General features: G+C 44.3%; 3 protein-coding genes and 2 long non-coding RNA genes across 8 annotated transcripts in view; 3 read left to right on the top strand and 2 right to left on the bottom strand.

The window, feature by feature from the left end:
* Positions 1-2758, top strand: part of LOC307017893 (uncharacterized protein) — a 17755-nt gene extending 14997 nt beyond the window's left edge. Inside the window, exons 2-4 of the mRNA XM_079647800.1 lie at positions 640-845; positions 927-1047; positions 2293-2758. Of these exons, the coding sequence (XP_079503926.1) occupies positions 640-845; positions 927-1047; positions 2293-2532 (567 nt within the window). The 3' untranslated portion in view covers positions 2533-2758. The remainder of the gene's footprint in view (positions 1-639; positions 846-926; positions 1048-2292) is intronic.
* An 8029-nt stretch (positions 2759-10787) lies between these two features.
* On the top strand, positions 10788-54230 carry LOC307020267 (uncharacterized protein). Of its 2 annotated transcripts, none has more exons than XM_079651507.1 (4): positions 10788-11495; positions 51941-52146; positions 52228-52354; positions 53717-54230. In XM_079651507.1, the coding sequence occupies exons 1-4, from the start codon at positions 11031-11033 to the stop codon at positions 53870-53872; spliced, it is 954 nt and encodes a 317-aa protein (XP_079507633.1). In that variant the 5' UTR covers positions 10788-11030; the 3' UTR covers positions 53873-54230. The 2 variants fall into 2 exon arrangements, with proteins under 2 accessions (XP_079507633.1, XP_079507632.1); XM_079651506.1 differs by lacking the exons at positions 51941-52146; positions 52228-52354; positions 53717-54230 and adding exons at positions 12104-12309; positions 12472-12583; positions 12805-13164.
* Positions 13924-25809, top strand: pgap2 (post-GPI attachment to proteins 2). The gene is made up of 6 exons (XM_079648373.1): positions 13924-14056; positions 15154-15322; positions 17153-17402; positions 19236-19342; positions 23690-23798; positions 24488-25809. Exons 2-6 carry the CDS (start codon positions 15155-15157, stop codon positions 24616-24618), a joined length of 765 nt encoding a protein of 254 aa, XP_079504499.1. The 5' UTR covers positions 13924-14056; position 15154; the 3' UTR covers positions 24619-25809.
* On the bottom strand, positions 44333-47503 carry LOC307019788. Of its 3 annotated transcripts, XR_013802739.1 has the most exons (7): positions 47490-47503; positions 47110-47268; positions 45431-45515; positions 45134-45265; positions 44932-45047; positions 44725-44846; positions 44333-44579 (listed from the first exon to the last, which is right to left on the bottom strand). It is a non-coding gene; the product is annotated as an uncharacterized lncRNA (long non-coding RNA). The 3 variants fall into 3 exon arrangements; XR_013802740.1 differs by lacking the exon at positions 47490-47503 and having other exon boundaries at positions 47110-47479; XR_013802741.1 differs by lacking the exons at positions 47110-47268; positions 47490-47503 and adding an exon at positions 45677-46194.
* Positions 54231-55438: 1208 nt separating the features above from the next.
* LOC307020713 lies at positions 55439-58517 on the bottom strand. Its single transcript, XR_013802963.1, has 3 exons — positions 58143-58517; positions 57659-57962; positions 55439-55570 (listed from the first exon to the last, which is right to left on the bottom strand). It is a non-coding gene; the product is annotated as an uncharacterized lncRNA (long non-coding RNA).
* Positions 58518-70503: the final 11986 nt, after the last annotated feature.

Genomic DNA, 70503 nt, shown 5'->3' on the forward strand with positions numbered 1-70503 from the left:
AAATGTTGTATCGTGACAACACTAATTGTCATACTGATATTCTGTACAAACTGAAGTCCACTGAGACAAATGTAACATTTGTGATATTGGGCTGTCTAAATAAACATTGATTGATTGAATGATAATCTCCACAGTGTTGGGGGATAGGTATCTAATCTCCAGAGAGTGTTGGGGGATAGGTATCTATTCTCCATAGAGTGTTGGAGGATAGGTATCTAATCTCCAGAGTGTTGGGGGATAGGTATCTAATCTCCATAGAGTGTTGGGGGATAGGTATCTAATCTCCATAGAGTGTTGGAGGATAGGTATCTAATCTCCAGAGTGTTGGGGGATAGGTATCTAATCTCCAGAGTGTTGGGGGATAGGTATCTAATCTCCAGAGTGTTGGGGGATAGGTATCTAATCTCCATAGAGTGTTGGAGGATAGGTATCTAATCTCCAGAGTGTTGGGGGATAGGTATCTAATCTCCAGAGTGTTGGGGGATAGGTATCTAATCTTCAGTCAATGTTCTGTGTAAGTCTGTGGAGTGATGAGGCCCCAGCCAGACGCCTAATTCAAACTATATGCTGCTTCTAATAAACATATCAAGATCCACGTGATTCTGTGATTCTGTGTAAAAGCTCTTCTTCTCTCTCCAGTGTTGCGGCGGTGAGCAGCCCGTCATGAGGGTGTATCAGACCCACCTGTACAGACAGGAAGTGATGTACGCGGTGCTGGTCCACAGTCCGGCCAATCAGGAGCAGTTCTCTGAATATCCTCTTCTGACCGACGACCCAAACGCTGTCTGCTGCTACAGAGATGGCCGCTTCATCTGGAGGCCTGAAGCCATGTGTGCAACTCACAGGTGAGAAAACATCAATGACAGGTAACCTGGGAGGTTCAGACAGGAAATGAGTTATGCATTGACTTCCTGTCTCTCTGTCAGCTACGTGTTGGTCCGGAACGATGAGACTCGGAAGATGGAGGCTCGGCCCTACACGCCCTGCTGGAAGGCCATGTTCTATGTCTGGGATAATGTGGGCGTCGCCCTGCATGTGGAGAACAAGGTGATCACTTCCTCTTTGTCTTCTTGTCCACAGCTCAGCGTCAGACCTTTCTCTACATTTCATATCATTATATATTTCCAGGATAACTTTGTAGGACTGATCAGAGTGGATCTGGTTAGTCTGCTTCAAGGACTCGTTTCAGAGTTTGATATCAGCTCCTTTTCTCAGAAGCACCACGGCCCTTGTTATTCAGGAAATAAACAAATATATTTTATATATTATTCTTATTCTTATCATTCTTTATGAGCGCAGAAATAGTCTTAAAATCGGATCTGTTTTTTAAATGAAATCTGACGGCAGACAGTTAGCTCTGATCACCTATGACAAATGCGCCACAACTAATCGCTGGCCATTCAGCCACAGAGCTCCCTCTATACAAATCAAACTGTAGACGGTGTGAAAGCACCTATTGTTTTAAATAATGGTCTGAATGTGACCTGTGAGCCTTCTGAATTACCGTGGGACAGCACATTCTAAACTAAAATGTTCAATCAATAAAGACATCTCATCTTATCTTAATAATATCTTCATATTAATAATAATAATAATACATCATACAGTATGTGTCCGAAAGGGAGCAGGAGGAAGCAAACTCAAAAATATACTGCATATTAAAGCAAACGATTGTAAAGGTAAAAGTATGAGCATAACAAATAAAGAAATGTAATGTAAACATTTACATTATTATTATGATTATTTAATATATAAAGACTTTATATTATTGAATTACAAGATTAGATATACTTTATTTGATCTAAAATATTGATGTGTTCAAATGCTCTTCAAAACACAACTGAAAGTCCATGAAGCTTGTCTTTCTGTATTTGTGAATGAAGCGCCATCTCCTGGTTAAAACCTGAAATTGAAAATCTGGCAACGCCCTCTTGAAAATAGTGGGAGGGCTTAACATTCCTCTATACTGGTCTTTGGCAGGTCGTAGGCAGGAAGCTGTAAGCTGGAGTCAGAAATGAGGTGCTACATCTGTAGGAATGTGAAAAAACTATATATATATATATAGATCTATATATATATCAATGTTTTTAATGCTTTAAAGGGTTATCTTTCAGGGTCAGAAAACGTGCACCTGTTCAAAAAGTGAAAGTTGCGTTATTAACAAATTGACTTTGACCGTCCTAATAATTATTTATAAATAATATGAATTATAAAATGATTTTGAACGTGTTCCCAGAGGCTCATGGGAGTTGTAGTTCATGATGGGCTGAATCTGAGCTCTTCCTGTTTCAGCTGCTGGAGTTCGGTCCGGACCGACTGAGAGAGAAACTGAAGTTCTGCGAAGGAGAAAGACTTCCCCACGCTCAGGTCCAGTTTGATGACTTCCAGGAAGCCAAGGAGACTGTGCAGCAATACTGGCCTGAAGACCCCTCCCCCCTGGACAGAGATGAAGACCCCTCCCCCCTGGACAGAGAAGAAGACCCCTCCCCCCTGGACAGAGATGAAGAGCAGGACATTAATGAAGCAGAATAGACCAATCAGAGTTTAGATGAGCACATCCTGCCTTCACTGAACAAACACTACTTTCAGAGTTGGAGCTAAATATTGGTTTATGTGATTTTAAAAGTAAACATTTATTTTCTGTCAGTTGTAGTTTTAGTGAATGAATCATTAATGATGGTAATAATTGTAGTTACAGTAGTTCTCTGTATTTGATTGGAATACTACAATAAAGGGATGAAAGGATCTCCTGCCTGGACATTATGCGTAACGTTTGCTTTCTGGGCCCAGCGTGAAATGTCTGCTCTCAGATTTCTTCTGTGCGCGCTCAGACTCAGGAGGAGAGAGGAGGAGAGACTCAGGTGGAGAGACTCAGGTGGAGAGAGGAGGAGAGACTCAGGAGGAGAGACTCAGGTGGAGAGAGGAGGAGAGACTCAGGTGGAGAGAGGAGGAGAGACTCAGCTGGAGAGAGGAGGAGAGACTCAGTTGGAGAGAGGAGGAGAGACTCAGGTGGAGAGAGGAGGTGAGACTTAGGTGGAGAGAGGAGGAGAGAGGAGGAGAGACTCAGGAGGAGAGAGGAGGAGAGACTCAGGTGGAGAGAGGAGGAGAGACTCAGCTGGAGAGAGGAGGAGAGACTCAGTTGGAGAGAGGAGGAGAGACTCAGGTGGAGAGAGGAGGAGAGACTCAGGTGGAGAGAGGAGGAGAGACTCAGGTGGAGAGAGGAGGTGAGACTCAGGAGGAGAGAGGAGGAGAGACTCAGGAGGAGAGAGGAGGAGAGACTCAGGTGGAGAGAGGAGGAGAGACTCAGGTGGAGAGAGGAGGAGAGAGGAGGAGAGACTCAGGAGGAGAGAGGAGGAGAGACTCAGGAGGAGAGAGGAGGAGAGACTCAGGAGGAGAGAGGAGGAGAGACTCAGGTGGAGAGAGGAGGAGAGACTCAGGAGGAGAGAGGAGGAGAGACTCAGGTGGAGAGAGGAGGAGAGACTCAGGAGGAGAGAGGAGAGACTCAGGAGGAGAGAGGAGGAGAGACTCAGGTGGAGAGAGGAGGAGAGAGGAGGAGAGACTCAGGTGGAGAGAGGAGAGACTCAGGTGGAGAGAGGAGGAGAGAGGAGGAGAGAGGAGGAGAGACTCAGGAGGAGAGAGGAGGAGAGACTCAGGAGGTGAGAGGAGAAACTCAGGAGGAGAGAGGAGAAACTCAGGAGGAGAGACTCAGGTGGAGAGAGGAGGAGAGACTCAGGTGGAGAGAGGAGAGACTCAGGTGGAGAGAGGAGGAGAGAGGAGGAGAGACTCAGGAGGAGAGACTCAGGTGGAGAGAGGAGGAGAGACTCAGGTGGAGAGAGGAGAGACTCAGGTGGAGAGAGGAGGAGAGAGGAGGAGAGACTCAGGAGGAGAGACTCAGGAGGAGAGAGGAGGAGAGACTCAGGTGGAGAGAGGAGGAGAGACTCAGGAGGTGAGAGGAGGAGAGACTCAGGAGGAGAGAGGAGGAGAGACTCAGGTGGAGAGAGGAGGAGAGACTCAGGTGGAGAGACTAAGGTGGAGAGAGGAGGAGAGACTCAGGAGGAGAGAGGAGGAGAGACTCAGGTGGAGAGAGGAGGAGAGACTCAGGAGGTGAGAGGAGGAGAGACTCAGGAGGAGAGAGGAGGAGAGACTCAGGTGGAGAGAGGAGGAGAGACTCAGGTGGAGAGAGGAGGAGAGACTCAGGAGGAGAGAGGAAGAGAGACTCAGGTGGAGAGAGGAGGAGAAACTCAGGAGGAGAGACTCAGGTGGAGAGAGGAGGAGAGAGGAGGAGAGACTCAGGAGGAGAGAGGAGGAGAGACTCAGGAGGAGAGAGGAGGAGAGACTCAGGTGGAGAGAGGAGGAGAGACTCAGGAGGAGAGAGGAGAGACTCAGGAGGAGAGAGGAGGAGAGACTCAGGTGGAGAGAGGAGGAGAGACTCAGGTGGAGAGAGGAGGAGAGAGGAGGAGAGACTCAGGAGGAGAGAGGAGGAGAGACTCAGGTGGAGAGAGGAGGAGAGACTCAGGTGGAGAGAGGAGGAGAGACTCAGGAGGAGAGAGGAGAGACTCAGGAGGAGAGAGGAGAGACTCAGGTGGAGAGAGGAGGAGAGACTCAGGAGGAGAGAGGAGGAGAGACTCAGGAGGAGAGAGGAGGAGAGAGGAGGAGAGACTCAGGTGGAGAGAGGAGGAGAGACTCAGGTGGAGAGAGGAGGAGAGACTCAGGAGGAGAGAGGAGGAGAGACTCAGCTGGAGAGAGGAGAAGAGACTCAGCTGGAGAGAGGAGGAGAGACTCAGGTGGAGAGAGGAGGTGAGACTCAGGAGGAGAGAGGAGGAGAGACTCAGTTGGAGAGAGGAGGAGAGACTCAGGTGGAGAGAGGAGGAGAGACTCAGGTGGAGAGAGGAGGAGAGAGGAGGAGAGACTCAGGTGGAGAGAGGAGGAGAGACTCAGGTGGAGAGAGGAGGAGAGACTCAGGTGGAGAGAGGAGGTGAGACTCAGGAGGAGAGAGGAGGAGAGACTCAGTTGGAGAGAGGAGGAGAGACTCAGGTGGAGAGAGGAGGAGAGACTCAGTTGGAGAGAGGAGGAGTGACTCAGGTGGAGAGAGGAGGAGAGACTCAGGTGGAGAGAGGAGGAGAGACTCAGGAGGAGAGAGGAGGAGAGACTCAGGTGGAGAGAGGAGGAGAGAGGAGGAGAGACTCAGGTGGAGAGAGGAGGAGAGACTCAGGTGGAGAGAGGAGGAGAGACTCAGGTGGAGAGAGGAGGTGAGACTCAGGTGGAGAGAGGAGGAGAGACTCAGTTGGAGAGAGGAGGAGAGACTCAGGTGGAGAGAGGAGGAGAGACTCAGGAGGAGAGAGGAGGAGAGACTCAGGTGGAGAGAGGAGGAGAGAGGAGGAGAGACTCAGGTGGAGAGAGGAGGAGAGACTCAGGTGGAGAGAGGAGGAGAGACTCAGGTGGAGAGAGGAGGAGAGAGGAAGAGAGACTCAGGTGGAGAGAGGAGGTGAGACTCAGGAGGAGAGAGGAGGAGAGACTCAGTTGGAGAGAGGAGGAGAGACTCAGGTGGAGAGAGGAGGAGAGACTCAGGTGGAGAGAGGAGGAGAGACTCAGGTGGAGAGAGGAGGAGAGACTCAGGTGGAGAGAGGAGGAGAGAGGAGGAGAGACTCAGGTGGAGAGAGGAGGAGAGACTCAGGTGGAGAGAGGAGGAGAGACTCAGGAGGAGAGAGGAGGAGAGACTCAGCTGGAGAGAGGAGGAGAGACTCAGGAGGAGAGAGGAGGTGAGACTCAGCTGGAGAGAGGAGGAGAGAGGAGGAGAGACTCAGGTGGAGAGAGGAGGAGAGACTCAGCTGGAGAGAGGAGGAGAGAGGAGGAGAGACTCAGGAGGAGAGAGGAGGAGAGACTCAGGAGGAGAGAGGAGGAGAGACTCAGGAGGAGAGAGGAGGAGAGACTCAGGTGGAGAGAGGAGGAGAGAGGAGGAGAGACTCAGGTGGAGAGAGGTCTGGTAGTTCCTCGATTATCGCTCCTCGGTCCTCCGGCACACATAACATAAGGCCACTGGGACGGTACTCAAATCAACTTCCGGTGATACCGAGAACCGAGGAGCGAGGAAATGAAAAATAAGAGAAGTGAAACGCGCCCTCAGTGTTAGTGAGGACTCGAGCAGCAGCGTTCCTAACACTGGATCAATACGATGTGTTCATCATTCATGGAGCACTGTGAGGCGTGTGTTGTGTAGTGTGTAGTGTGTAGTGTGTTGTGTGTTGTGTAGTGTGTCTTGTGTTGTGTAGTGTGTCGTGTGTTGTGTAGTGTGTCTTGTGTTGTGTAGTGTGTCGTGTGTTGTGTAGTGTGTGTTGTGTTGTGTAGTGTGTCGTGTGTTGTGTAGTGTGTCTTGTGTTGTGTAGTGTGTAGTGTGTAGTGTGTCGTGTGTTGTGTAGTGTGTCTTGTGTTGTGTAGTGTGTAGTGTGTAGTGTGTCGTGTGTTGTGTAGTGTGTCTTGTGTTGTGTAGTGTGTAGTGTGTAGTGTGTCGTGTGTTGTGTAGTGTGTCGTGTGTTGTGTAGTGTGTAGTGTGTAGTGTGTCGTGTGTTGTGTAGTGTGTCTTGTGTTGTGTAGTGTGTCGTGTGTTGTGTAGTGTGTCTTGTGTTGTGTAGTGTGTCGTGTGTTGTGTAGTGTGTGTTGTGTTGTGTAGTGTGTCGTGTGTTGTGTAGTGTGTCTTGTGTTGTGTAGTGTGTCGTGTGTTGTGTAGTGTGTCTTGTGTTGTGTAGTGTGTCGTGTGTTGTGTAGTGTGTGTTGTGTAGTGTGTCGTGTGTTGTGTAGTGTGTCGTGTGTTGTGTAGTGTGTCGTGTGTTGTGTAGTGTGGCGTGTGTTGTGTAGTGTGTCGTGTGTTGTGTAGTGTGTCGTGTGTTGTGTAGTGTGTCGTGTGTTGTGTAGTGTGTCGTGTGTTGTGTAGTGTGTGTTGTGTTGTGTAGTGTGTCGTGTGTTGTGTAGTGTGTCGTGTGTTGTGTAGTGTGTCGTGTGTTGTGTAGTGTGTGTTGTGTTGTGTAGTGTGTCGTGTGTTGTGTAGTGTGTCTTGTGTTGTGTAGTGTGTCGTGTGTTGTGTAGTGTGTCGTGTGTTGTGTAGTGTGTCGTGTGTTGTGTAGTGTGTGTTGTGTTGTGTAGTGTGTCGTGTGTTGTGTAGTGTGTCGTGTGTTGTGTAGTGTGGCGTGTGTTGTGTAGTGTGTCGTGTGTTGTGTAGTGTGTCGTGTGTTGTGTAGTGTGTCGTGTGTTGTGTAGTGTGTCGTGTGTTGTGTAGTGTGTGTTGTGTTGTGTAGTGTGTCGTGTGTTGTGTAGTGTGTCGTGTGTTGTGTAGTGTGTCGTGTGTTGTGTAGTGTGTGTTGTGTTGTGTAGTGTGTCGTGTGTTGTGTAGTGTGTCTTGTGTTGTGTAGTGTGTCGTGTGTTGTGTAGTGTGTCGTGTGTTGTGTAGTGTGTCGTGTGTTGTGTAGTGTGTGTTGTGTTGTGTAGTGTGTCGTGTGTTGTGTAGTGTGTGTTGTGTTGTGTAGTGTGTCGTGTGTTGTGTAGTGTGTGTTGTGTTGTGTAGTGTGTCGTGTGTTGTGTAGTGTGTGTTGTGTTGTGTAGTGTGTCGTGTGTTGTGTAGTGTGTCTTGTGTTGTGTAGTGTGTCGTGTGTTGTGTAGTGTGTCGTGTGTTGTGTAGTTTGTCGTGTGTTGTGTAGTGTGTCTTGTGTTGTGTAGTGTGTCTTGTGTTGTGTAGTGTGTTGTGTGTTGTGTGTTGTGTAGTGTGTCGTGTGTTGTGTAGTGTGTCGTGTGTTGTGTAGTGTGTTGTGTGTTGTGTAGTGTGTCGTGTGTTGTGTAGTGTGTCGTGTGTTGTGTAGTGTGGCGTGTGTTGTGTAGTGTGTCGTGTGTTGTGTAGTGTGTGGTGTGTTGTGTAGTGTGTCGTGTGTTGTGTAGTGTGTAGTGTGTAGTGTGTCGTGTGTTGTGTAGTGTATCGTGTGTTGTGTAGTGTGTCGTGTGTTGTGTAGTGTGTCGTGTGTTGTGTAGTGTGTCGTGTGTTGTGTAGTGTGTCGTGTGTTGTGTAGTGTGTGTTGTGTTGTGTAGTGTGTGTTGTGTAGTGTGTCGTGTGTTGTGTAGTGTGTCGTGTGTTGTGTAGTGTGTCGTGTGTTGTGTAGTGTGGCGTGTGTTGTGTAGTGTGTCGTGTGTTGTGTAGTGTGTCGTGTGTTGTGTAGTGTGTCGTGTGTTGTGTAGTGTGTCGTGTGTTGTGTAGTGTGTGTTGTGTTGTGTAGTGTGTCGTGTGTTGTGTAGTGTGTCGTGTGTTGTGTAGTGTGTGTTGTGTTGTGTAGTGTGTCGTGTGTTGTGTAGTGTGTCTTGTGTTGTGTTGTGTGTTGTGTGTTGTGTAGTGTGTCTTGTGTTGTGTAGTGTGTGTTGTGTTGTGTAGTGTGTCTTGTGTTGTGTAGTGTGTCGTGTGTTGTGTAGTGTGTCGTGTGTTGTGTAGTGTGTCTTGTGTTGTGTAGTGTGTCGTGTGTTGTGTAGTGTGTCTTGTGTTGTGTAGTGTGTGTTGTGTTGTGTTGTGTAGTGTGTCGTGTGTTGTGTAGTGTGTCGTGTGTTGTGTAGTGTGTCTTGTGTTGTGTAGTGTGTCTTGTGTTGTGTAGTGTGTGTTGTGTTGTGTAGTGTGTCGTGTGTTGTGTAGTGTGTCTTGTGTTGTGTAGTGTGTCTTGTGTTGTGTAGTGTGTCGTGTGTTGTGTGTTGTGTAGTGTGTGTTGTGTTGTGTAGTGTGTCGTGTGTTGTGTAGTGTGTCGTGTGTTGTGTAGTGTGTCGTGTGTTGTGTAGTGTGTTGTGTAGTGTGTCGTGTGTCGTGTGTTGTGTAGTGTGTCGTGTGTTGTGTAGTGTGTGTTGTGTTGTGTAGTGTGTGTTGTGTTGTGTAGTGTGTTGTGTTGTGTAGTGTGTCGTGTGTTGTGTAGTGTGGCGTGTGTTGTGTAGTGTGTTGTGTGTTGTGTAGTGTGGCGTGTGTTGTGTTGTGTAGTGTGTGTTGTGTTGTGTAGTGTGTCGTGTGTTGTGTAGTGTGTGTTGTGTTGTGTAGTGTGTCTTGTGTTGTGTAGTGTGTCGTGTGTTGTGTAGTGTGTCGTGTGTTGTGTAGTGTGTGTTGTGTTGTGTAGTGTGTCTTGTGTTGTGTAGTGTGTCGTGTGTTGTGTAGTGTGTCGTGTGTTGTGTAGTGTGTGTTGTGTTGTGTAGTGTGTTGTGTTGTGTAGTGTGTCGTGTGTTGTGTAGTGTGTCTTGTGTTGTGTAGTGTGTGTTGTGTTGTGTAGTGTGTTGTGTTGTGTAGTGTGTCGTGTGTTGTGTAGTGTGTCGTGTGTTGTGTAGTGTGTCTTGTGTTGTGTAGTGTGTGTTGTGTTGTGTAGTGTGTCGTGTGTTGTGTAGTGTGTCGTGTGTTGTGTAGTGTGTCGTGTGTTGTGTAGTGTGTGTTGTGTAGTGTGTGTTGTGTTGTGTAGTGTGTCGTGTGTTGTGTAGTGTGTGTTGTGTTGTGTGTCGTGTGTTGTGTAGTGTGTGTTGTGTTGTGTAGTGTGTCGTGTGTTGTGTAGTGTGTAGTGTGTTGTGTAGTGTGTCGTGTGTTGTGTAGTGTGTCGTGTGTTGTGTAGTGTGTCTTGAGTTGTGTAGTGTGTCGTGTGTTGTGTAGTGTGTCGTGTGTTGTGTTGTGTAGTGTGTCGTGTGTTGTGTAGTGTGTGTTGTGTTGTGTAGTGTGTCGTGTGTTGTGTAGTGTGTCGTGTGTTGTGTAGTGTGTCTTGAGTTGTGTAGTGTGTCGTGTGTTGTGTAGTGTGTCGTGTGTTGTGTTGTGTAGTGTGTCGTGTGTTGTGTAGTGTGTGTTGTGTTGTGTAGTGTGTCGTGTGTTGTGTAGTGTGTCGTGTGTTGTGTAGTGTGTCGTGTGTTGTGTAGTGTGTCGTGTGTTGTGTAGTGTGTGTTGTGTTGTGTAGTGTGTCTTGTGTTGTGTAGTGTGTCTTGTGTTGTGTAGTGAGGCGTGTGTTGTGTAGTGTGTTGTGTTGTGTAGTGTGTGTTGTGTTGTGTAGTGTGTGTTGTGTTGTGTAGTGTGTCGTGTGTTGTGTAGTGTGTCGTGTGTTGTGTAGTGTGTGTTGTGTTGTGTAGTGTGTCGTGTGTTGTGTAGTGTGTCGTGTGTTGTGTAGTGTGTCGTGTGTTGTGTAGTGTGTCTTGTGTTGTGTAGTGTGTCGTGTGTTGTGTAGTGTGTCTTGTGTTGTGTAGTGTGTCGTGTGTTGTGTAGTGTGGCGTGTGTTGTGTAGTGTGTCGTGTGTTGTGTAGTGTGTAGTGTGTTGTGTAGTGTGTCTTGTGTTGTGTAGTGTGTCTTGTGTTGTGTAGTGTGTCGTGTGTTGTGTAGTGTGTCGTGTGTTGTGTAGTGTGTCGTGTGTTGTGTGTTGTGTAGTGTGTAGTGTGTCATGTGTAGTGTGTAGTGTGTTGTGTAGTGTGTCTTGTGTTGTGTAGTGTGTCTTGTGTTGTGTAGTGTGTCGTGTGTTGTGTAGTGTGTCGTGTGTTGTGTAGTGTGTCGTGTGTTGTGTGTTGTGTAGTGTGTAGTGTGTCATGTGTTGTGTAGTGTGTGTTGTGTAGTGTGTTGTGTAGTGTGTGTTGTGTCGTGTGTTGTGTAGTGTGTCGTGTGTTGTGTAGTGTGTCGTGTGTTGTGTAGTGTGTGTTGTGTTGTGTAGTGTGTCGTGTGTTGTGTAGTGTGTCGTGTGTTGTGTAGTGTGTCGTGTGTTGTGTAGTGTGTGTTTGATGTATTTTCTTCCAAAGCTTTGGATTAATTTATGTAGGATTTGATTCAGAGAGTGTGTTTGACTTTCTCTGGGTTGTAAAATATAAAAACTGCACGGAGGATTTCCTGAAAGCACTGAAACAGGAATTGAAGAGTCTGTGTAAACCTGTTAGACCGCTCCGTGCATCTCATCATGACGCACATTATTTATATTTCCCTACAGGGCGTGGTGGCAGGTGGTATCTTCAGTCTCTAGCTGTACTCTGTCTGCTGTAATAGATCCTCAGAGGAGGAGAGCCAGCTGACCATGGAGTCTGAATGGAACAGGAGAGGATATTTGTTAAGCTTTGTTCAGAAGGAGCATCTGAAGCTGAACGACCTGAGAGACAGAGCTCGGGGTTTAGCAAACAATTACCTCTTTAAAAATGACAGAATCCCAGAATACCCACGACCAGAGATCCATGTGAGCCACCTGAAGCACGACACCAACAGACAGGGTTTGATCGGCATCAAGCTGTTCAGAGGCTTCAAGGGCCCGTTTGGGAAAGACCTGGTGTGGTGGGGTCTGTCGGTGGGGGGGGAGGAACTCAGATCAGCTGAGCAGCTCCTCCTCCAGGAAAAATACCCGGACCGAACAGAGCAGCAGGTCCAGGATCAGCAGAGCTTCCTGGGGGAGTTTGCCTCCTCGCCGGCCTTCAAGAAGAGCTCCAGGCTGGGATCGTACCGCTTCACCTTCCCCCTCCAGGAGCTGCTGGAGGCCTACAGTCTGCAGGTACTGAGGTCAGGGTTCAGGACTCATAATGCTGACTCAGGTCAGGGTTCAGGACTCATAATGCTGACTCAGGTCAGGGTTCAGGACTCATAATGCTGACTCAGGGTTCAGGACTCATAATGCTGACTGAGGTCAGGGTTCAGGACTCATAATGCTGACTCAGGGTTCAGGACTCATAATGCTGACTCAGGGTTCAGGACTCATAATGCTGACTCAGGGTTCAGGACTCATAATGCTGACTCAGGTCAGGGTTCAGGACTCATACTGCTGACTCAGGTCAGGGTTCAGGACTCATACTGCTGACTCAGGTCAGGGTTCAGGACTCATAATGCTGACTCAGGTCCGGGTTCAGGACTCATAATGCTGACTCAGGGTTCAGGACTCATAATGCTGACTCAGGTCAGGGTTCAGGACTCATAATGCTGACTCAGGTCAGGGTTCAGGACTAATAATGCTGACTCAGGTCAGGGTTCAGGACTCATAATGCTGACTCAGGTCAGGGTTCAGGACTCATAATGCTATTCCACAAATTTAAGTTCATCATTTTGTTGAGCGACTTTTCCACGTGATTCTGTGATTCTGTGTAAAAGCTCTTCTTCTCTCTCCAGTTTTGCGGCGGTCAGCAGCCCGTCATGCGGGTGTATCAGACCCACCTGTACAAACAGGAAGTGATGTACGCGGTGCTGGTCCACAGTCCGGCCAATCAGGAGCAGTTCTCTGAATATCCTCTTCTGACAGACGACCCAAAAGCTGTCTGCTGCTACAGAGATGGCGTCTTCATCTGGAGGCCTGAGGCCATGTGTGCAACTCACAGGTGAGAAGACAACAATGACAGGTAACCTGGGAGGGACAACAAGGAAAAGACAGGAAAGAAAGGGACAAGTAAACATGGGAAAAGACAGGTCAATAAAGGGACAGGAAATGAACAGGAAAGACATGAAATGCATTATGGATTGACTTCCTGTCTCTCTGTCAGATTTGAGTTGGTCCAGAACGATGAGACTCAGCAGATGGAGTCTCGGCCCTGCAGCCCTCATGAGTTCTATGTCTGGGATAATGTGGGCATCGCCCTGCATGTGGAGGACAAGGTGATTTATGAAATGTTATTTATTTCTGAATGATAAATGTTGAATCATTTTTGAAAAGAAATTGAAAAATTGTCCCATACATTTTGAAATAGAAATGTGTGAAAATGTTGTGGAAATGTTGTATATCTATATATATATATATATATATACGCGCTCCCAGAGGCTCATGGGAGTTGTAGTTTATGATGGGGTCCATCTGAACTGAGCTCTTCCTGTTTCAGCTGCTGGAGTTCGATCCGCTCCGACTGAGAGAGAAACTGAAGTTCTGCAAAGGAGAAAAACTTCTCCACGTTCCGGTCCAGTTTGATGACTTCCCGTTAGCCGAGGCGGCTGTTCGGAGATTTTGGCCTGAAGACCCCTCCCCACTGGAGAGAGATGAAGAGCCGGACATTAATAAAGCAGAATAGATGAATGAGAGTTTGGATAAGCCCATCCTGTAAACTGTAAAGCACAATTATTGTATTTATGTAAAAAGCCCTGTTGTACTTTACTTTATTACTTGTTCTGCTAATTATTGTCTTCTGTTTGCACTTGTCCGCATTCTGAGGAAAAAGTCACAGAAAATAAAGACAATATAAAAACGGACAACATTCGAGATCAGATTTCTGAGGAGAATTCAATTTGAAAACAAAGTCAACATTCAGGGGAAAAAGTAATAATTCTGAGAAATAAACTCCAAATTTGTAGAAGTCCAAAAAGTCCAAAAACGTTATTAAACCACTGTTTCAATAACACCATCCTAAACATAATGTAATATCGAACTGAGGACATTCTAGACCAGGGGTGTCAAACTCAATTTAAACGCGGGCCGCATTCGCATAAAGGTTGCACTCAAAGGGCCGGTTGTAACTATATATATATATATATATATAAAAGAATGTATTATATAACATTATTGCCTCTGAATTTGATTATTATCGGATAGGGTAATAACTAACGTCTGGAAGCAGAAGTCCATGTAGTTTATGGGCAACCTGCTTCTGTAAAGTGGCATGTAACCGTATAATAAACGTATTATATTCTTTGCAAGCTCTTGCGGAGCCACATAAAATGAAATCGCGGGCCGGATTTGGCCCCCGGGCCTTGAATTTGAGACCCCTGGTCTAGACGAAGACAAACTAAGAAACAAAGAAAAGGAATCATTTAAAAATATTATATATAATCAATTTGATTAGGAAGCTTATTGAGATCACTAGAAAGATAACACACCTTTAGAAATACATGGTTCGTGTGAGCGACACCGACACAATCCAGTGGAAATATCTTAGTTTAAAATAACATGTGAAAGAATGAGAAGCAACGTTTACCATAATGACGCAATCACGCAGAGTTACGCTAATGCGGAAGTGGGCGTGGCTAAATATCATCAGGAAAAAACGAGCTAAACGGATTAGCTCTTTTGAACCCGAGCTAAAGCGGGCTAAATAGGGCTAAAGAGGGCTAGATGACCGAGAAGCCTCGGGAGCTGTAAAGGTGAGTGTTTCTACGCGTGTTTCTCAAAGAACCGCTTCTGTTTTAAAGCCAGAAACTCAGCGAGCAGAGTCTCAGGTCCAGGAGATACAGCTAGCTTTAGCTTTAGCTTCTGATTCACCTCCATTCACTGTTGATGTTTTCTTTGTTTACTCGCTGTTTATCAGACGATAGAGCCGGCTCTCAGGGCTCCTGGAGGCTTCTGAGCTGGTCTGTGCTCACACGGGGATATCAGTTATGTAGGACTAGTGGAAGAACTACCAGAGGTGTACAGTAAATAAGTACAAAGTTGAGGTACTTCAACTTTCCATGTTCTGCTACTGTGTACTTCTACTCCACTACAGTTCAGAGGTACACGGTGTACTTTTCCTCCACTACATGTATTTAATACCTTTAGTTACTTTACAGATGTGGATGAATGATGTGAAATCTAATCAAGTGTTAAATCAGACTTTAGTTCCACCTGGAGTAAATCCACCAGCTACCCTGCAGTATACAAAGTCATTCAAACTAGCTGCACCTTTACCAGCTTTGAGAACACTTTCATGATCAATCATTATAAAACATATCATATCTATTATTCTGAAATGGACCAATCTGCACAACGACTACTTTTACTGTCTTTCACTATATTTAGATGAGAATACTTTTCTACTTTCACTTGAGGAACATTTTGAATGCAGGACTTTTACTGTAACAGAGTATTCCTACACTCTGGGACTTCTACTTTTACTCAAGTACAAGATCTGAGTACTTCTACTTTTACTCAAGAACAAGATCTGAGTACTTCTACTTTTACTCAAGTACAAGATCTGAGTACTTCTACTTTTACTCAAGTACAAGATCTGAGTACTTCTACTTTTACTCAAGTACAAGATCTGAGTACTTCTACTTTTACTCAAGTACAAGATCTGAGTACTTCTACTTTTACTATTTGTTGATGATAATACTTGAATGCAATCATTATCATCAAAGTGACTTTTTATACTGCATTTAAAAATTAAAAATACACCTACTAACTACTACCGAGCTCAGAATGTTACTGTGTGTGTGTGTGTGTGTGTGTGTGTGTGTGTGCGTGTGCGTGTGTGTGTGCGCAGGATGCTGCAGGGCCCGTACAGCAGTCTGGATCGGGACCGCCCTCTGATCCGGGTCCCCTTCACCAGCTTCGCCGTGGCGACGGTTCTGCTGCCGCTCACCGGACTCATCGCCTGCCTCTTCACCTCCATCCTCTACCACTACGAGGACGCCACCTACACACACTGCAAGGTCACACACACACACACACACACACACACACACACACACACACACACACACACACACACACACACACACACACACACACATCCTCTACCACTACGAGGCAGTGGCATAGCCCAGGCCCACCCAGTTTACTCATTGGCCTGAGAATGCTTCGGTCTCATTGGAAAAAAATCATTTTTTTTATTTTTTATTATTTTTATAAAAAAATGTATTCACCCATTGGGAATATCCAAAAATTCAAGTGAACAAATATCGAGTTGAATTCATGTTGTATGTGTTTTATCCTCTGAACCGAACTCATTTACGGTAAAATCTGATTGTTGGTTCCAGCGCGCGCCAGAATAACGTGAGAGAGTCCGGAGAGATATAGGTTATGTCCGGGTGATGTTTTTTATGTGGGGTGCAGATGAGAGGGAGCTGTCCAGAATGACACCAAGATGTTGTGTTTGAGTTCTTGATGAGCCATTAAAACAGTAAAACAAGTGTCTCCTGTTCACCAACACATACCCATCTGTTATGGAAAAAGAAAGTATTCCAAAAGTATTCTAAAAGTAATCTGCCACCGGTACCGGCGGGGATTGTTGTTAGCTTCTGATGCGCAGAAGAAAAATCTGGCCCACCCGAAAGTACATTTCTACCTACGCTACTGCTACGAGGACGCCACCTACACACACTGCAAGGTGACACACACACACACACACACACACACACACACACACACACACATACATACATACATACATACATACATACATACATACATACATACATACATACATACACACACATCCTCTACCACTACTTCTCTCATTTTCCAAACAGGCTGGTTCCTTTAGTCTGAATGTGTGTTTGGTGGCGTGATCATTATTATTTAGAGTCATTGCGTGCCTATTGATTTGAACACGATCCGTGTATCCATCATTTCCTGGTCTTCTCTAAAGAAGAGGGACCAATGGAAACGTTGTCATGTTGCCGTTGGTCACCATGGAAACATTCATTAGCTAACAATGACATTATTGTTCTATTAATATAAAGGGAGGTCAGGTACTCTTTAAAACAGCTGCTAGTTATGGGTACTTTTTACTGAAGTACATTTCAAAGCCTCTTTACTTTGACTTGAGTAAAGAAGTTTAGTCAGTACTTCTACTTTCACCAGAGTATTTTAAAACACGAGTATCTGTACTTCTACTTGAGTAAAGGATGTGTGTACTTCTACTTGAGTAAAGGATGTGTGTACTTCTACTTGAGTAAAGGACGTGTGTACTTCTACTTGAGTAAAGGATGTGTGTACTTCTACTTGAGTAAAGGATGTGTGTACTTCTACTTGAGTAAAGGATGTGTGTACTTCTACTTGAGTAAAGGACGTGTGTACTTCTACTTGAGTAAAGGATGTGTGTACTTCTACTTGAGTAAAGGATGTGTGTACTTCTACTTGAGTAAAGGACGTGTGTACTTCTACTTGAGTAAAGGACGTGTGTACTTCTACTTGAGTAAAGGACGTGTGTACTTCTACTTGAGTAAAGGATGTGTGTACTTCTACTTGAGTAAAGAATGTGTGTACTTCTACTTGAGTAAAGGATGTGTGTACTTCTACTTGAGTAAAGGATGTGTGTACTTCTACTTGAGTACAGGATGTGTGTACTTCTACTTGAGTACAGGATGTGTGTACTTCTACTTGAGGAAAGGATGTGAGTACTTCTACTTGAGTACAGGATGTGTGTACTTCTACTTGAGGAAAGGATGTGAGTACTTCTACTTGAGTACAGGATGTGTGTACTTCTACTTGAGGAAAGGATGTGAGTACTCTAACCTCTCTGATTATGTCCCCCCCAGGTATCGAACTACCTCCCGTCCATCAGCTCGGCCATCAGCAGGGTCCCTGAACGTTACATCTGGCGCTCGTGCATCGGGCTCCACTCGGCGCCTCGCTTCCTAGTCTCCGCAGCATACTTCAGTTTCTACAGAGGACGCTTCAGCTCGCGCCCCCCCGAGCAGCTGCTGAGCGTCCTCAACCTGATCTGCAGCCTGACGGAGAACACGGGGCTGCTGCTGCTCACATATGTGTCCTCCACCGAGACGTACAGTAAGTGTCCTCCACCGAGACGAACAGTGAGTGTCCTCCACCGAGACATACAGTAAGTGTCCTCCACCGAGACATACAGTAAGTGTCCTCCACCGAGACATACAGTGAGTGTCCTCCACCGAGACATACAGTAAGTGTCCTCCACCGAGACATACAGTAAGTGTCCTCCACCGAGACATACAGTACGAGCTCTATCTCTCTCCAGATTTTAACGAGCTCTCTCTCTCTGTAGATGTTAACGAGCTCTCTCTCTCCAGATGTTAACGAGCTCTCTCTCTCTGTAGATGTTGACGAGCTCTCTCTCTCCAGATGTTAACGAGCTCTCTCTCTCTGTAGATGTTGACGAGCTCTCTCTCTCCAGATTTTAACGAGCTCTCTCTCTCTGTAGATGTTAACGAGCTCTCTCTCTCCAGATGTTAACGAGCTCTCTCTCTCTGTAGATGTTGACGAGCTCTCTCTCTCCAGATGTTAACGAGCTCTCTCTCTCTCCAGATGTTAACGAGCTCTCTCTCTCTCTCTGCAGATGTTAACGAGCTCTCTCTCTCCAGATGTTAACGAGCTCTCTCTCTGCAGATGTTAACAAGCTCTCTCTCTCTCCAGATGTTAACAAGCTCTCTCTCTCTGCATATGTTAACGAGCTCTCTCTCTGCAGATGTTAACAAGCTCTCTCTCTCTCTCCAGATGTTAACGAGCTTTCTCTCTCTTCAGATGTTAACGAGCGCTCTCTCTGCAGATGTTAACAAGCTCTCTCTCTCCAGATGTCAACGAGCTCTCTCTCTCTAAATGTTAACGAGCTCTCTCTCTAGATGTTAACGAGCTTTCTCTCTCTCCAGATGTTAACAAGCTCTCTCTCTCTCTCCAGATGTTAACGAGCTCTCTCTCTCTCTCCAGATTTTAACGAGCTCTCTCTCTCTGTAGATGTTAACGAGCTCTCTCTCTCCAGATGTTAACGAGCTCTCTCTCTCTGTAGATGTTGACGAGCTCTCTCTCTCCAGATGTTAACGAGCTCTCTCTCTCTCCAGATGTTAACGAGCTCTCTCTCTCTGCAGATGTTAACGAGCTCTCTCTCTCCAGATGTTAACGAGCTCTCTCTCTGCAGATGTTAACAAGCTCTCTCTCTCTCTCCAGATGTTAACGAGCTCTCTCTCTCTCCAGATGTTAACGAGCTCTCTCTCTGCAGATGTTAACAAGCTCTCTCTCTCTCCAGATGTTAACGAGCTCTCTCTCTGCATATGTTAACGAGCTCTCTCTCTGCAGATGTTAACAAGCTCTCTCTCTCTCTCCAGATGTTAACGAGCTTTCTCTCTCTTCAGATGTTAACGAGCGCTCTCTCTGCAGATGTTAACGAGCTCTCTCTCTCCAGATGTCAACGAGCTCTCTCTCTCTAAATGTTAACGAGCTCTCTCTCTAGATGTTAACGAGCTTTCTCTCTCTCCAGATGTTAACGAGCTCTCTCTCTCTCTCCAGATGTTAACGAGCTCTCTCTCTGCAGATGTTAACAAGCTCTCTCTCTCTCCAGATGTCAACGAGCTTTCTCTCTCTCCAGATGTTAACGAGCTCTCTCTCTCTCTCCAGATGTTAACGAGCTCTCTCTCTGCAGATGTTAACAAGCTCTCTCTCTCTCCAGATGTTAACGAGCTCTCTCTCTCCAGATGTTAACGAGCTTTCTCTCTCTAGATGTTAACGAGCTCTCTCTTTCCAGATGTTAACGAGCTCTCTCTCTCTCCAGATGTTAACAAGCTCTCTCTCTCTGCATATGTTAACGAGCTCTCTCTCCAGATGTTAACGAGCTCTCTCTCTCCAGATGTTAACGAGCTCTCTCTCTCTCTGCAGATGTTCATAAGTACGGCTTCGCTGTGTTCATGGGAAGCTCTCTGCTGCACATGCTGATCACCTGCAGACTGTGGATGGTCATCAGGAGACACTACGTTCACCCAGAGGTACACACACACACACACACACACACACACACACACACACACACACACACACACCTCCATCTTTTATCTGTTAGAAACATTTAGTATATCAAACATTTGGCTCGTTTGATATCCTGCACCAAAGAACTGGCACTGAGGCACTTCATCACGTCACCAAGCTGAGCACACCGACCGAGCATCAGGATGTGTCCAGTCGACTCCTGGCTGTCGCTCACACAAACTGACATGCATTGACAATTTCAATATTTTCTGGAATGGTGGGACCGCTCAGCATCTGATGGACTTCACCCAAACGATAGAGGTTCTCGACTACTAACAGCAAACATCAGCCACGTGCTCTTGACCTCCTTAAGTGACAGAATCAAGCCCCAATCTCTGCTCCATCCAAGCCGAACGACACGATCTCCTGCATGGACACAAGCAACCCACTGACCTCCACCGAACAACATCTAGAACTCAGTGCAATCTCAGTGCACTCACTGCCCGAAGGAAAACAACGATAGTGCAGACGCCATGCCATCTCCAACATGCCGGTAATCTTAACCAGCCAATGGCATGGTAGAAGCTATGCACCGTCTAATAGGCCTGCACGCGCCGCTAACCTCAAAGTGATCAGAGTCCAGCCAAAGCAGGTCTCCTCTCATGACATAGAAGTCCAACAAATAGAATTAGCCCTCCTAAAGGTCAGATCTCTGAATAATAAAACCTTTGTAGTTAATGATCTGATTAAAGGAAATAACTTAGATTGCATCTGCTGAGTGGAGACAAACTCTAGCTGTTATCAGCTGCCCAGAAAGAAGCGCAGAGGAGGGGGGGGGGGGGGGGGGGGGGGGTTGCAGACATTTCTCCCTCAAAACAGAACTAGGTCAGTTCATGTCGATGGAACATCTAGCCATTGAACTCAAAACTGAATCCACCATAGTTGTCACAATCTACCGTCCACCTAGACACTCACCATGATGTATACAGGAGTCCTCTGAACTGATCTCACTGTGTGTTACGATGAGGTGATCCTAAACGGAGAGCTGAATATTCATATCAATAAAAAAGCGGACTCCAAAGCTATAGAGCTTTCAAATCTACTAGATAGCTTTGATCTAACTCAGCATATAATGAATGCAACTCACCGACATGGTAACACATTAGACTTAGTGATAACAGCTGGGCTAAACATCAGTAACATCTCAGTAACCGAGCTACCTCTCAATCACTCTATGTTCTGTGATGCTGAAATAACCCTCACTCAAACTAAAAAAGAAGTCATAGTTGAAAAAGTCTCCTTCAGGACGAAGCTGAATCAAAGCTCAGCGATCTCATCAGACTCTGTGAACCACGCACTCATGACAGCTCTCTGAATGAGATGGTAGAACGTCTCAATGATGCACTACCATCTGTATTCAATTCTGTCTCCCCACTAAAAACTAAAAAGAAGTCGACGAGCTGAGCCCCCCCCCAGTTGAACTATAACGGTGTCAAGGAAGAAAAAAGGAAATGTCGTGCAGCAGAGAGAAAATGGAGGAAAACAAAACCCACTCTCTACAAAGACGCTTCAACTGCCTTTTACAGAACCATCCCACGAGCAAGGAAAGATTACCTTTCCAATATTATCACAGAAAATGTCCTTTCCTCCCCCATCGATCAGCTGCTGAACACTGTCTCTGCCCCCCCACCCTCCCCAACAGCTGAATGTGAGGAATTTGTTCTGTTTTTTTAGAACAAAAGAACTTCAATCAGAGCTCGTATCATTCCTAGTGGAGGTGAACCCGATCTCAGTAGAGTATGTCATGTAACCATGGGCGGTGGTGGCAAAGTCGATAGGGACTTGGCTTGGCAACTGGAAGGTCACCAGTTCAAGTCCCGGCAAGACCAAGTGCTACCGAGGTGTCCCTGAGCAAGGCACCGCTCCCTACACTGCTCCTAACACTAGGATGGGTCAAATGCAGAGAAACAATTTCCCCACGGGGATTAATAAAAGTCCATCTTATCTTATGAGTAACTTCACATGCGTCACACTGAGCGAAGTGTGTGAAACTGTCTCAGAAGCAAACTCCTCAACCATTGATCCCATCCCCACAAAGAGTGCTTGAGAGCGTCTCCAGTCCGGTCCTGGACTTTATAAACACATCCCTTAAAACTGGCGTCTTCCCTGATGCCTTTAAAACAGCTGTTGTAAAGCCTCTATTGAAGAAACCTGAAGTGGATAACAACACGGTAGCAAACCACAGACCAATATCAAATCTACCTTCATCAGAAACACATTGGAAAGAATTGTCTCAGTACAAATGAATTCCTATCTCAAAGAAACAACATCTCAGAAGTGTTTCAGTCAGGCTTCAGAAGATACCGCAGTACGGAAACTGCTCTCACAGGTACTTAGTGACCTCAGACTCAACTCTGATGCTAATCACATCTCCATCCTTATCCCATTAGATCTCAGTGCAGCTTTTGATACTTTTGATCACAGCATCCTAATAAATGGACTTGAAAAGCGTATTGGTTTCTCTGGCTGCGTGTTGAACTGGATCCAAACCCATATCAGAGGAAGGATGTTCTGTATTAGTCTAGGAGGCCATCAGAGAAACATGAGAGCCGCTGAGGGGTTGCACAAGGCAGCTGCTTAGGTCCATTACTCTGTTCTCTCTATATGTTACCGCTCGGCCACATCATCAGAGAGTATGCTATAGATTTCCACAGCTATGCGGATCATACACAATTGTACATATCGGCTGAACCAAATGATGCGACAGCCGTAAGCTCCATTACCAACTGCCTGACAGCAATAAACAAATGGATGAACGATAGCTTTCTGAAATTGAATGATGACAGAACTGAAGTCCTACTTGTTGGCCCCAAATCAAAAAGAGAGATGCTAACAAAGAATCTAGGAAGCTGAACCACTTGGATTAAACCGGAGGTGACAAGTCTCCGTGTCATCCTGGACTCAGATTTGAACGCCCATTTAAACAAAGTGACCAAAAGAACTTTCTTTCCTCTCAGAAACATAGCGAAGGTACGACCATTCATAAATCACACGATGCAGAGAAGCTACTCATGCTTTTATATCCAGCCGACTGCAATGCACTCTTCACTGGAAAGCACAAGAAAGCTGTTGGAAGACTCCGGCTCATTCCAAACTCTGCAGCTAGACTACTGACGAACACCTAAAGGAGGGAACACATTAGTCCTGTCTCAGCTACTGGCTTCCTGTAACTTTCAGAATGGATTTGAAGCTCTAAACGGACCCAGCTACATTGCTGACTCTCTGATAAACGACACACCCGCCAGAACACTGCGACCATAGGATGCAGGTCTATTAGAGGTCACCAGAGAGAGTCCTGAGAAGATGCAGCCTTTGTAAACTAGACTACATTACATGTTACTTTTATCCAAAGCCACTTACTACTCCATACTGTGGGCAATCCCCACAGGAGCACTTTGGGGTGGAGTGTCTCAGGGACACAACGACATGCTGACTGCAGTGGGGTTTGAACCTGTGACCCCCTGATCCCAACACCAACGCACTATCCACTGCGCCACACGCCCCAAAACTGTGGAATGCGTTACCCAACGATATTAGGGAAGCCAATACGTTAGACATCTCCCAAAGCATTTTACTGACTTCACACACACACACACACACACACACACACACACACACACACACACACACACACACACACACACACACACACACTGATTCCTCGTCTTATTTCTTGCTGGCGTAAAGCACTTTGAGCTGCAATCCCCTGTATGAAAGGTGCTATACAAATAAAGTTATTATTATATATATACCTGTCTGCTAGTACCCATCACCCTGCAGAGCTCTCTTCAGATTAATGTCTGGTGTACAAAATGTCAGGAAATCTAAAAAAGGACTTCTTAAATGTGAATAAAAGCCCCTCCATGTTGATTCTGATCTTAAATATGATATATGATCTGAACCCTCCCAAACTCTCTGAGAGCAGAGGAGACAGAGCTGCAGTGCTGAGTCTCGCCTGCAGGGGGCGCCACACACTGTGCTGCTCAGACTAATGTTACACATTATTTAATGCATTCTTTAGACCAAGTGCGCGGTCATTATGGTCTCGTGATCAAGTTTGGAAACGTGTGTGTGTGTGTGTGTGTGTGTGTGTGTGTGTGTGTGTGTGTGTGTGTGTGTGTGTGTGTGTGTGTGTGTGTGTGTGTGTGTGTGTGTGTGTGTGTGTGTGTGTGTGTGTGTGTGTGTGTGTGTGTGTGTGTGTGTGTGTGTGTGTGTGTGTGTGTGTGTGTGTGTGTGTGTGTGTGTGTGTGTGTGTGTGTGTGTGTGTGTGTGTGTGTGTGTGTGTGTGTGTGTGTGTGTGTGTTCAGGAGAAGACGTCGTGTGTGTGGAAGCTGCGTCTCTTCCTGTTTAACGTGGGCTGCTTCCTGTCCGCTGCGTATTTCTTCCGACGCCACAACCAGTACTGCGAGGCCGGAGGTGAGTCACTTGGGTTTAAACAGGTCCAGTCTGTTTTCAAGAATAATAGACTTTACAATAACTTAGTCTAGTTTTATTAAAAAAATGTGTTTCTAACTTTTTAGTGACTTTCTTTACATTTGAGTTTCCATGTTTTATTTGGTCAACTTTTTGCCGAGTTTGAATTTTTTGTTCTGTTTTTATTTTTACTCTCGTTTTTATTTGTTGCATTTGTTTTTTAAGATACTTTTTTTTTCTAGTTCTATTTTTTTTTGTCAATACATTTTTTCTGTTTAGGTCATTTTTTGTAGGTCGAGTTTTGTTTTTGTATTTTTTTATATATTTGGATGAAGTATTTTACTCAAAACATTTTTTTGCCGAGTTCCTATTAGTCAATTTATTTTTTCCTCTTGTTATATTTTGTTGTTTCCTATTTTCATCAACTTTTTTTGTAAAGTCTGCTGTTCTTTTATTTTGTTCATTTAGTCAATTTCTATTTTCTTTTGTCGGTCTGGTTTTAATATTTTGTTTTTATTGAAATTCTCAAGTTTTTTTATATTTGTTTGAGGTTTTTTGTTACGTTTTTCTAAATGTAGTCGAGTTTAAAAAAAAAAAAGTTTAAAAAAAAATATTCCAGTTTATCTTCTGTGCTTCATCATTTCATTAATATAGCCCCCCCCCCCCCCCTCTCTCCCCCCCCCTCTCCTCAGTTTACACCCTGTTCTCCCTCTTCGAGTACCTGGTGGTTTTCTCCAACATGGCCTTCCACATGACGGCCTTCTGGGACTTCGGGAGCAAAGAGGTGATCGTAGCCACGCCCCCTGAGGACAAGAGGTACTGACTCACCTGAGGGGGAGGAGCCTCACCTGAGAGAGACTCACCTGAGGGGGAGGAGCCTCACATAAGGGGGAGGAGCCTCACCTGAGAGAGACTCACCTGAGGGGGAGGAGCCTCACATGAGAGAGACTCACCTGAGGGGGAGGAGCCACTCACCTGACAGACTCACCTGATGGGGAGGAGCCACTCACCTGAGAGAGACTCAACTGAGGGGGAGGAGCCTTATCTGAGAGAGACTCACCTGAGGGGGAGGAGCCTTATGTGAGAGAGACTCACCTGATGGGGAGGAGCCTTATCTGAGAGAGACTCACCTGAGGGGGAGGAGCCTTATCTGAAAGGGGGAGGAGACTCACCTGAAGGAGACTCACCTGTGGACTCTGTTGGACATAGTGTTTATTATTACAGAGAATATAAAAACATTAATATTTAATGTTCTTATTATCGACCGGTTGAAGCTGCTTTCATCCCGCTGACTGTCAGATTCAAGCTGAAGTCACGTTTATTTAAAAAATAAGACAATTTCCTGATTTCACAAATGTTTTTATTTTCTGCTTCAGCCTCATGTGTTTTAGGGGGTGGTGGTCTGGAGCCGGGGGGGGGGGGGGGGAGGGGGGCGTTAATGTGGCCCGAAAATAAATATTTCATTCCGTTATTTGTGATTTTATATAATATCACGCCAGCTGCTTTCATGTATTTATGTTCATGAAATAAACGAGTTAATCAAAAATAAATACTTATTAAATCCAATCAATCGTTTTTAAATCCGATCTGAAGACTTTCGATTTTTTAAGGGGTTAAAAAAACTCTAAATAAAACTGACTGAATATAAATACTCTTTTTTTTAAAGATAAAAAGTTAATTCAAATACTGTAATTCGACAATCTGTGTTTCATTTGTATTTTATGTTCTCCTCCGCTATCAACAGCTAACGGCTAAGTGCAAACAGCTAACAGCTAACGTTAGCTAGCTCAGGTTAGCATCATCAGGATCAATGTGGTGCTAACATTTAACGCAACTTAAGGGATATTACATTGTGTTTAATAAACAGAAGTTTACAATATCATTTGTTTTAATAAACTGGCGTTGAACCTGAAATAGAAAATACAAATATTTGTTATGTGTATAAATATATATATATATATAAATATAAATACATGTCTTTATTTTAAATAAAATGTATATACACATGCTGTCATCGGATAATCTGTGTTTCATTATTAATATATACTCTTCCAAAGCAACAGCTGCTAAAGGCTAACAGCTAGCGGCTAATAGTTAATGGCTAACAGCTAGCGTCTAACAGCTCATGGCTAACAGCTAGCGTCTAACAGCTCATGGCTAACAGCTAGCGGCTAACAGCTCATGGCTAACAGCTAGCGGCTAACAGTTAGCTCTCCTGCAGATCATTAATTGTGCTTTAAACTCATGAGATATTATATATTCTATAAATGAATTTTAGAAATTGTGTAAACTCTGAAACAGATTTAGAAAATGTTTTCCTAATAAAGTTGAATCCGTAATAATATTTATTAATTTGTTTATAATAATTGTTTTATGAATCTAATCCTGGAGAGTAGTTAAAGCTTCATGTTCTGCTCTACGAGTAAATCAAATACAGAATATATCATTTTATAGCAGAATAGTAAACGTCCCCTTCACCTCAGTTTGTTGACTTGATGTTTGTATTTGTTTACTCTCTGACGCAGATGCAGGTTTGTTTATGATTTGAATATATGCAAACGACTCCCAAATATATCTATGCCTAAAAACAACCACCAGCTCTCTGATGGCCCTGGTCGACTGACTTAATGACTTAAAGGCCTGGATGGCGCTAAACTTTTTAAACATAAATGAGAGCAGAACGGAGGTCATTGAGTTTGGACCTTTATACATACAGTCTATGGTTTGGACCAAATGGGGAAGTCCCTTCCATTGACCTGGGTTTCCTGCAGGGCCAACTTGAGGTGAGGCCCCACACAGTCTGCGTGATCTGCGTGTAAGGAGGGGGGGGCCTGGTCCCCTGCAACCGTATGCAAAACCCACGGTCACAAATCTTGGCGTCAAAATCGGCAGTGCTTTCAAACGAGATCAACTCTGTGGTTGAATCCAGTTTTTATCACCTGGGCCCAGGAGTTCAAAAACTTTTAACTGAAATAATACAAAATGTTTTGCCTTCATGGCAAATCAATTTTACTTTACATTTTTTGGTCACGTTTGTGGTGGCCTATTTTGCTTTCAACCAAATGTTGATGACATAAATGTTTATGCTCATAAACTTATCACAACAAAGATTGTCAATCACAAATGTAATTTAGATTAAAGAAAAAATATCTTCAACAACAAAAAAGTCCATCATCTGTCATCACCTTTCAAAAGTAAGTGCGGACAATAGATGTCTCTGCAATGTGGTCTCTTGTCTTCCTTGTATTATTTTTCATGTCCACTAGATGGCGATCGGTAGGATTAAAGCACTGACATTCAGGATCTAGTCATCTTGAAAAATCGTAATCTGGATCAGGCTGATCCTATCCTGAATTGCTTTGAACTCCAGGGACAACATCTGGCCGACTTGTCTGATCCTGGATCACAAAAAATGGGATTTCAAAATCTGATCGGATCTGATTGAGATTAAAAGTTTTGAACTCCTGGGCCCTGGGGTTCCTGTCCAAAATCAAACCGGTTTTATCCTTTTTAGACTTTGTAACTCATGCCTTTGTTTAGATTATTGTAATGCACTTAATGCCGGCCTAAACCAGACCTCGCTGGCACGCCTGCAGCCTGCAGCTGGCACGCCTGCAGCCTGCAGCTGGCACGCCTGCAGCCTGCAGCTGGCACGCCTAGAGCTGGCACGCCTGCAGCTTGTACACAACGCAATTATGGGCACATCACACCTATTCTGGCTTCTCTCCACTGGCTTCTCTCCACTGGCTTCCCTCCACTGGCTTCCCTCCACTGGCTTCCCTCCACTGGCTTCCCTCCACTGGCTTCCCTCCACTGGCTTCCCTCCACTGGCTTCTCTCCACTGGCTTCTCTCCACTGGCTTCCCTCCACTGGCTTCCCTCCACTGGCTTCCCTCCACTGGCTTCCCTCCACTGGCTTCCCTCCACTGGCTTCCCTCCACTGGCTTCCCTCCACTGGCTTCCCTCCACTGGCTTCTCTCCACTGGCTTCTCTCCACTGGCTTCTCTCCACTGGCTTCCCTCCACTGGCTTCTCTCCACTGGCTTCCCTCCACTGGCTTCCCTCCACTGGCTTCCCTCCACTGGCTTCCCTCCACTGACTTCTCTCCACTGGCTTCTCTCCACTGGCTTCTCTCCACTGGCTTCCCTCCACTGGCTTCCCTCCACTGGCTTCCCTCCACTGGCTTCTCTCCACTGGCTTCCCTCCACTGGCTTCCCTCCACTGACTTCTCTCCACTGGCTTCTCTCCACTGGCTTCCCTCCACTGGCTTCCCTCCACTGGCTTCCCTCCACTGGCTTCCCTCCACTGACTTCTCTCCACTGGCTTCTCTCCACTGGCTTCCCTCCACTGGCTTCCCTCCACTGGCTTCCCTCCACTGGCTTCCCTCCACTGACTTCCCTCCACTGGCTTCCCTCCACTGGCTTCCCTCCACTGGCTTCTCTCCACTGGCTTCCCTCCACTGGCTTCCCTCCACTGGCTTCCCTCCACTGGCTTCTCTCCACTGGCTTCCCTCCACTGGCTTCCCTCCACTGGCTTCCCTCCACTGGCTTCCTGTCCATCTTAGAGTTCATTTTAAGATGTTATTGTTTGTTTTTAAATCTCTTAATGGGCTGGCCCCTCAGTACATCTCCGACCTCCTTCAGGTGTACACTCAGGTGTTCAGCTAGTATTCCCTAAAACAAAGAAAAAGACCAGGGGAGACCGAGCCTTCTCAGCCCCCAGGCTCTGGATCGACCTGCCCCCCCATGTCAAATTGTCGCCCACTTAAGTCCCGCCTAAATACCCACCTCTTTCCCCTCGCTTTCGAGTCAGTCTGAGCCGTGCTCTATTGTCTGTCCAGAGCCTTTATGTGCCTTTTAATTATTCTTGTAATATTAAATTATGATGTTATGTTCGTTGTGAAGCACTTTGGCAAACCCTCTGTTGTTAAAATGTGCTATAGAAATAAAGTGGATTGGATTGGATAGGAGAGGACTCTTTAAAGTAGAGACACTACATACTGATATACACCTGAACATCAGCAGGAGAGGACTCTTTAAAGCAGAGACACTACATACTGATATACACCTGAACATCAGCAGGAGAGGACTCTTTAAAGTAGAGACACTACATACTGATATACACCTGAACATCAGCAGGAGAGGACTCTTTAAAGTAGAGACACTACATACTGATATACACCTGAACATCAGCAGGAGAGGACTCTTTAAAGTAGAGACACTACATACTGATATACACCTGAACATCAGCAGGAGAGGACTCTTTAAAGTAGAGACACTACATACTGATATACACCTGAACATCAGCAGGAGAGGACTCTTTAAAGTAGAGACACTACATACTGATATACACCTGACCATCAGCAGGAGAGGACTCTTTAAAGTAGAGACACTACATACTGATATACACCTGAACATCAGCAGGAGAGGACTCTTTAAAGTAGAGACACTACATACTGATATACACCTGAACATCAGCAGGAGAGGACTCTTTAAAGTAGAGACACTACATACTGATATACACCTGAACATCAGCAGGAGAGGACTCTTTAAAGTAGAGACACTACATACTGATATACACCTGAACATCAGCAGGAGAGGACTCTTTAAAGTAGAGACACTACATACTGATATACACCTGAACATCAGCAGGAGAGGACTCTTTAAAGTAGAGACACTACATACTGATATACACCTGAACATCAGCAGGAGAGGACTCTTTAAAGTAGAGACACTACATACTGATATACACCTGAACATCAGCAGGAGAGGACTCTTTAAAGTAGAGACACTACATACTGATATACACCTGAACATCATCAGGAGAGGACTCTTTAAAGTAGAGACACTACATACTGATATACACCTGAACATCAGCAGGAGAGGACTCTTTAAAGTAGAGACACTACATACTGACCTGAACATCAGCAGGAGAGGACTCTTTAAAGTAGAGACACTACATACTGATATACACCTGAACATCAGCAGGAGAGGACTCTTTAAAGTAGAGACACTACATACTGACCTGAACATCAGCAGGAGAGGACTCTTTAAAGTAGAGACACTACATACTGATATACACCTGAACATCAGCAGGAGAGGACTCTTTAAAGTAGAGACACTACATACTGATATACACCTGAACATCAGCAGGAGAGGACTCTTTAAAGTAGAGACACTTCATACTGATATACACCTGAACATCAGCAGGAGAGGACTCTTTAAAGTAGAGACACTACATACTGATATACACCTGGACATCAGCAGGAGAGGACTCTTTAAAGTAGAGACACTGCATACTGATATACACCTGAACATCATCAGGAGAGGACTCTTTAAAGTAGAGACACTACATACTGATATACACCTGAACATCAGCAGGAGAGGACTCTTTAAAGTAGAGACACTACATACTGACCTGAACATCAGCAGGAGAGGACTCTTTAAAGTAGAGACACTACATACTGATATACACCTGAACATCAGCAGGAGAGGACTCTTTAAAGTAGAGACACTACATACTGACCTGAACATCAGCAGGAGAGGACTCTTTAAAGTAGAGACACTACATACTGATATACACCTGAACATCAGCAGGAGAGGACTCTTTAAAGTAGAGACACTACATACTGATATACACCTGAACATCAGCAGGAGAGGACTCTTTAAAGTAGAGACACTTCATACTGATATACACCTGAACATCAGCAGGAGAGGACTCTTTAAAGTAGAGACACTACATACTGATATACACCTGGACATCAGCAGGAGAGGACTCTTTAAAGTAGAGACACTACATACTGACCTGAACATCAGCAGGAGAGGACTCTTTAAAGTAGAGACACTACATACTGATATACACCTGAACATCAGCAGGAGAGGACTCTTTAAAGTAGAGACACTACATACTGACCTGAACATCAGCAGGAGAGGACTCTTTAAAGTAGAGACGCTACATACTGATATACACCTGAACATCAGCAGGAGAGGACTCTTTAAAGTAGAGACACTACATACTGATATACACCTGAACATCAGCAGGAGAGGACTCTTTAAAGTAGAGACACTTCATACTGATATACACCTGAACATCAGCAGGAGAGGACTCTTTAAAGTAGAGACACTACATACTGATATACACCTGGACATCAGCAGGAGAGGACTCTTTAAAGTAGAGACACTACATACTGATATACACCTGAACATCAGCAGGAGAGGACTCTTTAAAGTAGAGACACTACATGCTGATATACACCTGAACATCAGCAGGAGAGGACTCTTTAAAGTAGAGACACTACATACTGATATACACCTGAACATCAGCAGGAGAGGACTCTTTAAAGTAGAGACACTACATACTGATATACACCTGAACATCAACAGGGAGAGGACTCTTTAAAGTAGAGACACTACATACTGATATACACCTGAACATCAGCAGGAGAGGACTCTTTAAAGTAGAGACACCACATACTCAATGGTGGCCGGCCCATAGGGGCACTAGGGGCGCCGCCCCCCCTCTTCCCACATTTTTGATTGTTATTACAAATTAAAAATAAATAAAAAGATATATTTAAAAAAATGTTTGTGTATGTGGAAATCCTCCTTCGATTCTATTGCCTCTAACTGTCAGAAAGAGATGTCAATCACCAAAACCGACCAATGGGTTCCAGAGAAACGGCAAAAACGCCCATTTCCACCCAAATCACCTCAGAGGTGGAGTTTGTTTTTCTAACCTCCCTAAAAAGGTCAAATATCACTTGTTTTGCATCAATCTTGATTCAGGGTACTTATTATATGTTGTACTTTGAATTCCTAAAGCTTTTAGTCTACCTTACATCCAAGGGTGGTTTTAACTATAAGTAAAAAATAATATTTGGACGGACACTATAATTTACAGTTTTTTACCATGTTCAATCTGAATTTTCTTTAAAATAAAAAACATCTATATTAATTCTGACTTGTCTACATCCAACTCACAGGTTTATCATTACTTTGAGAAAAAATATTATTAATTTTCCCCTTTTAGAATATATGGTCATTTGATCTGGGAATGTCATTTTCGAGCCTGAGACCTGAAAAACAGGGATGGGGTTTAACAGGTTAATGAATATAAGTTCAAGTTAAATCGGAGTAAAAAACTATATTAAAATGCTTCAAATTGTTCATCATATCAACACTAAACTATTGTGATTATAATGAGCAGTGGACAATTTGGTCTCCTTTGACATTCAATTTGTTAATTATAATTTGCTGCTTTGAATACTTCTAATCTGAAACCAAGCTTATGAACAAAAGAAGTACAAAGAAACACAAACAACCTTTTAGCCTTTTAACCTAACTCTCCATTTCTCTGAGAAACATGACTGAGTGGTCAGCAGACACAGACGACTTCCTCCCCCGTACAACCCTCCTGAGCCTCTCTCTGTGGAATCTGAGTTGGTGATTGGCCTACAACCATCAACAACCTGCCCTACACTCCACTCTCCCACGGTGCCAACCTCTACCCACAATCCACCTCTGCCCTCCCTCCTCCCTCCCGCTCCTCTGCAAATGCCCAAATCCCCAGCGCTCACCAACCCCCAGAAGCAAACAGAAGACCACCTGGGGAACCATGCCAGCTGTACGTCATTCGATTGGCAATTCAGATCTGGTAATAATCAAATGAATGATGTACTAATACTCTGTTACAGTGAAAGTACTAACTCTACACTGTATTAATACTCTGTTACAGTGAAAGTACTAACTCTACACTGTACTAATACTCTGTCACAGTGAAACTACTAACTCTACACTGTACTAATACTCTGTTACAGTGAAAGTACTAACTCTACTCTGTACTAATACTCTGTTACAGTGAAAGTACTAACTCTACACTGTACTAATACTCTGTTACAGTGAAAGTACTAACTCTACACTGTACTAATACTCTGTTACAGTGAAAGTACTAACTCTACACTGTATTAATACTCTGTCACAGTGAAAGTACTAACTCTACTCTGTACTAATACTCTGTTACAGTGAAAGTACTAACTCTACACTGTACTAATACTCTGTTACAGTGAAAGTAGTAACTCTACACTGTATTAATACTCTGTCACAGTGAAAGTACTAACTCTACACTGTACTAATACTCTGTTACAGTGAAAGTACTAACTCTACTCTGTACTAATACTCTGTTACAGTGAAAGTACTAACTCTACACTGTACTAATACTCTGTTACAGTGAAAGTACTAACTCTACTCTGTACTAATACTCTGTTACAGTGAAAGTACTAACTCTACACTGTACTAATACTCTGTTACAGTGAAAGTACTAACTCTACACTGTACTAATACTCTGTTACAGTGAAAGTACTAACTCTACTCTGTACTAATACTCTGTTACAGTGAAAGTACTAACTCTACTCTGTACTAATACTCTGTTACAGTGAAAGTACTAACTCTACACTGTACTAATACTCTGTTACAGTGAAAGTACTAACTCTACTCTGTACTAATACTCTGTTACAGTGAAAGTACTAACTCTACTCTGTACTAATACTCTGTTACAGTGAAAGTACTAACTCTACTCTGTACTAATACTCTGTTACAGTGAAAGTACTAACTCTACACTGTACTAATACTCTGTTACAGTGAAAGTACTAACTCTACACTGTACTAATACTCTGTTACAGTAAAAGTACTAACTCTACACTGTACTAATACTCTGTGACAGTACACTCACTGTAAAGGTACGCGTTGTTTAGAAATCACGGAAGGAGAGGGATGGGCTCAAAAACAAAATAGAGTTTATTCCCAAAAGGCAAACAGCAGAAAACAAACACAGCCTTCCTTCGTTCTGGGAGGTGTTGTAATCGGCCCGTCCTCTCAGGACCCGGCCCACTGCAAGAGGGACCAGGTTACCAGGGTGCTCTCATGTAGTGACTTATTACCTGATCCGATCAGCTGTCTGGCCTCCCATGTCTCCAGCAGCCGGCACACTAACAAGGTTCAAGGTTCAAGGATTTTAGTAGTCATACGAGCACAGCTGACGATGAACATCTGAGGTCACAGGCTCCTCCAACAGAGCAACACAAAAAAACAGATGAACAGAAAAAAAACTGCGCACGTAAATACAAAAAGAAAAATAGAAAAAAAGTGAAAAAATAGTCTATATAGAAGTGATTGTAATATGATATATTAGATACATCGTTCCCACGTAGCAGCCAGATTAATGTTATGATGTTGTTTCAAAGTTCAGGTGTTTAGCCACACCCTACTTCCAGATTCTCTTTATCACTTTTTAATATGCTGTGTGTCTTTATGTGTGCACGGCAGTAATCTGTTAAAGATGAATGGTAGCACTCTGAAGTGTGTGTTGTGTTGTTTAGTGTGTGTTGGGAAATGTGTTTGATGTATTTTCTTCCAAAGCTTTGGATTCATTTCTCTAACTGATTGAGGGTTTGGTTCAGACGAGTGTGTTTGAGTTTCTCTGGTCACAAAAAGAAAAAAACCTGGCATCTAAACTTGTTAGACCGTTCCTCCATCTCATGATGACGCAGATTAATTATATTTCCCTTCAGGGCGTGGTGGTGGCAGTTGGTGTTTATCTTCCGTTTCTAGCTGTACTCTGTCAGCTGTAATAGAGAGCCAGGTGATCATGGAGTTTACACGGAACAGGAGATACAGTAGGTTTGACTTTGTAAAGAAGGAGCATCTGAAGCTGAACGATTTGAGAAAGAGAAAGCGCTCAGGAAACGAAAACCTCTTTAAAAAGGGAATCCCAGAATACCCACGACCAGAGATCCATGTGAGCCACCTGAAGCATGACACCGACAGACAGGGTTTGATCGGCATCAAGAAGTCCGGAGGCTTCAAGTACCCGTTTGGAAAAGGCCTGGTGTCCGGAGGCTTCAAGGACCCGTTTGGAAAAGGCCTGGTGTGGTGGGGTCTGGTTGTGGGGGCGGTGGAGGTCAGATCAGCTGAACAGCGCCTCCTCAAGGAAAAATACCCGGACCGAACAGAACAGCAGGTCCGGGCTCAGAAGAAATTCCTGGGGAAATTTGCCTCCTCGCTGGCCTTCAAGAAGAGCTCCTTGTTTGGATCATACCGTTTCACCTTCCTCCTTAAGGACCTGCTGAAAGCCTACACTCTGCAGGTACTGGGGTCAGGGTTCAGGACTCATAATGCTGAGTCAGGTCAGGGTGCAGGACTAGTAATGCTATTCCATTAAATGGGGTGAAGCCTGCGAGCTAGTTTAGGCAGTCAGCTGAAACTAGGGAGAATATTCCCCTCAAAGCTGCGGTGTTTAGGAGGAATGGCAGCTTCACCAGGCACTCTACTTTTCAGACTAACATCACCAGAGTCATGAGTCAGTCCACGCAGTGTTGGGGGATAGGTATCTAATCTCCACAGTGTTGGGGGATAGGTATCTAATCTCCATAGAGCAGTGGTTCTCAAAGTGGGGTCCGCGACCCCCCGGGGGTCCGTGGCACTCTGCCAGGGGGTCCGTGAAAAGTTTTCAAATTCATTCATTTAAATTATCATGATATCATTTTTTTTTCATTATTATTTTTTTTACAAAAGGCTTCATAGTTCAACAAATAATATTTTATTTTTTTTAATCTAAAATAGTTCATAGATTACGTTCTAATCTAACGAATCTATACATTTAAAAATCAAGCGCGTCACCCGTTACCATGGAAACAACAATAACTGGTACGTCAGTCAGAGAGCGCCACTTCTAGCATCATAGGATAACACGGCTAGCATACTACGAAGATGGACCGATTTTTAAAACGACCGGTTACGGCTACAAATGAAGTAAATGAAAAACAAAAGTAAGGAAATACGATGAGGAGTATCTCCAATATGGATTTATTGAAGTGGAAGGGAAACCGAAATGTCTGATATGCCTGCGGTGTCTTGCCAATGAGGCGATGAAGCCTGCCAAATTGAAGAGGCACCTCGAGACCAAGCATCCATTATGTAAAAAAAGACCGGGCTTTTTTTGAGAGGAAGGGCGAGGACTACAGCCAGCAACAACAACGGATGGTTAATGTTACGTCTGTTTCTGCTAAAGAGCAGACGACGAATTTAGGACATGTCTGCTGATATCAAATCACAACTGCTGGAAAGACTGAGAGGGTCTAAATTCGCGGTTCAATTGGATGAGTCCACTGATGTGTCCGGCTCTGCGCGGCTCATCGCACTGGCGCGAGAGGAGAGGGAGAGCCGCAGAAGTGAGACTGACTGAGATTACTTTGAGCAACATGCATGGGAATAAGTTACAATATAATACATTTGTGTATATTTCTCGCTATTCCGATGGTCTGCTGCCTGGTGCTGCTGTTGCGCAATGTGCAGTAGTGTCCTCTTTTCGCACCATGACATTATCAGTTATGAATTTGTTTTTCACTGCTTGAGAAAATGGACTTGTGGCTGAGAGCGTGTGAAAAATGTAAATTGTGTGAGAGTTGGCAGCCCTGTGAACTCGCTTGACATTATTATGTAGGAAACTGCCAATCAGATTTATTTACTTATTAATCGAAGGTGCCGGAACGCTGTTCTGGATCGTTCCCGCCCACTTTAACCCCTGTGTGTGTGTGTGTGTGTGTGTGTGTGTGTGTGTGTGTGTGTGTGTGTGTGTGTGTGTGTGTGTGTGTGTGTGTGTGTGTGTGTGTGTGTGCGTGCGTGTGCGCGCAACAGAAATGTCAGATACTGTATGTTGCATTTATTGATTTAGTTTGATATGTGTGTCTTCACTTGCAGAGAAAAGCAATCAGCTTCATGGACTGCCTTGCATCACTCCAATAGTGTCCAGAGCTGGCTGCCATTACAAGTAGTGGTTTGGGATTGTAGCAATGCAGTTGCAGTTGTTTTGCAATTTACTTGATATATGTTGCAATGCAGGCATGTGTTCAATTGTTTATAGCCTGCATTTATTTTGTTATTAAACTTTTATAAATCATTTAATTTTAACTAAGAGTGAAACACTTGGTGTGTGTGTGTGTGTGTGTGTGTGTGTGTGTGTGTGTGTGTGTGTGTGTGTGTGTGTGTGTGTGTGTGTGTGTGTGTGTGTGTGTGTGTGTGTGTGTGTGTGTGTGTGTGTGTGTGTGTGTGTGTGTGTGTGTGTGTGTGTGTGTGCGTGTGTGTGTGTGTGTGTTGAAATGCACTTCAAATGATCACTTTTCTCTTGATTTCCCTTTGATATTTTGTTTAGGTACAGTGTTACTTGCAGCTGATTGATTGATTGGTTTATGGGTATTCTGTGTTGAGATGGTGCAAATATTTTTAATACATATCTAATATATTTCTAATACATTGCTCTTGTGTTGTTCTTTCACATAACTAAGACTATAGAAGTGTAAAAAATAGGCTACGTCAGATTATTCCAAGGGACATACATGTCAAGTCAAGTCAATTTTTATTTATATAGCCCAAAATCACAAATCAGAATGAGGGGGTCCTTGGTGTATTCTCTATCTTGTAAGGGGTCCTTGGCTGAAAAACAATTGAGAACCTCTGCCATAGAGGGTTGGAGGATAGGTATCTAATATCCATAGAGGGTTGGGGGATAGGTATCTAATCTCCACAGTGTTGGGGGATAGTTATCTAATCTACAGATAGTGTTGGGGGATAGGTATCTAATCTCCATAGAGTGTTGGGGGATAGGTATCTAATCTACAGAGTGTTGGGGGATAGGTATCTAATATCCATAGAGGGTTGGAGGATAGGTATCTAATCTCCATAGAGTGTTGGGGGATAGGTATCTAATCTCCATAGAGTGTTGGGGGATAGGTATCTAATCTCCATAGAGTGTTGGGGGATAGGTATCTAATCTCCAGAGTGTTGGGGGATAGGTATCTAATGTCCAGAGAGTGTTGGGGGATAGGTATCTAATGTCCAGAGAGTGTTGGGGGATAGGTATCTAATCTCCAGAGAGTGTTGGGGGATAGGTATCTAATCTCCATAGAGTGTTGGGGGATAGGTATCTAATCTCCATAGAGTGTTGGGGGATAGGTATCTAATCTACAGAGTGTTGGGGGATAGGTATCTAATGTCCAGAGAGTGTTGGGGGATAGGTATCTAATCTCCAGAGAGTGTTGGGGGATAGGTATCTAATCTCCATAGAGTGTTGGGGGATAGGTATCTAATCTCCATAGAGTGTTGGGGGATAGGTATCTAATGTCCAGAGAGTGTTGGGGGATAGGTATCTAATGTCCAGAGAGTGTTGGGGGATAGGTATCTAATATCCATAGAGTGTTGGGGGATAGGTATCTAATCTCCAGAGAGTGTTGGGGGATAGGTATCTAATCTCCATAGAGTGTTGGGGGATAGGTATCTAATCTCCAGAGTGTTGGGGGATAGGTATCTAATCTCCAGAGTGTTAGGGGATAGGTATCTAATGTCCAGAGAGTGTTGGGGGATAGGTATCTAATCTCCATAGAGTGTTGGGGGATAGGTATCTAATCTCCATAGAGTGTTGGGGGATAGGTATCTAATCTCCAGAGAGTGTTGGGGGATAGGTATCTAATCTCCAGAGAGTGTTGGGGGATAGGTATCTAATCTCCATAGAGTGTTGGGGGATAGGTATCTAATCTCCAGAGAGTGTTGGGGGATAGGTATCTAATCTCCAGAGTGTTGGGGGATAGGTATCTAATCTCCATAGAGTGTTGGGGGATAGGTATCTAATGTCCAGAGAGTGTTGGGGGATAGGTATCTAATCTCCAGAGTGTGGGGGGATAGGTATCTAATGTCCAGAGAGTGTTGGGGGATAGGTATCTAATCTCCATAGAGTGTTGGGGGATAGGTATCTAATGTCCAGAGAGTGTTGGGGGATAGGTATCTAATCTCCATAGAGTGTTGGGGGATAGGTATCTAATGTCCAGAGAGTGTTGGGGGATAGGTATCTAATCTCCATAGAGTGTTGGGGGATAGGTATCTAATCTCCATAGAGTGTTGGGGGATAGGTATCTAATCTACACAGTGTTGGGGGATAGGTATCTAATGTCCATAGAGTTTTGGGGGATAGGTATCTAATATCCATAGAGGGTTTGAGGATAGGTATCTAATATCCATAGAGGGTTGGGGGATAGGTATCTAATATCCATAGAGGGTTGGGGGATAGGTATCTAATCTCCATAGAGTGTTGGGGGATAGGTATCTAATCTCCATAGAGGGTTGGAGGATAGGTATCTAATATCCATAGAGTGTTGGGGGATAGGTATCTAATCTCCATAGAGTGTTGGGGGATAGGTATCTAATCTCCAGAGTGTGGGGGGATAGGTATCTAATGTCCAGAGAGTGTTGGGGGATAGGTATCTAATGTCCAGAGAGTGTTGGGGGATAGGTATCTAATCTCCAGAGAGTGTTGGGGGATAGGTATCTAATCTCCATAGAGTGTTGGGGGATAGGTATCTAATCTCCATAGAGTGTTGGGGGATAGGTATCTAATCTCCAGAGTGTTGGGGGATAGGTATCTAATCTCCAGAGAGTGTTGGGGGATAGGTATCTAATCTCCATAGAGTGTTGGGGGATAGGTATCTAATCTCCAGAGTGTTGGGGGATAGGTATCTAATCTCCAGAGTGTTGGGGGATAGGTATCTAATGTCCAGAGAGTGTTGGGGGATAGGTATCTAATCTCCATAGAGTGTTGGGGGATAGGTATCTAATCTCCAGAGAGTGTTGGGGGATAGGTATCTAATCTCCAGAGTGTTGGGGGATAGGTATCTAATGTCCAGAGAGTGTTGGGGGATAGGTATCTAATCTCCATAGAGTGTTGGGGGATAGGTATCTAATCTCCAGAGAGTGTTGGGGGATAGGTATCTAATCTCCAGAGTGTTGGGGGATAGGTATCTAATATCCAGAGAGTGTTGGGGGATAGGTATCTAATCTCCAGAGTGTTGGGGGATAGGTATCTAATCTCCAGAGAGTGTTGGGGGATAGGTATCTAATCTCCAGAGTGTTGGGGGATAGGTATCTAATCTCCATAGAGTGTTGGGGGATAGGTATCTAATGTCCAGAGAGTGTTGGGGGATAGGTATCTAATCTCCAGAGTGTGGGGGGATAGGTATCTAATGTCCAGAGAGTGTTGGGGGATAGGTATCTAATGTCCAGAGAGTGTTGGGGGATAGGTATCTAATCTCCAGAGAGTGTTGGGGGATAGGTATCTAATCTCCATAGAGTGTTGGGGGATAGGTATCTAATGTCCAGAGAGTGTTGGGGGATAGGTATCTAATGTCCAGAGAGTGTTGGGGGATAGGTATCTAATCTCCATAGAGTGTTGGGGGATAGGTATCTAATGTCCAGAGAGTGTTGGGGGATAGGTATCTAATCTCCATAGAGTGTTGGGGGATAGGTATCTAATCTCCAGAGTGTTGGGGGATAGGTATCTAATGTCCAGAGAGTGTTGGGGGATAGGTATCTAATCTCCATAGAGTGTTGGGGGATAGGTATCTAATCTCCATAGAGTGTTGGGGGATAGGTATCTAATCTCTATAGAGTGTTGGGGGATAGGTATCTAATGTCCATAGAGTGTTGGGGGATAGGTATCTAATCTCCATAGAGTGTTGGGGGATAGGTATCTAATCTCCATAGAGTGTTGGGGGATAGGTATCTAATCTCCAGAGAGTGTTGGGGGATAGGTATCTAATCTCCAGAGTGTGGGGGGATAGGTATCTAATGTCCAGAGAGTGTTGGGGGATAGGTATCTAATGTCCAGAGAGTGTTGGGGGATAGGTATCTAATGTCCAGAGAGTGTTGGGGGATAGGTATCTAATCTCCAGAGTGTGGGGGGATAGGTATCTAATGTCCAGAGAGTGTTGGGGGATAGGTATCTAATCTCCAGAGAGTGTTGGGGGATAGGTATCTAATGTCCAGAGAGTGTTGGGGGATAGGTATCTAATCTCCATAGAGTGTTGGGGGATAGGTATCTAATCTCCATAGAGTGTTGGGGGATAGGTATCTAATGTCCAGAGAGTGTTGGGGGATAGGTATCTAATGTCCAGAGAGTGTTGGGGGATAGGTATCTAATCTCCATAGAGTGTTGGGGGATAGGTATCTAATCTCCATAGAGTGTTGGGGGATAGGTATCTAATCTCCATAGAGTGTTGGGGGATAGGTATCTAATCTCCATAGAGTGTTGGGGGATAGGTATCTAATCTCCATAGAGTGTGGGGGGATAGGTATCTAATGTCCAGAGAGTGTTGGGGGATAGGTATCTAATCTCCAGAGAGTGTTGGGGGATAGGTATCTAATGTCCAGAGAGTGTTGGGGGATAGGTATCTAATCTCCATAGAGTGTTGGGGGATAGGTATCTAATCTCCATAGAGTGTTGGGGGATAGGTATCTAATCTCCATAGAGTGTTGGGGGATAGGTATCTAATCTCCATAGAGTGTTGGGGGATAGGTATCTAATGTCCAGAGAGTGTTGGGGGATAGGTATCTAATGTCCAGAGAGTGTTGGGGGATAGGTATCTAATCTCCATAGAGTGTTGGGGGATAGGTATCTAATCTCCATAGAGTGTTGGGGGATAGGTATCTAATCTCCATAGAGTGTTGGGGGATAGGTATCTAATCTCTATAGAGTGTTGGGGGATAGGTATCTAATCTCCATAGAGTGTTGGGGGATAGGTATCTAATCTCCATAGAGTGTTGGGGGATAGGTATCTAATCTCCATAGAGTGTTGGGGGATAGGTATCTAATCTCCATAGAGTGTTGGGGGATAGGTATCTAATCTCTATAGAGTGTTGGGGGATAGGTATCTAATCTCCAGAGAGTGTTGGGGGATAGGTATCTAATCTCCAGAGTGTTGGGGGATAGGTATCTAATCTCCATAGAGTGTTGGGGGATAGGTATCTAATCTCCATAGAGTGTTGGGGGATAGGTATCTAATCTCCATAGAGTGTTGGGGGATAGGTATCTAATGTCCAGAGAGTGTTGGGGGATAGGTATCTAATCTCCAGAGAGTGTTGGGGGATAGGTATCTAATCTCCATAGAGTGTTGGGGGATAGGTATATAATGTCCAGAGAGTGTTGGGGGATAGGTATCTAATCTCCAGAGTGTTGGGGGATAGGTATCTAATGTCCAGAGAGTGTTGGGGGATAGATATCTAATCTCCAGAGTGTTGGGGGATAGGTATCTAATCTCCATAGAGTGTTGGGGGATAGGTATCTAATCTCCATAGAGTGTTGGGGGATAGGTATCTAATGTCCAGAGAGTGTTGGGGGATAGGTATCTAATCTCCAGAGTGTTGGGGGATAGGTATCTAATCTCCATAGAGTGTTGGGGGATAGGTATCTAATCTCCATAGAGTGTTGGGGGATAGGTATCTAATGTCCAGAGAGTGTTGGGGGATAGGTATCTAATGTCCAGAGAGTGTTGGGGGATAGGTATCTAATCTCCATAGAGTGTTGGGGGATAGGTATCTAATCTCCAGAGAGTGTTGGGGGATAGGTATCTAATCTCCAGAGTGTTGTGGGATAGGTATCTAATCTCCATAGAGTGTTGGGGGATAGGTATCTAATGTCCAGAGAGTGTTGGGGGATAGGTATCTAATCTCCAGAGTGTGGGGGGATAGGTATCTAATGTCCAGAGAGTGTTGGGGGATAGGTATCTAATCTCCAGAGTGTGGGGGGATAGGTATCTAATGTCCAGAGAGTGTTGGGGGATAGGTATCTAATCTCCATAGAGTGTTGGGGGATAGGTATCTAATCTCCATAGAGTGTTGGGGGATAGGTATCTAATGTCCAGAGAGTGTTGGGGGATAGGTATCTAATGTCCAGAGAGTGTTGGGGGATAGGTATCTAATCTCCATAGAGTGTTGGGGGATAGGTATCTAATCTCCATAGAGTGTTGGGGGATAGGTATCTAATATCCAGAGTGTTGGGGGATAGGTATCTAATCTCCAGAGTGTTGGGGGATAGGTATCTAATGTCCAGAGAGTGTTGGGGGATAGGTATCTAATCTCCATAGAGTGTTGGGGGATAGGTATCTAATGTCCAGAGAGTGTTGGGGGATAGGTATCTAATGTCCAGAGAGTGTTGGGGGATAGGTATCTAATCTCCATAGAGTGTTGGGGGATAGGTATCTAATCTCCATAGAGTGTTGGGGGATAGGTATCTAATCTCCATAGAGTGTTGGGGGATAGGTATCTAATCTCCATAGAGTGTTGGGGGATAGGTATCTAATCTCCATAGAGTGTTGGGGGATAGGTATCTAATCTCCATAGAGTGTTGGGGGATAGGTATCTAATCTCCATAGAGTGTTGGGGGATAGGTATCTAATCTCCATAGAGTGTTGGGGGATAGGTATCTAATCTCCATAGAGTGTTGGGGGATAGGTATCTAATCTCCATAGAGTGTTGGGGGATACGTATCTAATCTCCATAGAGTGTTGGGGGATAGGTATCTAATCTCTATAGAGTGTTGGGGGATAGGTATCTAATCTCTATAGAGTGTTGGGGGATAGGTATCTAATCTCCATAGAGTGTTGGGGGATAGGTATCTAATCTCCATAGAGTGTTGGGGGATAGGTATCTAATCTCCATAGAGTGTTGGGGGATACGTATCTAATCTCCATAGAGTGTTGGGGGATATGTATCTAATCTCCATAGTGTGTTGGGGGATAGGTATCTAATCTCCATAGAGTGTTGGGGGATATGTATCTAATGTCCAGAGAGTGTTGGGGGATAGGTATCTAATCTACAGAGTGTTGGGGGATAGGTATCTAATCCCCATAGAGTGTTGGGGGATAGGTATCTATTCTCCAGAGTGTTGGGCAGGGGTGGACTGGGACAAAAATTCAGCCCTGGCATTTTCTGTCCAGACCAGCCCACTACATTATCAGCGGACACTACATAGAAGTCCACTAAACTTGCGGCATCTTCTCTCATGCATACTACAAAGGAGAGTCATATTCCTTGATAGCAGTTAACAAATAAAGCACTTAACTATGAACTCAAGGACTAAAATTGACAGCTATATCAATCAATCTTTATTCATTATAGTGTCAAATCACAACAGAAGTTATGTCATGACTAGGGGTGGGACGAGACTAACGGGAGAAGAACCCTTATGCTACCCTTTCCGGTTTTAGTCTGTGACTGTGAAAATCTTTTGATGTAAGCCCAGTAGTAGTTAAAACCAGACTCGGACAATAATAAAAAAAAATATCCTGACAAATAATCTAAACAGAAACATATTACAGACAGTAGCAGCATTAGAGCTGAAACTCACTCACTCATTATGAAACCATAAATAGAGAATTGGAAAAAAAATATATATATATACTGTAGCTGTGTGAAAAGTCTAAGACATGGGTTACAGGTCTGAATAGATATGCATTCTCATATACGTGTATGTGCACAAGTATGTATTGCTCTATACTTCCTCGTCCGCAGCCAGCCAGCTCCACTCCTCACCAAATTCGTGACATGCAAGAAACAGCAAACAGAACTTGTACTCAGTATCTGTGTACTGACAAATATATGTAGCCATGTAGCCTTTTTGTGACGTAGTGACACTTAGTCAACAAATGTATCTGTCATGAAGGATGACTTAAGTCTCAATAGAGCCCTAAGGCCTACCTGCATAACTGTTAATTGAACTTAAAAGATATGCAGATGTTTGAAATTAAAACCATCAATATGAAAATCTTCAGCCAGGAAATAATCATAATCAAACCTTTTGTTTCAATCTGAGACAAAACAAGTTGCATAATAAACTCACAAAGTCAAGACGAAGCTCTCAGATATGATCTATGACTCAAGCATCAAGAAGAACTTCTAGCAGGTCAGGAAAACCTGTTTGACAGGAGATAATGGTAGCAGAGAATATAAAGAGACATTTATGAATTACCAATTGTCATTTTATCGCACATATAGTATGTTTCTTCACATAAACCTTTAAACATAACCTTTAAACATACACATATTGCATTCCTCTCACCACATGAAATAAGCTCAGGAACCTAAAAGTGGCCCAGTGAATGATGGAGGAGACAAAGCAGGTCCTCAAAAGAGGACAGAGGGAAAACAACTTCTTAGGCTGTCATATATAGGGTGGTCCACCTAAAAGAGACATGGAAACATTATTAAGTCTCATCATCACAAATCAAGTATGAATTCATATAACATTATAAGACACATGACATACTCAAAAAATCATAGACTTCTCAAAAAGTGGTGAAGTGGAGGCAGTAAGGGAGCAAATCCTTGAAAATGGACGGAGGGGGAACAACTCCTCAAGCTCTCACATGTCAAGTGGTCAACCTGAGAGGGAATTGGATACATTATTAAGTCTCTAATCATCACAAATTCAGTATGATTTCATAAAACATAAAAAATGATAAACTCACCATACTAGAGGAGACTCAACAGCCAAACTTTGGTGCAGTGAAGGTAGAGAGTGGAGGCAGAGAGAGAGCAAGTCCTCGAACATGGACGAAGGGGGAACAACTCCTCAAGCTCTCACATGTCAAGTGGTCAACCTGAGAGGGAGTTGGATACATTATTAAGTCTGAAAAATAAATAAAAAATGTTCCTCTGTCCTGCACCTAGAGTTGAAAACTTTTGGGATGTGCGTTTCTTTCAAAACTTTTTTAAATGATGAAGTATGAATTTATACAACATTAAAAAGTACATGATAAACTTACCAAATTCTAACAATGGTCCCAAATGAGAGAACAAGTCCACATATAGAACAGAGGGAGAACGACTCCTCAAATATATCAGAACAACCTGTAATGGAGAATAATTGATAATTTAGTGTACATGATCACACCATTAAGGATCAACACATAAGCACAATACAACTTCTGAAAAGCATCATTAAAATGACAAATAATGAATTACTACATCCATAATGTGTGATAATAACAATAATATTAAATATTTCTCGCCTTATCAGTGGAGCAGCTTTTTAAGCAGCTCACTCTTCTCTGCAAGTCTGTCTATCACAGAGTCAGAGTCCAAGGACATGAGGATGTCTTTCTCTGTGGCCATCAACATAAATGCCTCCAATTTATCAGATGAGAGGGTGCTTCTGAGTCTGTTTTTAATAAACTTCAAAATTGAAAATGTGCGCTCACAAGCCACCTGTGTGAGGGATAATGTAAGCAGGTATTTATAAGCAAGGCCTAGGACAGGGTATGCGTCTGTTAGCATGTTGAAACGGCGAAGTATCTGGTAGCAGCACAGAGGGCATTCTTTCCAGGAGCAACAGCTTATGGGAGTTATCTCAACCTCTTCTGTGTTGTCCTCCTCACCACCTGATCCATCTTCTACTGTTCTTGCTTTGTACTCTGCCAATGGGGATGCCTTCAGCCTGTTCCACTGGAGTGCAAAGCTTTTCAACTCGGCCTGCATATTTTCCTTGGTTGCCCTGCTGTCAAATCCTTGCAAGCACTTGCTTAAGTCTTGAAGGGCAGACTGGGAAAGAGCACTGGGAAAGAGCTGAGGGAAGTTTCTGGGATCCAGACATGCCAAGTCAGCATATAGATTGCCGTGTGTTAAAAAGCGCCTATGAATGGCTTCAATTGCTGTGTCCATGATCCGGTTATGCACATTCACCTCATAGGATTTTTCTGCATCATCCAGGGTCTCATCCTGAGCCATCTCTCCAGGCAAGACTTTCTTCATCCTCCTCCTCTTTTGTGGCAGTGTGGCCTCCACTTCAATGTCCGTGTCATCTCTCTCTTGGATTTCTGTGTTTGTCCAGTTGACAGATGTGTCTGCTGCTTTTTTTACAGATTCAAAATCTCTTCCCAAGCTTTTCAGCGTATCCTGTGTCGATGCCACCATTCTGTGAGCAGAGAGGATGTCCAATCCTGCCGTCTGAAGGTATTTAGACAATGGAGAGGTATGTTCAAATATGCAGAGGAAGATTTGAGCCGTCAAGATCGTCTCATACTTGAGCAATGACTGCATATCCTCTGGCCATGACACGGATACATGGTTTCACTGTTGCCTGTTTCTGTATAGCTGATAATGTCAACAGCACATCAACGTACAGAACCATCTTCCAGTTTTCCAAAGGAGCCAAACACCTTCTTCAGGGCCTCATGCTTGGCCCACCAGCGTGTCTCGCCAATAGGAGCAAGGCGTCTACGTCTCTTGTTTCGGACTGACTCTTCCCACACATTCATCCTTTTATATGACTCTTTGATGAATACCGCAATGCCATTGAGGAGCGCAAACAGGGACCCACTCTCAATAAAAATCTGGGTTGTGTTTGCAAGCACCAGATTTAGTACATGTGCGTAGCACCATACATGGTGTATATGCCTCCAATCTGACATTCCACTGATGAACAGACTGCTATCAGTTCTCTTACCGAATGCCATGCAGATGAAACAATACAGCATGTGACGCTCTGGACAGTACGTCAGCCACCTTCTACTGGTGCCGTCTCTGCTACAGAACACTTTCTGCACCACTGGTGGTGGTGGTGCAGTCTTTGGGCTGCCTGAATTGGTCTGGCTCTCTCCCTGAACTGACACATTTACACAGAAATTAAAGTTACACACAAATTATGAAATAGTTATCACCTCAGTAAACAATAAATGAATTGAAAGATTACAATAAATTCAATGGCAAATATTGCAAATTAATGTAATTATTTCCTATAGGTTTACTTCTATTTTATGCTAAAATTCAAAGTATCTCATCTGTATTTACAATACAGCTTGATTCTGCAGCTTCATCTCTACTTACAGCTCGTTGGTCCATGTGAACGTTTACTGTTGCTATGGCAACAAGAAACCGCTGACGTTAGCAGCTCTTAGCTAGCCTCGCTAAATCATCTGAACAATAATAACCCATAATATCACAATTCGGCATATTTAAACAAAATCAACCACAACTACCAACATTCACAGCCCTTCAACTCTGGGCTAATATGTTGTCACAAGTAGGACTATGCAGTTAATTAGGTCACATCACATTCAATGTAAAAACGTTTTCTACTTTTTTTTTGGACATGTCTCAAAAATGTAGCCTAGCCAGCCCCAGGCTAACGTTACTTACCATGTATGCCTCCACTCGCTCGTCTCCCGGCGCAGCAGCACCTGCTGGGGCGGTGACCCCGGCACCAAATAGGTCCGTCAATTTAGAATATTTAGCAGCCTCCACCTCCAGAGACTTCAGCTTTTTAAGTCAGAGTTTTTCAGCGCCACCCGGGCGTTTCTTCTGCTTATCCATTTTCAGCTCAGCAGCAGCCCGTCCCGCGACTCCCGCCCATGCCATGAGGTCCCGCCCCACCTTGGTTTGTGTTGTGATTGACAGCATGGTCAGGGCTCTCTGAGCCTGTCAGCCCATGATTGATTGACAATGACAAACAATAGACCAATAATATGTGTCGATGCTGGCAACACACTGCTAGCCCTCTGTAGCCAATTGGCCGGCCCAATTGGAGGGAATTTAGAGAAAAAAAAGAAAAGAAAAAAAAACCATAGCGGACCGGCCCACATTGGGTCAACGGCCCACCGGGACGATGCCCGGTATGCCAGATGGCCAGTCCACCCCTGGTGTTGGGGGATAGGTATCTATTGTCCAGAGAGTGTTGGGGGATAGGTATCTAATCTACAGAGTGTTGGGGGATAGGTATCTAATCCCCAGAGTGTTGGGGGATAGGTATCTATTGTCCAGAGAGTGTTGGGGGATAGCTATCTAATCTACAGAGTGTTGGGGGATAGGTATCTAATCTACAGAGTGTTGGGGGATAGGTATCTAATCTACACAGTGTTGGGGGATAGGTATCTAATCTCCAGCGAGTGTTGGGGGATAGGTATCTAATCTACACAGTGTTGGGGGATAGGTATCTAATGTCCAGCGAGTGTTGGGGGATAGGTATCTAATCTCCAGCGAGTGTTGGGGGATAGGTATCTAATCTACACAGTGTTGGGGGATAGGTATCTAATCTACACAGTGTTGGGGGATAGGTATCTAATGTCCAGAGAGTGTTGGGGGATAGGTATCTAATCTCCAGCGAGTGTTGGGGGATAGGTATCTAATCTACACAGTGTTGGGGGATAGGTATCTAATGTCCAGCGAGTGTTGGGGGATAGGTATCTAATCTACACAGTGTTGGGGGATAGGTATCTATTCTCCAGCGAGTGTTGGGGGATAGGTATCTAATCTACACAGTGTTGGGGGATAGGTATCTAATGTCCATAGAGTGTTGGGGGATAGGTATCTATTCTCCAGCGAGTGTTGGGGGATAGGTATCTAATCTACACAGTGTTGGGGGATAGGTATCTAATGTCCAGAGTGTTGGGGGATAGGTATCTATTCTCCAGCAAGTGTTGGGGGATAGGTATCTAATGTCCAGAGAGTGTTGGGCGATAGGTATCTAATCCCCATAGAGTGTTGGGGGATAGGTATCTAATGTCCAGAGAGTGTTGGGGGATAGGTGTCTAATGTCCAGCAAGTGTTGGGGGATAGGTATCTAATCTCCATAGAGTGTTGGGGGATAGGTATCTAATCTCCATAGAGTGTTGGGGGATAGGTATCTATTCTCCAGAGAGTGTTGGGGGATAGGTATCTAATCTCCAGAGTGTTGGGGGATAGGTGTCTAATGTCCAGCAAGTGTTGGGGGATAGGTATCTAATCTCCAGAGTGTTGGGGGATAGGTGTCTAATGTCCAGCAAGTGTTGGGGGATAGGTATCTATTCTCCAGAGAGTGTTGGGGGATAGGTATCTAATCTCCAGAGTGTTGGGGGATAGGTGTCTAATGTCCAGCAAGTGTTGGGGGATAGGTATCTAATCTCCAGAGTGTTGGGGGATAGGTGTCTAATGTCCAGCAAGTGTTGGGGGATAGGTATCTAATCTCCATAGAGTGTTGGGGGATAGGTATCTAATATCCAGAGTGTTGGGGGATAGCTATCTAATCTACACAGTGTTGGGGGATAGGTATCTAATCTCCATAGAGTGTTGGGGGATAGGTATCTAATCTACAGAGAGTGTTGGGGGATAGGTATCTAATGTCCAGAGAGTGTTGGGGGATAGGTATCTAATCTCCATAGAGTGTTGGGGGATAGGTATCTAATGTCCAGAGAGTGTTGGGGGATAGGTATCTAATCTCCAGAGTGTTGGGGGATAGGTATCTAATCTCCAGAGTGTTGGGGGATAGGTATCTAATGTCCAGAGAGTGTTGGGGGATAGGTATCTAATCTCCAGAGTGTTGGGGGATAGGTATCTAATGTCCAGAGAGTGTTGGGGGATAGGTATCTAATCTCCAGAGTGTTGGGGGATAGGTATCTATTGTCCATAGAGTGTTGGGGGATAGGTATCTATTCTCCAGCGAGCGTTGGGGGATAGGTATCTAATCTACAGAGAGTGTTGGGGGATAGGTATCTAATCTACAGAGTGTTGGGGGATAGGTATCTAATGTCCAGAGAGTGTTGGGGGATAGGTATCTAATGTCCAGAGAGTGTTGGGGGATAGGTATCTATTCTCCAGAGAGTGTTGGGGGATAGGTATCTAATGTCCAGAGAGTGTTGGGGGATAGGTATCTAATCTACAGAGTGTTGGGGGATAGGTATCTAATGTCCAGAGAGTGTTGGGGGATAGGTATCTAATGTCCAGAGAGTGTTGGGGGATAGGTATCTAATCTCCAGAGAGTGTTGGGGGATAGGTATCTAATCTACAGAGTGTTGGGGGATAGGTATCTAATGTCCAGAGAGTGTTGGGGGATAGGTATCTAATGTCCAGAGAGTGTTGGGGGATAGGTATCTAATCTCCAGAGAGTGTTGGGGGATAGGTATCTAATCTACAGAGTGTTGGGGGATAGGTATCTAATGTCCAGAGAGTGTTGGGGGATAGGTATCTAATGTCCAGAGAGTGTTGGGGGATAGGTATCTAATGTCCAGAGAGTGTTGGGGGATAGGTATCTAATCTACAGAGTGTTGGGGGATAGGTATCTAATGTCCAGAGAGTGTTGGGGGATAGGTATCTAATGTCCAGAGAGTGTTGGGGGATAGGTATCTAATCTACAGAGTGTTGGGGGATAGGTATCTAATCTCCAGAGAGTGTTGGGGGATAGGTATCTAATCTCCATAGAGTGTTGGGGGATAGGTATCTAATCCCCATAGAGTGTTGGGGGATAGGTATCTAATCTCCAGAGAGTGTTGGGGGATAGGTATCTAATCTCCAGAGTGTTGGGGGATAGGTATCTAATATCCAGAGAGTGTTGGGGGATAGGTATCTAATCTCCAGAGTGTTGGGGGATAGGTATCTAATCTCCATAGAGTGTTGGGGGATAGGTATCTAATCTCCAGAGAGTGTTGGGGGATAGGTATCTAATCTCCATAGAGTGTTGGGGGATAGGTATCTAATCTCCATAGAGTGTTGGGGGATAGGTATCTAATCTCCAGAGAGTGTTGGGGGATAGGTATCTAATCTCCATAGAGTGTTGGGGGATAGGTATCTAATCTCCATAGAGTGTTGGGGGATAGGTATCTATTCTCCAGCAAGTGTTGGGGGATAGGTATCTAATCCCCATAGAGTGTTGGGGGATAGGTATCTATTCTCCAGCAAGTGTTGGAGGATAGGTATCTAATCCCCATAGAGTGTTGGGGGATAGGTATCTAATCTCCATAGAGTGTTGGGGGATAGGTATCTAATCTCCAGAGTGTTGGGGGATAGGTATCTAATCTCCATAGAGTGTTGGGGGATAGGTATCTAATGTCCAGAGAGTGTTGGGGGATAGGTATCTAATGTCCAGAGAGTGTTGGGGGATAGGTATCTAATATCCAGAGTGTTGGGGGATAGCTATCTAATCTACACAGTGTTGGGGGATAGGTATCTAATCTCCATAGAGTGTTGGGGGATAGGTATCTAATCTACAGAGAGTGTTGGGGGATAGGTATCTAATCTCCATAGAGTTGGGGGATAGGTATCTAATGTCCAGAGAGTGTTGAGGGATAGGTATCTAATCTCCAGAGTGTTGGGGGATAGGTATCTAATGTCCAGAGAGTGTTGGGGGATAGGTATCTAATCTCCAGAGTGTTGGGGGGTAGGTATCTAATATCAAACTATATGCTGCTTCTAATAAACATATCAAGAAACACGAGAGTTTTCTGACTGAATTTAAATTTATAATTCTGTTGAACGACTTTTCCACGTGATTCTGTGATTCTGTGTAAAAGCTCTTCTTCTCTCTCCAGTTTTGCGACGGTGAGCAGCCCGTCATGCGGGTGTATCAGACCCACCTGTACCCAAAGCAAGTGATGTACGCGGTGCTGGTCCACAGTCCGGCCAATCAGGAGCAGTTCTCTGAATATCCTCTTCTGACCGACGACCCAAACGCTGTCTGCTGCTACAGAGATGGCCGCTTCATCTGGAGGCCTGAGGCCATGTGTGCAACTCACAGGTTAGAAAACAACAATGACAGGTAACCTGGGAGGGACAACAAGGAAATGCATTATGGATTGACTTCCTGTCTCTCTGTCAGATATGAGTTGGTCCAGAACGATGAGACTCAGCAGATGGAGGCTGTGAAGATGAAGGATCGTGGCTACAGACCTTTTGAGAACTATGTCTGGGATAATGTGGGCGTCGTCCTGCATGTGGAGGACAAGGTGATCACTTCCTCTTTGTCTTCTTGTCCACAGCTCAGCGTCAGGCTTTTCTCTACATTTCATATCATTATATATTTCCAGGATAACTTTGTAGGACTGACCAGAGTGGATCTGGTTAGTCTAAGGCAGGGGTCGGCAACCCGCGGCTCTCGAGCCGCATGCGGCCCTTTAAGCCCTCTGCTCTGGCTCCCTTGAGCTTAGACAAAAATAACAAGGAAATAAAATAAAAGTATTTGCAAACTAAAATATGCGTCACATCCTGCTACTAAAAAGCACGACCAATCATCTGAGCCGGCCCGGCTAAAGTAACTGGATGGCCTACCTGCCTGTCAGCCTTCCATCTGTGCACACACTTATCTCGTGCCCTCATTGGTCATGTGCGCGTTCGTGTGTGTTGGAGGAGGGGCTCGGTGAGGAAGTCTGAAGGAAGAGGCAGATTGTTTCCGGTTGTGTATTTTCAAATTCTAGCGCACTCGAGCTGGTTTCTCCATTCTTACCTACCCTACCTCTAACTCTTTTTAGGGTGCAGCTATTTGTTTTATTTATTTCAAAGTGGGCCCATTTTAATAATATATTTGTTTCCTTCAAATGTGAAGAGGACTCCCCAAGTGCTGTGTTTAATTTATTTTAAAGTAGGCCTGTGTATTATTTGTAATTCTCCTTATAGGAGTTATTTGTTTCTTACTAGAGGTTAACAGTTTTATATAATGTAATAAAAAGCCTAATAAATGCAAAAAAACTGTAGTTTGTCTGATATAACAATAAATACAACTTTATTAGCTATCAAGCTATGAAATATGTTTTGCGGCTCCAGACACAAAAGCAAAATGGTTCTTTTGGTCAAAAAGTTTGCAGACCCCTAGTCTAAGGACTCGTTTAAGAGTTTAATATCAGCTCTTTTTCTCAGAAGCACCCCGGCCCTTGTTATTAAAGAAATAAAAAAATATATTTAAAAGCCCCCCCAAAAAAAGTGAAACATGTCTTGAAGAAAATGTGTGAAAGAAAAGATCCCCCAAAATATCTTATATCCAAAGAATACTGGAAAAACCTTCAATAAAATCTGATTGTTTTTTTTAAAGATACATAATACTCATAATAGAACATTTGTAATTCCATGAGATTTTGTGAAAGAAATGTATGAATGATAAATGTGAAGAATTTCTAAACGAAATGTTCACGTGTTGAAAAAGTGAATACCATTAAAAAGAAGTTGTGTTATTAACACATTTACTTTGAACGTCCTAATATTTACTCATAAATAATATGAATTAAAAATGATTTTGAACGTGTTCCCAGAGGCTCATGGGAGTTGTAGTTCATGATGGGCTCCATGTTGCTGAATCTGAGCTCTTCCTGTTTCAGCTGCTGAAGTTCGATCCGGCCCTACTGAGAAAGAAACTGAAGTTCTGCAAAGGAGAAAAACTTCCCCAAGCTCCAGATAACTTTGATGATTTCGAGAAAGCCGGGAAGACTGTTGGCAGACTTTGGCCTGATGGCCCCCCATTGAAGAAAGTTTAAGAGCATGACAATAATACGTTTAGATAAGCACATCCTGCCTTCACTGAACTAACATTACATTCAGAGTTGGAGCTAAATATTGGTTTATGTTAATGTAGAATTAAATATTTATTTTCTAGCCGTTTTTGTTTTAGTGATTGAATAATTAATTATCGTAATAATTGTAGTTGCAGTAGTTCTGCTTTTATTTTGAAGGAGGTGTGGGCTCCTGGTGATTAGCATATATTGATCACAGGTGGGGGGACGCACCAGTTTGAGCGTATGGTTTTCTACAAGGAGCGACAGCCAGAGAGGGAGAAAGGTGGAAATCATTGTTCTCTGTATTTTATTGGAAAACTAAAATAAACGGTTGAAAGGATCTTCTGACTGGACATTGGACATTATTCGCTGCGTGAGATTTGCTTTCTTGGCCTGCTTTCTTGAGTTTAAGGCCCTTTCCCAAACCGCCCCCTACACCCTACCCCTCCGTTTGCGCGTTCACGCGGAGGGTCCACCATATTGAGGGCTGTTCCAAAGCAACGAGTGTGGAGCGGTGTGGAGGGGGAGTGGGCCAGCGCCGTATAGATAGAAGAGTTACGACAGCGGAAGTCCAAAAACGGTTATCGTCACGTGGTTCATGCAGACGAGGATCGTTCCCCGGAAGTTCATGGCGGGCAATGTGAATGCATTGATAACAGGAGATAGAACTTCGACTTTTGGTAATTATTAGTGAATAAAGGTTTTGATTTGCAATATTTATACAACAAATCGATATGTGTATGTATTTACATCAATATGTTTTAAAAAATAAAATAGAATTTGCTAATATTAAGTGATAATATTAGGATTAGTGTGAACAACTAGTTTACATGTTAGGCTAACAGTGCCTTGGTTAAAGAGCCTGTCGCTGTTCATTTATAGCTTTGAATTCTTTCAAACCAATATTATCTTCTTAAACCTGTATGGTAGTCAGGAGCATCACTTTCTAATGTTTATTGATATATTTAGAGGGAGGGGATCTAAAGGAATGCTTCAAAATTCAGATTAGATTCATTTCTACCATTTTCTTAAATTCATGGTAGTTTCAGTAATCCCATGGTAATTGAGGACACAAGTTATCTAAATGACTAATGTCATCTTTATGGCTTTCAGAAAGGACAGGAGACCGACAGGTGACTATCAAAGGACTAGCAGCAGCAGCAGCAGCAGCAGCATGATGATGATGATGATGATGATGTTAAATGTGTTGTTTTAGGAACATCCATTGCAAATACATGGAATTCAATAAACATTGAATAGCATATCATGCAGTTTGTCTGTGCCTTTTCCTCCGTGTTGTCCTGGTTTGCTGTGCTGCCTCCTAGTGGCCACCATGGTTTGCTGTGCTGCCTGGGGATGCTCAAATCGCTCTGAGAAAGGAGTACGAATGTACGGCTTCCCCACTGACACAGAGCGGAGGAAAAAATGTCTGGCACAAGTCAGCAGGAGCAATTTCACGACAAACAGAAAAAAAATATGTGAGGTTAGGTTATTATATACAAACACTGCATTTGCACTTTTTCACAAAATGAAAACCACACCATTGGGAAAGCTTAATGTTTTGTTTAATACAAAAAAACAGGGAAAGGCTTGAAAAACACAGAGTTGAGACTCAGGGTGCAGGGTGAGGGTCTCAGTGCAGGTATTCAGGCTCCATTGAATCCCCCTCTGGTTCTTGTGCTGAAAGAGGGAGTAACAGACAGGAGACAGGGTTATACACACCTATATAGCACACCTATTGGATGGGACATTGCCTTGGGGAGATAAGGTGTGGTCTTTGTTCCCAACTGAAGTTATGGAACTTTATTATTTGTGAGTTTAACAAAGTATGACAAATGGCATCAGTAATAGATGTGATATGAATTTCTATAAAGTTGTCTCACATTCTTGGTCATATTTTATACACAGTATATAATGAGTATAACATGTCCAGTAAGTATAAAGTGTTTCCTAATACTGTGTATTCAACCACTATGGAATATGTATGTGGGCAAACAAAACTGAGTTGTTCTGTGTGTGAAGTAACCTCAAGTCACTCCGCAGGCACATTTTGATGCAGACCAGTTTGTCAAGACAAAAAAGGGCAAGACTAGGCTGAGAGCAGAGGCTATACCCCCCATCTTCGCCCTGTGGTCAAAAAGAGAAGGGCCCCTGCACCACGATTCACCCCGGGACCTGTATCTACAAAGCCCATCGCTCATGATCACAGCTATAGTGTGAAAGGTGACACAGGTATAATAAGCAGTGTCGTGCTAGTTACTGAAAAGCAGTAACTAGTTACATTACTAGTTACTTCATTTCAAAAGTAACTCATTTACTTTACCAATTACTTACAACAAAAAGTAATGCGTTACTTTGAAAAGTAACGTTTTAGTTACTTAAAAAAAGGGGTCCCAAAAAAAAAAAGCTCCCATTAATGGCCTTATAGCCTTCATTTAAGTACTGTTATTGCATTGGAGAATAATACAATCTGTTGATCAACTTGACATGCATTTGCATCACTGAACTCTGCTAAGCAATGTGGTCTATACAAAAACAAAGATATGTTTCAAAGTGCCAATTTATCGTCGTCAGAGAGCGACGTTGATAGAGTTGATACATGGCAAAGGCTTTCACAAAGTTAGAGCCGTTATCAGTAACCGTGGAGGTAACTTGTGTTGACACTCCATACAAAGAGTGAATGTGGTCAATCTCACTAGCAATAAGATCGTACGTGTGCCTACCCTTTATCCTTTTACAGGGCAACGCAGCTTTCTGGCGTTGTAAAGTGGTGGGGTCTATCCAGTGAGATGTTATCCCGAGGAAGCTTCTGTTGTGGACAGACCAAATGTCTGCGGTGGTCGAGATGTATTCCAGCCCCTCAAATGTTTTCTTTAGCTCGCTATCCATTTTGGTATATTCTTTCTCCAGGTAGTTGGAAAACGTTTTGCGTCCCATATGCCGTGTGCCGCCCGGACATGGTATCATGCTTACTAGCTCCCTGAAAGCGGGTGACTCCACTGTAGAAATAGCCTGCACGTGTTCAACAACATACCGTGGAATGGCTTTATCCACTTTCACCTGACTATCAGTCCCTCGGTTGAAATCCAGCCGCTGTTGCTTGGGTGGAGGTGGAGGTGGGGTGGCGTCGGATGGCTCTGGGTCTGTGGTCAATAGCTTCGTCCCAGCATGTTGTTTTTGCAGATGTTTTAACAGATTGGAATTGCTGTTTTGAGCAGTAGATAGGATCTTTGACCCGCCAAGACACAACTTACACTTAACTAACACATTCTTTTCTTTATGCTCGAGAAAAGTAAAATAGTGAGCATATCTCCATGCGAAGAAACTCGACTTGTGCTCCGCCGTCGCCATGATAGTATTGTTAGTAGGCTAACTAAACACAAACACGCCCACAAAGCGTCTCCGCATGTGACACAGGAAGTATCTAAGTACATTTACTCAAGTACTTAAGTACAGTTCTCATCTCTGTTCGCCTCGCTGTTGGCGCCGCTCACCAACGTCTGGGAGCCGAGACTATATACAAAAAATAACGGAGTAACGCACCATGTAGTAACGGTAACTGAGTTACTGAATTAAAAAAATAACGCGTTAGAGCACTAGTTACTGCCCAAAATAACGGCGTTACAGTAATGCGTTACTTTGTAACGCGTTAGTCTCAGCACTGATAATAAGTATGAACTCTTAGTAACAAAAGTCATATTTCTTATTTTTAAGTGGTATAATATTTTAAAATGTTCGAAAATCTACAGTGCCATGTCTTCTACTTACATTAGTCTCAAAGATTGAGGGAAGAAGGGATGAGGAGACTGAGAGAAAGGAAAGTGAGGGTGAAGAAAGAGAGGACATGGTTAGTGAGGAGAGACAGGGAGGGTGGACACCACCCACTCAGCCAGCAGCCAGTCAGCATACGAGGGAACCAGCAGCCAGTCAGCATACGAGGGAACCAGCAGCCAGTCAGCATACGAGGGAACCAGCAGCCAGTCAGCATACGAGGGAACCAGCAGCCAGTCAGCATACGAGGGAACCAGCAGCCAGTCAGCATACGAGGGAACCAGCAGCCAGTCAAACAGATCTATTAGAAAAAATTAAAGAGAAAATTAAAGAGCCAAGAAGGAATCACCAAAAAAGCAAAGTCTGCACTAAGAAAAATCAGGAAGGAAAATGCAGCTCTCAAGAAAACAATGAAAATTAGGGACAAGAAATATAAGAAAACGTTTTCAAAAGACCAACTTAAGGCATTAGGCAGACTCACCACAAAGGGGATGAAATGGAGCAATGAGACAATTAAAAAGGCTTTAAAAATGTGCTTTGCGTGCGGACCAACGGGTTACAAAACTCTGCAGGAATTGCAGATTCCCCTTCCAGGAATAAGGACACTGCAAAGAAGGATGCAATGTGTTAAGTTTGAGCCTGGTGTGTAACAGCTAACATCACTGCCCCTCCTCCTGTAACATCACTGCCCCTCCCCCTGCCAACATCACTGCCCCTCCACCCGTAACATCACTGCCCCTCCACCCGTAACATCACTGCCCCTCCTCCTGCCAACATCACTGCCCCTCCACCCGTAACATCACTGCCCCTCCTCCTGCCAACATCACTGCCCCTCCACCCGTAACATCACTGCCCCTCCTCCTGCCAACATCACTGCCCCTCCACCCGTAACATCACTGCCCCTCCTCCTGCCAACATCACTGCCCCTCCACCCGTAACATCACTGCCCCTCCACCCGTAACATCACTGCCCCTCCACCCGTAACATCACTGCCCCTCCTCCTGCCAACATCACTGCCCCTCCACCCGTAACATCACTGCCCCTCCACCAGCCAACATCACTGCCCTCCACCAGGCCACTGGCACCAGTCCCAACATATCTGCCCTCCACCTGCCAACATCACTGCCCCTCCACCTGCCAACATCACTGCCCCTCCACCAGCCAACATCACTGCCCTCCACCTGCCAACATCACTGCCCTCCACCAGGCCACTGGCACCAGTCCCAACATCACTGCCCTCCACCTGCCAACATCACTGCCCCTCCACCTGCCAACATCACTGCCCCTCCACCTGCCAACATCACTGCCCCTCCACCAGCCAACATCACTGCCCTCCACCTGCCAACATCACTGCCCTCCACCTGCCAACATCACTGCCCTCCACCAGGCCACTGGCACCAGTCCCAACATCACTGCCCTCCACCTGCCAACATCACTGCCCCTCCACCTGCCAACATCACTGCCCCTCCACCAGCCAACATCACTGCCCTCCACCTGCCAACATCACTGCCCTCCACCTGCCAACATCACTGCCCTCCACCTGCCAACATCACTGCCCTCCACCAGGCCACTGGCACCAGTCCCAACATCACTGCCCTCCACCTGCCAACATCACTGCCCCTCCACCTGCCAACATCACTGCCCCTCCACCTGCCAACATCACTGCCCTCCACCTGCCAACATCACTGCCCCTCCACCTGCCAACATCACTGCCCCTCCACCTGCCAACATCACTGCCCTCCACCTGCCAACATCACTGCCCCTCCACCTGCCAACATCACTGCCCTCCACCTGCCAACATCACTGCCCTCCACCTGCCAACATCACTGCCCTCCACCTGCCAACATCACTGCCCTCCACCTGCCAACATCACTGCCCCTCCACCCGTAACATCACTGCCCCTCCACCTGCCAACATCACTGCCCTCCACCTGCCAACATCACTGCCCCTCCACCCGTAACATCACTGCCCCTCCACCTGCCAACATCACTGCCCCTCCACCTGCCAACATCACTGCCCTCCACCTGCCAGCACCCAGCCAGAGGAGCGCAAACAACAAAAACAAGCAAGGTGTCCCGGCATGTACCTGGACATTTGGGTTGGCAAAATGGAGTAAGAGAGGGACTTGAAAAACCTTGGTGGCTCTCTACTCACTCAAACATTACATCAACACATTTGGAGATCCTAATTTGAATCCAGTCTGTAATTTGATATTAAGGTTTTAATAATGAAATGAGGTCATGAATCGAGTTCAAGGTTAAGATCATCTTTATTATCCTATGTACAAAAATGAACATACAACATTAATATAACAGTAACGAATAAAACAAAATAACATTATGCAACTCTGATCTTCTTGCTGATACTTTTCAAAGTTACTTTTACATTTGCTCTTCTCCTGCTACTGTTTGCTCTACTTCTCCTGCTACTGTTTACTCTACTTCTCCTGCTACTGTTTGCTCTACTTCTCCTGCTACTGTTTGCTCTATTTCTCCTGCTACTGTTTACTCTACTTCTCCTGCTACTGTTTGCTCTACTTCTCCTGCTACTGTTTACTCTACTTCTCCTGCTACTGTTTGCTCTACTTCTCCTGCTACTGTTTGCTCTACTTCTCCTGCTACTGTTTACTCTACTTCTCCTGCTACTGTTTACTCTACTTCTCCTGCTACTGTTTACTCTACTTCTCCTGCTACTGTTTACTCTACTTCTCCTGCTACTGTTTGCTCTACTTCTCCTGCTACTGTTTACTCTACTTCTCCTGCTACTGTTTGCTCTACTTCTCCTGCTCCTGTTTACTCTACTTCTCCTGCTACTGTTTACTCTACTTCTCCTGCTACTGTTTACTCTACTTCTCCTGCTACTGTTTGCTCTACTTCTCCTGCTACTGTTTACTCTACTTCTCCTGCTACTGTTTACTCTACTTCTCCTGCTACTGTTTACTCTACTTCTCCTGCTACTGTTTGCTCTACTTCTCCTGCTACTGTTTACTCTACTTCTCCTGCTACTGTTTACTCTACTTCTCCTGCTACTGTTTACTCTATTTCTCCTGCTACTGTTTGCTCTGCTTCTCCTGCTACTGTTTACTCTACTTCTCCTGCTACTGTTTGCTCTGCTTCTCCTGCTACTGTTTACTCTACTTCTCCTGCTACTGTTTGCTCTACTTCTCCTGCTACTGTTTGCTCTACTTCTCCTGCTACTGTTTACTCTACTTCTCCTGCTACTGTTTACTCTACTTCTCCTGCTACTGTTTACTCTACTTCTCCTGCTACTGTTTACTCTACTTCTCCTGCTACTGTTTGCTCTACTTCTCCTGCTACCGTTTGCTCTATTTCTCCTGTTACCGTTTGCTCTACTTCTCCTGCTACTGTTTACTCTACTTCTCCTGCTACTGTTTACTCTATTTCTCCTGTTACTGTTTGCTCTATTTCTCCTGTTACTGTTTGCTCTACTTCTCCTGCTACTGTTTGCTCTACTTCTCCTGCTACTGTTTGCTCTACTTCTCCTGCTACTGTTTGCTCTACTTCTCCTGCTACTGTTTGCTCTACTTCTCCTGCTACTGTTTGCTCTACTTCTCCTGCTACTGTTTGCTCTATTTCTCCTGCTACTGTTTGCTCTACTTCTCCTGCTACTGTTTGCTCTACTTCTCCTGCTACTGTTTGCTCTACTTCTCCTGCTACTGTTTGCTCTACTTCTCCTGCTACTGTTTGCTCTATTTCTCCTGCTACTGTTTGCTCTACTTCTCCTGCTACTGTTTGCTCTATTTCTCCTGCTACTGTTTACTCTACTTCTCCTGCTACTGTTTGCTCTACTTCTCCTGCTACTGTTTGCTCTACTTCTCCTGCTACTGTTTACTCTACTTCTCCTGCTACTGTTTACTCTACTTCTCCTGCTACTGTTTGCTCTACTTCTCCTGCTACTGTTTGCTCTACTTCTCCTGCTACTGTTTGCTCTACTTCTCCTGCTACTGTTTGCTCTACTTCTCCTGCTACTGTTTGCTCTACTTCTCCTGCTACTGTTTACTCTACTTCTCCTGCTACTGTTTACTCTACTTCTCCTGCTACTGTTTACTCTACTTCTCCTGCTACTGTTTACTCTACTTCTCCTGCTACTGTTTGCTCTACTTCTCCTGCTACTGTTTGCTCTACTTCTCCTGCTACTGTTTACTCTACTTCTCCTGCTACTGTTTACTCTACTTCTCCTGCTACTGTTTGCTCTACTTCTCCTGCTACTGTTTGCTCTACTTCTCCTGCTACTGTTTACTCTACTTCTCCTGCTACTGTTTGCTCTACTTCTCCTGCTACTGTTTGCTCTACTTCTCCTGCTACTGTTTACTCTACTTCTCCTGCTACTGTTTGCTCTATTTCTCCTGCTACTGTTTACTCTACTTCTCCTGCTACTGTTTGCTCTACTTCTCCTGCTACTGTTTGCTCTACTTCTCCTGCTACTGTTTACTCTACTTCTCCTGCTACTGTTTGCTCTACTTCTCCTGCTACTGTTTGCTCTACTTCTCCTGCTACTGTTTACTCTACTTCTCCTGCTACTGTTTGCTCTATTTCTCCTGCTACTGTTTACTCTACTTCTCCTGCTACTGTTTGCTCTACTTCTCCTGCTACTGTTTGCTCTACTTCTCCTGCTACTGTTTGCTCTACTTCTCCTGCTACTGTTTGCTCTACTTCTCCTGCTACTGTTTGCTCTACTTCTCCTGCTACTGTTTGCTCTACTTCTCCTGCTACTGTTTGCTCTACTTCTCCTGCTACTGTTTACTCTACTTCTCCTGCTACTGTTTACTCTACTTCTCCTGCTACTGTTTACTCTACTTCTCCTGCTACTGTTTACTCTACTTCTCCTGCTACTGTTTACTCTACTTCTCCTGCTACTGTTTACTCTACTTCTCCTGCTACTGTTTGCTCTGCTTCTCCTGCTACTGTTTACTCTACTTCTCCTGCTACTGTTTGCTCTACTTCTCCTGCTACTGTTTACTATACTTCTCCTGCTACTGTTTACTCTACTTCTCCTGCTACTGTTTACTCTACTTCTCCTGCTACTGTTTACTCTATTTCTCCTGTTACTGTTTACTCTACTTCTCCTGCTACTGTTTACTCTACTTCTCCTGCTACTGTTTACTCTACTTCTCCTGCTACTGTTTACTCTACTTCTACTTCTCCTGCTACTGTTTACTCTACTTCTCCTGCTACTGTTTACTCTACTTCTCCTGCTACTGTTTGCTCTACTTCTCCTGCTACTGTTTGCTCTACTTCTCCTGCTACTGTTTACTCTACTTCTCCTGCTACTGTTTACTCTACTTCTCCTGCTACTGTTTGCTCTACTTCTCCTGCTCCTGTTTGCTCTACTTCTCCTGCTACTGTTTACTATACTTCTCCTGCTACTGTTTACTCTACTTCTCCTGCTACTGTTTACTCTACTTCTACTTCTCCTGCTACTGTTTACTCTACTTCTCCTGCTACTGTTTACTCTACTTCTCCTGCTACTGTTTACTCTACTTCTCCTGCTACTGTTTGCTCTACTTCTCCTGCTACTGTTTACTCTACTTCTCCTGCTACTGTTTGCTCTACTTCTCCTGCTACTGTTTGCTCTATTTCTCCTGTTACTGTTTGCTCTACTTCTCCTGCTACTGTTTGCTCTACTTCTCCTGCTACTGTTTACTCTACTTCTCCTGCTACTGTTTGCTCTACTTCTCCTGCTACTGTTTGCTCTACTTCTCCTGCTACTGTTTGCTCTACTTCTCCTGCTACTGTTTACTCTACTTCTCCTGCTACTGTTTACTCTACTTCTCCTGCTACTGTTTACTCTACTTCTCCTGCTACTGTTTGCTCTGCTTCTCCTGCTACTGTTTACTCTACTTCTCCTGCTACTGTTTACTCTACTTCTCCTGCTACTGTTTGCTCTACTTCTCCTGCTACTGTTTGCTCTACTTCTCCTGCTACTGTTTACTCTACTTCTCCTGCTACTGTTTACTCTACTTCTCCTGCTACTGTTTACTCTACTTCTCCTGCTACTGTTTGCTCTACTTCTCCTGCTACTGTTTACTCTACTTCTCCTGCTACTGTTTACTCTACTTCTCCTGCTACTGTTTGCTCTACTTCTCCTGCTACTGTTTACTCTACTTCTCCTGCTACTGTTTACTCTACTTCTCCTGCTACTGTTTGCTCTACTTCTCCTGCTACTGTTTACTCTACTTCTCCTGCTACTGTTTACTCTATTTCTCCTGCTACTGTTTGCTCTACTTCTCCTGCTACTGTTTGCTCTACTTCTCCTGCTACTGTTTGCTCTACTTCTCCTGCTACTGTTTACTCTACTTCTCCTGCTACTGTTTACTCTATTTCTCCTGCTACTGTTTGCTCTACTTCTCCTGCTACTGTTTGCTCTACTTCTCCTTCTACTGTTTGCTCTACTTCTCCTGCTACTGTTTGCTCTACTTCTCCTGCTACTGTTTGCTCTGCTTCTCCTGCTACTGTTTACTCTACTTCTCCTGCTACTGTTTACTATACTTCTCCTGCTACTGTTTGCTCTACTTCTCCTGCTACTGTTTACTATACTTCTCCTGCTACTGTTTGCTCTACTTCTCCTGCTACTGTTTACTCTACTTCTCCTGCTACTGTTTACTATACTTCTCCTGCTACTGTTTGCTCTGCTTCTCCTGCTACTGTTTACTATACTTCTCCTGCTACTGTTTACTCTACTTCTCCTGCTACTGTTTACTCTACTTCTCCTGCTACTGTTTGCTCTACTTCTCCTGCTACTGTTTGCTCTATTTCTCCTGCTACTGTTTACTCTACTTCTCCTGCTACTGTTTACTCTACTTCTCCTGCTACTGTTTGCTCTACTTCTCCTGCTACTGTTTGCTCTACTTCTCCTGCTACTGTTTGCTCTACTTCTCCTGCTACTGTTTACTCTACTTCTCCTGCTACTGTTTACTCTACTTCTCCTGCTACTGTTTGCTCTATTTCTCCTGCTACTGTTTGCTCTACTTCTCCTGCTACTGTTTGCTCTATTTCTCCTGCTACTGTTTGCTCTATTTCTCCTGCTACTGTTTGCTCTATTTCTCCTGCTACTGTTTGCTCTACTTCTCCTGCTACTGTTTACTCTACTTCTCCTGCTACTGTTTACTCTACTTCTCCTGCTACTGTTTGCTCTACTTCTCCTGCTACTGTTTACTCTACTTCTCCTGCTACTGTTTGCTCTACTTCTCCTGCTACTGTTTGCTCTACTTCTCCTGCTACTGTTTACTTTACTTCTCCTGCTACTGTTTGCTCTACTTCTCCTTCTACTGTTTGCTCTACTTCTCCTGCTACTGTTTGCTCTACTTCTCCTGCTACTGTTTGCTCTGCTTCTCCTGCTACTGTTTACTCTACTTCTCCTGCTACTGTTTACTCTACTTCTCCTGCTACTGTTTACTCTACTTCTCCTGCTACTGTTTACTCTACTTCTCCTGCTCCTGTTTACTCTACTTCTCCTGCTACTGTTTGCTCTACTTCTCCTGCTACTGTTTACTCTACTTCTCCTGCTACTGTTTACTCTACTTCTCCTGCTACTGTTTGCTCTACTTCTCCTGCTACTGTTTACTATACTTCTCCTGCTACTGTTTACTCTACTTCTCCTGCTACTGTTTACTCTACTTCTCCTGCTACTGTTTACTCTACTTCTCCTGCTACTGTTTGCTCTACTTCTCCTGCTACTGTTTACTCTACTTCTCCTGCTACTGTTTGCTCTACTTCTCCTGCTACTGTTTACTATACTTCTCCTGCTACTGTTTACTATACTTCTCCTGCTACTGTTTACTCTACTTCTCCTGCTACTGTTTGCTCTACTTCTCCTGCTACTGTTTACTATACTTCTCCTGCTACTGTTTACTCTACTTCTCCTGCTACTGTTTGCTCTACTTCTCCTGCTACTGTTTGCTCTACTTCTCCTGCTACTGTTTGCTCTACTTCTCCTGCTACTGTTTACTCTACTTCTCCTGCTACTGTTTACTCTACTTCTCCTGCTACTGTTTGCTCTACTTCTCCTGCTACTGTTTACTCTACTTCTCCTGCTACTGTTTACTCTATTTCTCCTGCTACTGTTTGCTCTACTTCTCCTGCTACTGTTTGCTCTACTTCTCCTGCTACTGTTTGCTCTACTTCTCCTGCTACTGTTTACTCTACTTCTCCTGCTACTGTTTACTCTATTTCTCCTGCTACTGTTTGCTCTACTTCTCCTGCTACTGTTTGCTCTACTTCTCCTTCTACTGTTTGCTCTACTTCTCCTGCTACTGTTTGCTCTACTTCTCCTGCTACTGTTTGCTCTGCTTCTCCTGCTACTGTTTACTCTACTTCTCCTGCTACTGTTTACTATACTTCTCCTGCTACTGTTTGCTCTACTTCTCCTGCTACTGTTTACTATACTTCTCCTGCTACTGTTTGCTCTACTTCTCCTGCTACTGTTTACTCTACTTCTCCTGCTACTGTTTACTTTACTTCTCCTGCTACTGTTTGCTCTGCTTCTCCTGCTACTGTTTACTCTACTTCTCCTGCTACTGTTTACTCTACTTCTCCTGCTACTGTTTGCTCTACTTCTCCTGCTACTGTTTGCTCTATTTCTCCTGCTACTGTTTGCTCTACTTCTCCTGCTACTGTTTGCTCTACTTCTCCTGCTACTGTTTGCTCTATTTCTCCTGCTACTGTTTGCTCTACTTCTCCTGCTACTGTTTGCTCTACTTCTCCTGCTACTGTTTGCTCTATTTCTCCTGCTACTGTTTGCTCTATTTCTCCTGCTACTGTTTGCTCTATTTCTCCTGCTACTGTTTGCTCTACTTCTCCTGCTACTGTTTACTCTACTTCTCCTGCTACTGTTTACTCTACTTCTCCTGCTACTGTTTGCTCTACTTCTCCTGCTACTGTTTACTCTACTTCTCCTGCTACTGTTTACTCTATTTCTCCTGCTACTGTTTGCTCTACTTCTCCTGCTACTGTTTACTCTACTTCTCCTGCTACTGTTTACTCTACTTCTCCTGCTACTGTTTACTATACTTCTCCTGCTACTGTTTACTTTACTTCTCCTGCTACTGTTTGCTCTACTTCTCCTGCTACTGTTTGCTCTACTTCTCCTGCTACTGTTTACTCTACTTCTCCTGCTACTGTTTGCTCTACTTCTCCTGCTACTGTTTGCTCTGCTTCTCCTGCTACTGTTTGCTCTATTTCTCCTGCTACTGTTTACTCTACTTCTCCTGCTACTGTTTGCTCTACTTCTCCTGCTACTGTTTGCTCTACTTCTCCTGCTACTGTTTGCTCTACTTCTCCTGCTACTGTTTGCTCTGCTTCTCCTGCTACTGTTTACTCTACTTCTCCTGCTACTGTTTACTCTACTTCTCCTGCTACTGTTTACTCTACTTCTCCTGCTACTGTTTGCTCTACTTCTCCTGCTACTGTTTACTATACTTCTCCTGCTACTGTTTACTCTACTTCTCCTGCTACTGTTTGCTCTACTTCTCCTGCTACTGTTTGCTCTACTTCTCCTGCTACTGTTTACTCTACTTCTCCTGCTACTGTTTACTCTACTTCTCCTGCTACTGTTTGCTCTACTTCTCCTGCTACTGTTTGCTCTGCTTCTCCTGCTACTGTTTACTCTACTTCTCCTGCTACTGTTTACTCTACTTCTCCTGCTACTGTTTACTCTACTTCTCCTGCTACTGTTTGCTCTACTTCTCCTGCTACTGTTTGCTCTACTTCTCCTGCTACTGTTTGCTCTACTTCTCCTGCTACTGTTTACTCTACTTCTCCTGCTACTGTTTACTCTACTTCTCCTGCTACTGTTTGCTCTACTTCTCCTGCTACTGTTTACTATACTTCTCCTGCTACTGTTTGCTCTACTTCTCCTGCTACTGTTTGCTCTATTTCTCCTGCTACTGTTTGCTCTACTTCTCCTGCTACTGTTTACTCTACTTCTCCTGCTCCTGTTTACTCTACTTCTCCTGCTACTGTTTACTCTACTTCTCCTGCTACTGTTTACTATACTTCTCCTGCTACTGTTTACTCTACTTCTCCTGCTACTGTTTGCTCTGCTTCTCCTGCTACTGTTTGCTCTACTTCTCCTGCTACTGTTTGCTCTACTTCTCCTGCTACTGTTTGCTCTGCTTCTCCTGCTACTGTTTGCTCTACTTCTCCTGCTACTGTTTACTCTACTTCTCCTGCTACTGTTTACTCTATTTCTCCTGCTACTGTTTGCTCTACTTCTCCTGCTACTGTTTACTCTACTTCTCCTGCTACTGTTTACTCTACTTCACCTGCTACTGTTTGCTCTACTTCTCCTGCTACTGTTTACTCTACTTCTCCTGCTACTGTTTACTTTATTTCTCCTGCTACTGTTTACTCTACTTCTCCTGCTACTGTTTACTCTACTTCTCCTGCTACTGTTTGCTCTACTTCTCCTGCTACTGTTTGCTCTATTTCTCCTGCTACTGTTTACTCTACTTCTCCTGCTACTGTTTGCTCTACTTCTCCTGCTACTGTTTACTCTACTTCTCCTGCTACTGTTTACTCTACTTCTCCTGCTACTGTTTACTCTACTTCTCCTGCTACTGTTTGCTCTACTTCTCCTGCTACTGTTTACTCTACTTCTCCTGCTACTGTTTACTCTACTTCTCCTGCTACTGTTTGCTCTACTTCTCCTGCTACTGTTTGCTCTACTTCTCCTGCTACTGTTTACTCTACTTCTCCTGCTCCTGTTTACTCTACTTCTCCTGCTACTGTTTGCTCTACTTCTCCTGCTACTGTTTACTCTACTTCTCCTGCTCCTGTTTACTCTACTTCTCCTGCTACTGTTTGCTCTACTTCTCCTGCTACTGTTTGCTCTACTTCTCCTGCTACTGTTTGCTCTACTTCTCCTGCTACTGTTTACTCTACTTCTCCTGCTACTGTTTACTCTACTTCTCCTGCTACTGTTTACTCTACTTCTCCTGCTCCTGTTTACTCTACTTCTCCTGCTACTGTTTGCTCTACTTCTCCTGCTACTGTTTGCTCTACTTCTCCTGCTACTGTTTACTCTACTTCTCCTGCTACTGTTTGCTCTACTTCTCCTGCTACTGTTTGCTCTACTTCTCCTGCTACTGTTTGCTCTACTTCTCCTGCTACTGTTTGCTCTACTTCTCCTGCTACTGTTTACTCTACTTCTCCTGCTACTGTTTGCTCTACTTCTCCTGCTACTGTTTACTCTACTTCTCCTGCTACTGTTTGCTCTACTTCTCCTGCTACTGTTTACTCTACTTCTCCTGCTACTGTTTGCTCTACTTCTCCTGCTACTGTTTGCTCTACTTCTCCTGCTACTGTTTGCTCTACTTCTCCTGCTACTGTTTACTCTACTTCTCCTGCTACTGTTTACTCTACTTCTCCTGCTACTGTTTACTCTACTTCTCCTGCTCCTGTTTACTCTACTTCTCCTGCTACTGTTTGCTCTACTTCTCCTGCTACTGTTTGCTCTACTTCTCCTGCTACTGTTTACTCTACTTCTCCTGCTACTGTTTGCTCTACTTCTCCTGCTACTGTTTGCTCTACTTCTCCTGCTACTGTTTGCTCTACTTCTCCTGCTACTGTTTGCTCTACTTCTCCTGCTACTGTTTACTCTACTTCTCCTGCTACTGTTTGCTCTACTTCTCCTGCTACTGTTTACTCTACTTCTCCTGCTACTGTTTGCTCTACTTCTCCTGCTACTGTTTACTATACTTCTCCTGCTACTGTTTACTCTACTTCTCCTGCTACTGTTTGCTCTACTTCTCCTGCTACTGTTTACTCTACTTCTCCTGCTACTGTTTGCTCTGCTTCTCCTGCTACTGTTTACTCTACTTCTCCTGCTACTGTTTACTCTATTTCTCCTGCTACTGTTTACTCTACTTCTCCTGCTACTGTTTGCTCTACTTCTCCTGCTACTGTTTGCTCTACTTCTCCTGCTACTGTTTACTCTACTTCTCCTGCTACTGTTTACTCTACTTCTCCTGCTACTGTTTGCTCTACTTCTCCTGCTACTGTTTACTCTACTTCTCCTGCTACTGTTTGCTCTACTTCTCCTGCTACTGTTTGCTCTACTTCTCCTGCTACTGTTTACTCTACTTCTCCTGCTACTGTTTGCTCTACTTCTCCTGCTACTGTTTGCTCTACTTCTCCTGTTACTGTTTGCTCTACTTCTCCTGCTACTGTTTGCTCTACTTCTCCTGCTACTGTTTACTCTACTTCTCCTGCTACTGTTTGCTCTACTTCTCCTGCTACTGTTTGCTCTACTTCTCCTGTTACTGTTTACTCTATTTCTCCTGCTACTGTTTACTCTACTTCTCCTGCTACTGTTTGCTCTACTTCTCCTGCTACTGTTTGCTCTACTTCTCCTGCTACTGTTTACTCTACTTCTCCTGCTACTGTTTACTCTACTTCTCCTGCTACTGTTTGCTCTACTTCTCCTGCTACTGTTTGCTCTACTTCTCCTGCTACTGTTTACTCTACTTCTCCTGCTACTGTTTGCTCTACTTCTCCTGCTACTGTTTGCTCTACTTCTCCTGTTACTGTTTGCTCTACTTCTCCTGCTACTGTTTACTCTACTTCTCCTGCTACTGTTTGCTCTATTTCTCCTGCTACTGTTTGCTCTACTTCTCCTGCTACTGTTTGCTCTACTTCTCCTGCTACTGTTTGCTCTATTTCTCCTGCTACTGTTTGCTCTATTTCTCCTGCTACTGTTTGCTCTACTTCTCCTGCTACTGTTTGCTCTACTTCTCCTGCTACTGTTTGCTCTACTTCTCCTGCTACTGTTTGCTCTACTTCTCCTGCTACTGTTTGCTCTACTTCTCCTGCTACTGTTTGCTC

Source organism: Notothenia rossii (genome assembly GCF_949606895.1).
Source record: "Notothenia rossii genome assembly, chromosome: 9".
In the NCBI taxonomy this organism is placed as follows: Eukaryota; Metazoa; Chordata; class Actinopteri; order Perciformes; family Nototheniidae; genus Notothenia; species Notothenia rossii.

Coding starts and splice junctions, on each gene's coding strand:
- LOC307020267 (XM_079651506.1), top strand. CDS start 11,031: ATGGAGTCTGAATGGAACAGGAGAGGATATTTGTTAAGCTTTGTTCAG. Junction 12,310..12,471: donor GCCATGTGTGCAACTCACAG/GTGAGAAGACAA, acceptor TCTCTCTGTCAG/ATTTGAGTTGGTCCAGAACG. Junction 12,584..12,804: donor CCCTGCATGTGGAGGACAAG/GTGATTTATGAA, acceptor TTCCTGTTTCAG/CTGCTGGAGTTCGATCCGCT.
- pgap2 (XM_079648373.1), top strand. CDS start 15,155: ATGCTGCAGGGCCCGTACAGCAGTCTGGATCGGGACCGCCCTCTGATC. Junction 15,323..17,152: donor CCACCTACACACACTGCAAG/GTCACACACACA, acceptor TGTCCCCCCCAG/GTATCGAACTACCTCCCGTC. Junction 17,403..19,235: donor GTCCTCCACCGAGACGTACA/GTAAGTGTCCTC, acceptor CTCTCTCTGCAG/ATGTTCATAAGTACGGCTTC.